This window comes from Populus alba, chromosome 15 (assembly GCF_005239225.2).
Source record: "Populus alba chromosome 15, ASM523922v2, whole genome shotgun sequence".
Classification (NCBI taxonomy): domain Eukaryota; kingdom Viridiplantae; phylum Streptophyta; class Magnoliopsida; order Malpighiales; family Salicaceae; genus Populus; species Populus alba.
Window position 1 is genome coordinate 3,788,477 of NC_133298.1, and position 58,561 is coordinate 3,847,037.

Sequence of the window (58,561 nt, forward strand, 5' to 3'; positions counted from 1 at the left end):
ATATATCAAAACAAAAATTTGAATTTTTGCAGTATGCAGAATAAAGAGAGAGTAGTCATTAATGGATTCCTGGAAACCAAGCTCAAGAAGTTGTTGTGACTGCCTGCGAAACCAGGCTCTTGGGGCTTGTTTGAGACCATAAAGAGACTTATGTAGTTTGCAAACATAATCCGGCTGGGAGTCATCAACAAACCCTTTCGGTTGTTCCATGGAAACTTCTTCTTTGAGAAACCCATGGAGAAATGCATTCGACACATCTAATTGTCGGACGGGCCAATGAAAATGAACTGCAATTGCTAGAATAAGTCGAATTGTAGTTGGCTTAATCACGGGGGAAAAAGTTTCATGATAGTCCACCCCACTCCTTTGATCATAGCCTTTGGCAACAAGTCTTGCTTTAAAACGTTCAATACTGTCAACCGAGCATCTTTTAACCTTGTATACCCATTTATTCCTGACAATATGTTTTCCAAGCGGGCGAGGACAGAGGGACCAAGTGCCATTTATCATCAAAGCATCAAATTCCTTTCCCATGGCAGCACGCCATTGGGGATCTGAAAGTGCTTGAGTGTAGGATGTCGGTTCAGTAGTATTGAAGACTGCAGAGAAGGCTTGTAAAGGATGTCTGGTATTGTAGAATAATTTGTAATCAGGAAAAGATTTGGGGCGAGAGTTACCTGTTTTTGAACGGGTTTGAATAGGAGAGAATGTTGGCTGGACTGTAGGATTGGGGGAGGTAGGATCGGGGTCTGGAGAAGGAGATATGGATGAAGTTTCAATCTCTACGTCAGGGGGATTTTCAGAATTTGAAATGGGAGAAGGAGAAGAACTACAATTTGATGCAGTTGCTGAGGAGGAGTGGGCAGAATTTGTTGCGGGAAGATGGGAAATTGCAGGTGAGTGGAAAGAAGGATTATCTTAAGAAGCCACAGCTGCAAAAACATTAGATAATAAAGGACTAGATATAACTGAACTGGGAATTATCAGAGGGTTACCTGTAGCAGGAGTCGTACTTCAGTCTACTCGTGATACGGATACTAATCATTTTGAAGACTTTCAGGAAGTGAAAGTCTTCAAAAGTGAAATCATTGTCACGGCATGCAAAGTTAAAGGAAGTGACAAATGGATTGTAAGTAGATAGGAGGCCGCTGAGAAGAAAAGAGATCAAGTCTTGATCATCCACAGGCTTACCAGCCGCTGCTAATTGATCTGCAAGATGTTTGGCATTTTCAAGATACGCAGAACAAGATGTGGTACCTTGAGTCAATGTCTGTAGTTGACGTTTAAGATGAGATATGCGAGAGCGAGATTGAGAAGAAAAACGAGTCTGCAGGGCAGTCCAGACTTGTTGGGATGTTTCCATTCCATAAACAGTGGAAACAAGTTTTTCAAAAAGAGATGCAAGGATCCATCCAAGGAGACAAACATCTTTCTTCTGCCAAACAACATAGGCAGAATTTAATAAACCAGAGTCAAGAGATTTAGGAGGACAGGTTTCAGTGCCATCAATAAAGCCAACGAGATCATGTCCTCGGAGAAGATTAAGGAATTGCATTTTCCAAGCTAAATAATTGTGAGAGCCATCTAGCTTAACAGAAATAGTGGTGGTAGATGGGGGAAGAATAGGGACAGGGGCGGGGGTTGTATTGGTGTTGGCCATAGGGAGGATGCGGAAGCAATAAGAAGGATCGGGTAGAGAAGCGTGAGCTTGTAGTCAGTCTGATACCATGTAAGATAAACAAAAGAGGAGTAATACACTGTATGTTTTTGTTATGGCTAACACACTTGAGCCATACAGTTTCTATTATATTTATAACTGTACAATGAAACTGTAATGCGTATAATAATGAAAATAAATCTGAGCATCATACGGAAGTGATTAGATATACAAGAGTCACTCTGCATATCAGGATTATTTTGAATTAATCAACAGAATGGATAAGATCAAGAATTGATGCAGATAAGATCAAGAATTGATGCAGATATTCCTGGATTTTCTACTGAATCTTCTGATAGTCTAACAAACTGTGGTCTTAATTTGTCTACTTCACACTTCAATGGATTTTCATATCATCTGTTTTTGGAATTAGAACGACTTGAGTTATTAGTAGTTACTAGTGCAGGGATTGAACCAAACTTGATAGGGTGGTATTTCTTAACAATTTTATGGATGATGCAGAGGTGTCCTGGTGTTGTTTATAAAACTATTTCTTTCGATTTGATTATTGTGCCTACTTTTAAGTCTGTTTCTTGCAAATATTTCTCGTTGAATATGAACACTTCAGTGATCTTCTTTCTCCTTTTCCCTCAAGGCAAGGGCGTAGAAGATACTAGACCAGATAGTTTTGTAGTTTCTGAGACCCATGATACTCTTGATACTCCTACTGTCGTTTTGCACTAGTACCTCAGCTCGCATTTTGCGTTGTTTGTTGGTTGAATCTGCCACTATCAAGTATAAGCAGCTGTCTTGAAGTCTGTTTTTCTAGTAAACATCATCTGTTTATAGACTGCAGAAGTTCTAGAAAATCTTACTGACACCTTATTGATGTTGATCTCGTGGAGGGTTGTACTTTTTCCGCCAGGTATGAGCTTCAATTTGGCAGTGAGGTTAGTATTGAATGATGTATCCTCTATGTTAAATAGTAACTAGCTAATGATTGATTAGACTGGAAATTCAAGTAATGAGATCATTCTTCCATATTTAAGTACTATAAAGGCAGAGTGCAAAATTTTTCAGAACTGTAATCGTTCAATGAATGAAGTTTCCAGACAGTTATGTAGTCTCATAAATGTTTAGTGTGCAATACTAGCTGTCATGATGGATGGTTTTGTTCCAAGAACCCCCCCGACCCCCCCCCCCCCCCGCCCCTTCCCCCCCGCCCCTTTTAGGTGTAATTCGACCTTGTATTGAGACGCTTGTACATGCGCATGCAATACATAAATGGCAGTACAGTATTTTCTACTCAAAATTAGTAATTGATTGCAAAACAATGATTTCGCTGTTAGATGTCAAATGTGGATTTCATACTTTGTCCTCCATATTTATCTAGGTGTATCTGTGCATGTCCCTTCTTGTTCTTGATATGCCATCAAGGAAACAAGGTTGTAAGGTTTCAATTCTAGCTAATAGAGTAGTTTGTTCATGTCCAGTAAAGATCAATGAGTGAGTATATAAAAGGGAAAGGTTAATTGAAGTTGTAGGCAATTGTAGATGCTTTTAAGAAAGGTGAGATTTATGAGTTGGGAATTCAATGCTATGATTATATTTGCATATACAGTTCACTATGTGGGGCTAATACTATCCTTGCAGTGCTCATGATTGAAGAGTATTGTGCATTTGCATATGCTGCATGATGACCCTATCTTGTTTACCTCGGTGCTCCGGGGATTGTTGTAGCTGGTATAGTTGGACCATTATGTATCCCCATAGCTCTATACTTGTTAATCGAAGATCATGCATTTGGTGTCCCTCAAGAAGATCTCAGGGTCATCGTCAATGCGTCACCGAATCACTAGCCCCCCGACCCCCCGAATATCAGTTGGTTTCAGATTTTCAATCCATTCATTGTAAGTTCTCTTTGTGTCACTTCTTCAACAAAGTTGCGTGAAAATTAGATGACATGATCCTCAGAGGTCCCCCGCTCTTCTAATTATTGCTTGCTCTCCCTTTGCACCTCCTTTCTTTTTAATGCTCTAATGAATCTGCACCAGAGTTCTTTATGGCTTTTCTCCATTTCTTTTCCCTTCTTTTAATAGGTTGTTTGGAACTTATTGCATTGAAATCAAAAGAGCTGGACTATGATATGGACAGTCTTCAAGGAATTTGTTTCTTTTTCTCTTTTCCTTTTCTTCTTTTTTGATCATCATTTATTCCTTTGTGGTGATATTGATAATGAAATGCTTGCTTTTAGCTAATTTTACAGCATGTAGAGAAAGCGAGAGGTGGTTACTACAAGCTTTTCCCTCAATCTCAAGATTTAGAACTGGCAGCTAGCTGCTGTAAACATCATTGCCCTCTTTCTGGTGCTGTTAAGAATACAGTAAGTCCATAGCAACGTTACCACAGCAGGATGATAAACCCGTACGCATTGTAATTAGCTCTTCGTTTAGGTAAGAACCAGCTTGGTTGATACGTGCATTAAACACAGCACAGCTACGGCCCTTTCTAGCTAGTCGAACCAGGACTCAAATCCTTGATCGGGTTTCAGAAAAAAATTCAATTCATGGTTGATTTAGTAGACTCGGTGGCTCAATCCATAACCCGATAGTTAAAACCTGGTTTGATTTTTCATCATTCTAATCGACTAGGGTTAATCCGCACCCGGGATTTAACGACTTTGCTAAAAAGAAAGTATAAATAGGTTTCAGGATTCTTTGCTTAGGGCTGACTTTTTAGTAAACAGATTATGGTAGAGGAAGACAGAGGGCATGACTTGAGCTCTTGTAGGTCAAAGATGTGCAGGCGCGGCTACCACTTTTCCACCGCTGTCTGAGTGCTGCTACTCATGACTATCTCCATCACTTGCTAATCAGGTTTCAAGAATCTGATTAGTATATAATTTTCTTCTGATAATCATGATTAAGATAATGCAATGCTCAATATTTCACTCTTCTTTTGTTCTCTAGCGTGACTTCATGGAACCTTACCTACTCTAAGGAGTTCCAACCTTCCTCCCGAAGTCAAAAGTATTTGTTTTTATTTCATTTGAAAGAGAAAAAGATTTGTTTTTTGATGCCCACTTGACACCACAGCCAGCTGGTTCCCAAAATTTAATCTTGTTGCTGCTTGGTCTATCTAATTAAAAAGAAGGTTGATGGAACATATAGGAATCTTAGGCCCCAGGTCTAGACTCTAGACTATAGAGTTGTTAACTAAATACTGTTGCCTATTTAGGATCTCTTTCTAGGTTTCCATCCTTTGATTAGATAGCTATGAAAAATAGTGTAAATATATATTCATCTTTAACATTTTACAACAATGTAATGCACTTTTATGTGAACGTTGCTATTCCCACTTATATCATGATTTTGTGAGAAATATGTCAAAAGTAATTGAAAAATAAAAACCAATTGAATTTTAACTTGTAGGGTATAGTGTAATTGCTTAAATTTTGAGTTTGTTTATTAAAAGTTATCAATTCAAGTATTATAAATTTCAGAATCACTAGAGATTTACATGGTTATTAATTTTAAGATCTTAGAAAATTTATCAAGATATTTATAAACAGGCTTGGACATAAAAAAAAAAAAAAAAACAATCTAATTTCCAACCCATGTAAATGGTAATTGCAAATTGATGCTGCCCTCTATCATATCTTAATAGACTCTCCATGGCTAGATGAAGATGCTAGGGCCACCAGGACATGCAACTCCAAGCTAGTTGATTTGCCAGGTTTTTAGGTTTACACTTCGTCTCTCCCAAAACAACCTGCGCACCTGTGGTAATATCTAAATTCTAAAGCCACTAAGCTCAGCCTGTCTCAAGGACCCCCCCTGTGAGTATCTTTTTCAAGACCTAGCCAAGAAAACTTTGTCGGGACTTGAGCTGCGAGCCTTCGATATGATGCATGGTACCCTATTTTCCGTCTTCCAACGACAGCTTCTTTTCTTTGAAAGGTTGCGCACGTTTTACCAAGTAACTAGGCCGTGTAACCAGCCCTCCTCCACTCAATCCACAGCAAACATGGAAGCAGCAGCAGCAGCTCTGTTGTCTCTGCTTCACACATCAGCTTGGATTTTAATTTAGAGGGTTTGATTTTGTGTTTTTACGTGTACGATTGCCATTTAAAAATATATCTGGCTTGAACAAAAATATTAAATTATTAATCCATTAACTAGTCTATACTAACATATTAAAAATATTATTGATGCTATTAAATTACATAGAATAACATGTGAGGAATTATAAGGAAAACTTACTCTTGTTTTTTAGATGCGATGGCTTTGTTTTGGGATGTTTTTTAAGAGTATGTTGAAAAATTATTAAATTAACTTTTTTAATATATTTTTAATAATTTTAATATGCTAGTATAAAAATTAAATTAAAAATAATTTTAAAATAAAAAACACTCTTGGAAAATAAAATACACCACGGTACAAAAGATACACACCGTAATGTTTTAAAAAAATATTACAATACCTTTCATAATCCGAAAAACTACAAATTTTACTTAGAATTCGTAAATTGATTTCTGTAGATTTAGAACACAACTGCCATGTTAATTAACAACACGAGGGGAAAAAAAGACATTGTTTGGAGACTTGAGCGCTACAAGGAAGTGCATGGAACAGCAATGGCGAAAATGATGTCACCCTTCGTCTTGAAATCTCTGTTCGTCTTCTCTGCTAAGATTCACCAAGTGTACGCGATACTTGATGTCAGCCCCCACCTTCCTTTTCAACTAGCACTCGAAGCTCTCCCTTTCCTTCAAAATTTATTTATTTATTTCAATTTTAATTGAAAGAACAGAGGCTTACTGTTTATCATCCTACAATGCTTCAATTTCTAGGCAACAGTTCGCGAAACTCCTTCCCTTGCAAGTAGCTGCGAGATTTAAGGATTTTGATTTTACAATCTGGGACTCTGGACGGGGAATGGGGATGGATAAAACAACGAGATTTTGAACGACAGCGTTTCGTTTGTTCTCTCTTATTCGATGATTGATCCGGCCATTTTTATATCAAATTTAATTCCAGATTTTATATTGGATTTAATTAGACAACTTGGGACATTAGAAATTAACCATGTCAAATTAATTTTCTCGTATCAAATCAATTCAACTCAACTTAACTACTTGCCAGAATAGAATCTAAATTCCAGGTTTTATTAATTAATATTAAAATAATATTTTATTTATTTTTTAAAATTTATTTTTTATATCAACCCCTTCAAATAATATTAAAAATGTAATTAAAAACTAGAAAAATTAAAAAATTTCAAACAGGATGACAAGTGTGCTAAATAGGGCCATAAATAATTAAAAAAAAAAAAAAAGGGCTCTTGCGACAATTTAAAAAGCGGTTAAAAACATTCGCTAAACCGTTAATCACCAGTGAAGATGATGAAATTATCTCCAGCCAGGCTGCTACCTATTTTTAAGGTGGGAAGAAGACAAGAAGGTGGTATACAAAAATAGTATAATAGGAATTATTACAGATTTTAACAACCTTAACTACCTTAATTAACATATGCATTAATTACCAACCTCCCAAACCCAAAATTCAAAAACCAACAAACGGTAAAAAAAAAAAAAAAGCATTGAAACCCAAAATTACAAATAACAAAATCAAAATAGGAAAATAAATACCGCTACTGATCAAGGGCATTAGGGCCAGTACAATAACTGACAACATGGTTCCAAACCCACTGAACTAAAAACTTCCGTCTGATCCCGTTCATATTATAGGTGGCACCATCGTGGTCCGTCAGCATTTGTCCAGTATAGGACCCACCACCCCCAGTTCCATATATACCCTCACACAAATCGGCTATCTCCACAGGAGCACTCGGATCCTGTCCTGCATACCAAGCATTCACCAATGGATTTGTTGCCAATTCAGCAATCTCGTGAGCAATCACACTGATCATTCCTTCAACGCCCACGTCACCGTTAGGTGATTTTAGTGCCTTCCACCCTGGCCTGAACTCCGGCACAGCAAAAGGATAAGCGCACACACCAGGGCACTGTTTTGCACTGTTACCGACCCAGGCATAAGGCAAGGTGTACCCTACAATTGAAGGGAACGTGAAATAATGAAACCCACAAACCTGCCCACAAAAATCCTGGACGTACACATCATCAGAAGTCAACAGAAGATACAACCCATTTCTTGGATTGATAGGCAGCGGCTTCGTTCTGGCTGTCACAGCACTCCTGATCACCGACTGTATAGACAACCTTGTTAACGACTTCCCATGAGAATAAAACCTGTCGTTTTTTTCCTGTCCTAATTGGACAGTATGGGAGATGTTGGCTCCAGTTTGGTCTGTGTAGAGTTGCACAGTTCTCCACCAACCAGCAACTGATGGATGCCGTGCATGGACATCTGAGATTGAGTTGATGAACCCTCGAATGATTTTTTTCTGGGATTTTTGCCATCTACCGTACCAGATTGTGTGGACCGTTATGTTCCCAGTTAGTACTGGGCCCATGTGGTAACGTAGGTGAACAAATTCTGATGACCCTTCAAATTTTTTGGAGGCATCATAGAGGAGGTCTGAGCTGTTGGGGTTTAGGTGCGGCCATGGACGCCAGCAAGCGATGGGGGTGATGGCAAAGAGTAGGGTAAGTATGGCGGCGGTGAGGAACACTGAAGTACGAGATGCACTTGGTGCCATCGTTGAGGAAGAAGGGATGGACTATGAAGGGTGAGTTATATTACAAGGGCATGGTGTTGGAGGAGAGGCAGATTGAGGCACGAGGTGATTTTTGTGCTTATATAGAGGAGGAGGGGGGGTGGCGGAGGGAGGGCTTGTGCTGTAAGATTGATCAAAAATTATGAAGGGTGGCATTGATTTGCGGTAATGGAAGACAGGTGGGTTCTTAAAAGTGAAGTGGGAGGGAGTGGAGCCTGCAGTCAGAGATGGGTGGGGACATCATGTGATCAGGATGGTGATCGTCATCTGATCTTATATTATCTCATCAAACACTTTTTGTTTCTGATTGCGCGGGAAAATTGTGGTGAGGGGCATTTTTGGGATTTGACATATTTTTGTACGGGGCATGGTGGACGGTGAGGATTCTACATTCCATCTCTGGAAAGAGTATTTTCAAGAAGAACCATACTTCTTCCCACACAACGAAAATTCAGAGTTATAACAGGCATGATTGATAGCGCTCATGTTTTAAAAATACATTTCATATATAAAAATATCAAAATTATATAATTTTCACTGTTGTTTGATGATTTTGATATTAATATTAAAAAATTATTTTAATATATTTTCAAATAAAAATATTTTATATTATAATACCGGACATATTAAATCTACATATCACTCATGTTATATTTTTCTACTTTATAGATTTTATTTTTTTTAGCTAAAATTAATGTTGTTTTGTGTACCTGGTAATTTTTTATAATGAAATAGTTTATTTTTAGTTTAAAATAAATGGATAAAATGATGATTTTAAATTTGAATAGCATGAGAAATAAATAAATTATAATGATTGTATAGTTTCTTAGTTATTGTTATATCATCTAGAAGAATTATGGGACTTTTTTTTTTCTTTTGAACTGAGATTTAACTATGACAACTAATAGTGTGGAGTGAAGGCACGTTTGGAAAATTAATCTACTTGCTGGAGGCAATTTATGTTCTACCTATCTCATTTATATTATTTGATGTGGGTTTTGAAGCTCGTTGATCATAATAATTGGAAAAACTTGCACATCATTGAACGAAGAACCCACAATCTCCTCTCTGTTTTTTCTAGTTGGAAAAAAATGATGGAAAAAATAGAACGGTAAAAAAAATTAAAATATTTAAAAAACTGACTAGTTCTATTTGATATTGATTTTATAAACCAAAAATCAAAAATATCTAATCGAACCGAACAAAACCAAGCAAAACCGAAATCAAACCCAATAAAAATCATAAAAAAAACCCAAAGAATAATATAATTTTTTTATTTTTAATATAAAATAATCAAATAAAAAATAAGCCGACTGGGTTTTGATTTTTATTCTAAAATAATTGAACCGAATTGAAATCAATTTGATTATGTTTTTGGGTAAAAATCAAACTAAAATAAAAATAATTACCTGAAAAATAACATGAATTAAATCTTATAATATATATTATAGTAAAATTCACCTCCAGGTCTGTTCCAAGCAAGGAATATATATTGAATTATAACATAAGAGAGATGGATCAAATGATCGGGGGTATATTTCTTTTTCTCATAAAAATAATCAATGATGCAAGACTTATAATTTTAATAAACTCACCAATTAATATTTAAATAAAGAACTCTTACCCACGCTATAAAAAAGAAATTAAAATAGTTGAATAAAATGGCCAATCAAGAAGAAGCTAGGAGGCTCCGTGAAACAGAGAATCTCTGGAACTGGTCCTTGTTGCCGGACCAAATGGAGCCGTAAGCTGATTTACGGTAATAACCTTCTTGTCCTTTTGTACTGTAAGAATGGTGACAAGGATGGGACCCTAGTGATGTCCTCTTGTTTCCGGACAATCCTTAAAATAAGGGCAGGGCATTCTTGCAAATTCAATTTTTTTTTTATTTTGGATTTTGTTTTTCGTGCTCTACCTTTCCGATTTTTGTACACAGATGTTCAACACTATTGCTCTGTAACTCGTGCCTCTCTGGAAAAATTGTTGTTTTTGATTCGTAGGGATTAGAGGTGTAATTTCAGTTTAAATTATTTTTTATTTAAAAATATATTAAAATAATATTTTTTTTATTTTAAAAAATTATTTTTAAAATTAACATATTAAAACAATTTAAATATATAGATATAAAAAATAATTTTTAATAAAAATAATTAATTTTTTTCAAATTACAAGTTTGATCGCATTTATAAGCCGTGCTTTAATATTATAAATCTGATTTTTTTGTACTATAACCCTGTACAATTGAAATAATACAATTCATTGTTATGTCTAGTTAAATAATAAATTTAAATAAGATCTTGTAGTCGATGTACAATAAACTCAAGTAAGATTATTTTTTATATGATGTCATGGATCTTAAAGCTCTCATTAAAAACAAGCACATCGATGTTTATTTTAATAAATTCTTAATATTCGTGAATATTAACTTGTTATATATATATATATATATATATATATATATATATATATATATATATATAGGTGTTCGAATCAGTTTATGTATGCTTTGACTAATTCCACGGACCCTGAAATTAACGGTCATATAAGTGGGTATTGTATTAAAAATCACAAGATTCGAACTTGAAACCACATAAAAATATAATTTTTTTAATTTTAAGTTTCTACCACCAAGCCACCTAATATATAGTTATAATACATTTCTTTATTGATCCATGTATAGAGACAAGTGAGTATTTATGTTAACGAGAAATTCTTAACATTTCTATGTTTTTGTTAGTTTAAAATTTTCCAATGCCTTGAATGTTTCAAGGAAATCAGATTCTAGGAATTCATTTTCCTTATTTTCCTATGTTTGGCAATCACCTGTAAAGTTGGTCAAAGGAAAGTTTTTTCCGGTCAAAGAAAAAAATTGTCTTGTAACACAGGAAAGTGTTTTCCTTTCCTTGTCAAAAGAAAAAACACTTTCTATCTTTACAAAAAACACATCCCTTGTCTCTCTTTCTCTGGTCTCTTTCCGAAAACAACAGAAGCAAAAACACCCATCCATTTCTCGCACTCCCTCCCTTCTACTCACCTTCTTCTCTCCTCCTTGATTTCTCTCGTAGGCTTCACCTTGTCGTCCAAAAATGGCAGGCATTAACTCCCCAGACCAACCCACCAACTAGCCTAACCCGAACCCACAACAAGACCCAAATGTTGACACCAACCTCCCTTTCTCATCGGACTCCGACTTCGATTCCGACTCCGACTACGATTACGATTACATTCAATCACCCACCAGCCAAGAAGATGGCGTTTTCACCTACCCCATACCGGGAGATGAAATCCCAGAATCGGAAAAACACACCGAATAAAAACAATGCGCGGTTCGTGGAGGTATTGGAGAGCAAAGGGATGAAGAAGATGAAAGAAGACGAATACAAAAACCATGTTTTCTACGAGGATTTCTTTGATTTTCCGAATGATAGAGAGAACTAGAGAGAAGAGGATTTGAGGGAATTGTGGGTTGACTCGCCATGGGAATCTACGAAACCAGGGTGAGAACTAGTGTGGGCGGATGAAGAGGATTGGGATATTGTTAGGAAGATGAAGGAAGAAGGGAGAGACCCGCCGATTGCGCCTTTTTACTAGCCTTATAGAAGGTCTTATACGGCGATTAAATATTTTAGATTTAATAAAAAAAATAAAAAAAATTCATCTTATCCGACGATATTGTTAGCTATGTATGAATATAGGATATAATAAAAAAAAATTCATCATTATACATTTTAGATTTTTTTTTTTTAATTGTAAGTGATTAAATATTTTTTATATATTAGATAAATTTTTTTTAAAAATTAATTCATTAATAAATTATTTTCCAGTTCATTTTCCATAACACAACCAAATACTAGAAAGTGTTTTCCAGTTTATTTTCCATAACACTACCAAACATTAAAAAATACTTTTCCGGAATTCACTTTCCAAAAGGAATTCACTCTCCTGCAAACAAGCGGAGCCCAAGTATCACTTCAGATTTAAATTTTCATATATCTTCACATGTTCACCGGCACTATCAATCCAAGCAGCAAATAAAAGCTTAATCTAATTAATGTTAGAAGACACACGATACTGTTTATTAAAAATGTTAAAATAATTGAGATTAAACACATAAAAAATGCTAAAATTCTGAATAATTTATATATTATGAATATTTAGTTTTAATTTAAATATAAATAAAATATATATAAGTTAAACTAAAAATATTATTCTATTTTTAATAAATAAAATTATATAAACATTATTTAAAAAGATATCTTTTAGTTATTGGTTTCGAGTAATTATTTTAATTTTTCATATAACGTCTAGCTTCTACTGTTCAATAGCACTAGCCATTCAAGCAGCAAATAAAAGCTTAATCTAATTAATGCTAGAAGACACATGACAGGGTTTATTACATGTCCTCTTGGTTATTGGTGTCAATTAATCATTTAACCTAAAAACATATCTGTACAAACTCACACGATATCGTTCTTTATTTTTATAAAATAAAATAAAAATAATAAGATTTGAATTTATAACCATTTAATTAACAAGGTTTTAATATCATGGCAATAAATCATTTCAATTCAGATATTTAAAATGTTATGTGAGGCTTTAATACATTATTTATATTATTATCTAAAATACCATTTTAAATGAAAATCTTTTAAACTTGAAATCTGCACAAGATCATACCACACCATATTTAATTTTTTTATCAATTAGAATGTGAGTGATGAGATTTGAAATCATGACAATCATTAAAGTTCTGATACCTTATAAAAAAATAATTTTAATTTAATAATTTAAGTTATTGAGTAAGGTTTTAAAAATAGTTTTATATTACTATTTAACAACTAGTTTAAAAACTTGAATAAATTTTTTAAAAAAAGCATTGCATTTTTAGTAAATATATGTGAGCAATCGTGTTTTAAATTATAGTCAGGCATGAGAAAACAAATTTTATATTTTTTTATACTTGTTTGGTATCGAGGTTAAATATGTTTTTTTATTAAAAATTTGATTTTTATTTTATATTATTGATTACAAGTATTTTTATATTGTTTTAATATACTAATATCAAAAATAAATTTAAAAAAACTAAAAAAAAAAATACATATTATTTATATATATTTTAAAATAAAATATACAACAATCAACCACAAAAACTCCACGTAAACTAACGAGACTAGGCTATAATAAAAAGAACATCCGTTAAAAGATAAGTAAAATCACGTTTCCAAACATTATTTAAAAAAAACCGCGAAGACTTTTAGATGTAGCATGTAATCATACAAGGACAGGTAGCGTATAAAAAAAGGCAAACTTTTGGAAGGAATGTAAAAAGAATAGCAGATGGATACTTCTAATCACGGAGTAAATTGCGCGGCTCTAAATGATACATATCAATGAGATATCAAGACAAGAGGGTGTCAACTGTCAATCGCACAGCTGAGATTGAAAGAGATCTGAGTTTTGTGGGGTCCAAATTTTCAATCCACCAATCAGAGAAAACCATGAAGGAGGCTTTGAACTGGGACCCCACCTCCCTTTCTTGTTAAACGCGGAGTCACCTTCACACGTATCCACAGTGGATTCACTGTGTCATAATTCTATTACCGAGGAAATGGAAAGATGCTGTTCCCTCAAAACAAGATAAATCTTAAAATTTGTGAATTGATAAACTGTGAAATAGCTGGTAACAACAGTTAAATTTTAAAATGAAAAGATATTTATTGTTGTAAAAGTAAAAGATAGATAGGTATGATATTTAATCCCAACCTTTTCAACCAATAAAAGTAAATAAAAAAAAGACGTGACAGGAGAAAAGTTTAATTTCTATTGAAGGAAGTTATTAAAATAATTGAAAGAGAGTATTTAATTTTAATTGACAAATCAGTGAAGTATTGAAGGAAGGTCTCCAAACTGTTCAAATTAGGTGAAGAAGAACAGTTTCCTTGACGAGAAGAAATGTAGAGATGGCCCACCAGTGATGAAATGCCATCATTGAGGTTAGCAGCTCTAGCCCATGAAAGAAATGCATTCCCACAATGATGGCCACAGGCATCCATTCTTTTCCACCGAATTTACACAGTAGCATAAATGAGAACTCCGTACCACCACCGCAGGCCACGGTGCAAGGACTCGTTGTTTCAGGCATGGAACATGAGCCCGTTTGGCATTGCTGCCAAACCGGCATTTTGTAAAAATTTAAATTTTTTTTTTGTTTTGTTAAAATTGAGTGACGGTTGTATTTTCTGGATCGTTTTGATGTGCTGATATCAAAAATGATTTTTAAAAAATGAAAAAACATCATTTGCATGCTTTTCGGCATGAAAAGCTATTTGAAAAGCAACCGCTACCACACTGCCAAACACGCTCTTAAAACCACAGGAAAAAGTCGTCTTCCTAAACAACGGGGTTGTGCGGAGGGGCAATAAAGGTCGGTCTCCATGGTCGGCGGGAGACGACTATTGGAGGGTGTACCCGCTTTAGGCTGTCAGTTTTGTCCTCAAAACATGGATCTGAGGAGGGGTTAGCATAACTCGTTTTTTAATTGGATGGCTGGTGGTTTTTTTTTTTTTTTTTTAATTTTTTGAAATAATTTAATTTTTATATTAGTATGTAAAAAATCATTAAAAACAATAAAAAAAATTAATACGATGAGAAGAAAAAAAAAATCTTTAAAAACACTAAGAAAATTAATATGACGAGAAGAAAAAAAATCTTTATTTTTTTAAATATTTTTAAATTACAAAAAAAAAGCCTTATATACATTGTTTTGTGATAAGATTTTATTGAAATTATATTTTAATTTAATTGTAGTTTTGAAAATATTTGGTTAGATATTGTTTGGAAGTGTAATAGTTTTTATTTTTTTGATGTTTTTAATAGTACATTTACCTTTATAAAATATAAAATTGATGTTTTTTTTAGTATTTTTTGATGATTTTGTCATACTAATATTTTTTAAATGCAAACACATTTTAAAAAAACACAAAAAAAACACTCTATATTACAATACCAAACACACACTTGGTAGTGCGATATGGCAATACTTTTAAGAAATTTGATTTTTTTCCCCTTAAATTAATTTTTTATTATTATTTTTAGATTGTTTTGATACGCTGGTGTCTAAAATATTTTTTTTTAAAAATAATTTATTTTAAAAAACAACCACTACAACAACATCAAACACTTTTTAAATGAAAACACATCACAATTTCATAAAAATGCTACCACATATATATTTTTTATTTAATTTTTTAAAAATGTAACCGTGAAAGCTATCACGCGCTAAGTTTAAATGCAGTACTGGAGCTCCGTGGAGATTTGAAGCCATTCTAGTCAGTTAATTTGCAGAGGCTTGGCAAGTTGAGGTCGGCTCGACCAACTGATTTTTTGTTACTTTTGTCAGTGTTCTGGGCCCCACATTCAAATGCATAGATGCTGCTGGTGAGCCGAAACTTTCCGGTGGGATTTAAACCGTTTAAAGTCGGTTTTATCCCTACACACTTGATATTTTTCTAATGCGATCCCTATAGTATTGTCCTTATCTCTTTTGTTGTGTTAGTGTGCTTGCCATGATCCCTACAAGAACGGGGTCCCGGTGAAATAATTTTATCCAGTCCTTTCAAAAATTATAATTTGTTAAACATTAAAATAAATAAAATTTAGGAACACTATATCTTATATCTCTAGTAGCAGACAAATGGACCTCTTTATTAATAATCATAGAATTTATGGATGATCCTTTTATATTAAAAAAAACACATAAAAATGAACTTAATTGGAAAATAAAAAAAATAATACTAAAAAAAACAGTTGAGATATTACTAACTTGTTTGCTATTGTGTTCTAAACCGGGGGGGGGGGTTATTTTTTATTTTTTTAATATATTAATATAAAAAATAAATAAAATATTATTTTGCATCAAGAACATTTTAATAATAAAAATTGCTTAATTGTAGTATATCATAAATGTAAGAGCCATCAAGTTTTTCTTGGCACAACAAATTATATCATAGTTAAAAAAAAAAACTACTATTGAATGCAAAATTTAAGATTGTCACCTTTCAACTCAACAGAATTGGTGCATTTAAATAAAAACCTACCATCCGGTGAGCTAGTCGTAGACACGTAGCTAACCTTTTTAATGAAAGATTAAAAAATATAATGAGTTCATAAGCTATAACTCTCAGGGAATCGAGAAATGGCAAAGTGCGAAGATAAAGGATATATATTTTTATGTGTATTTTCATTTTTAAAAAAGTAAATCTTACTTTAAAATCATTTCAGATACATATATATTTTATCTATATTTTTTTCATTTAATTAAACTTTTTTTTATATATTTTTTTAATTTGTCGCTGAACATTAACTAAATACAATTTTAGTGCATGGTTGATGAAAGCAATAACTCCTATTTTAAATTCATTTTTTAAAGATGTACTAAGAAGGACGTCCAAATCAATATTCCTCAGTTATAGTCATTGGTATGGTGGTTGGATAATTATTTGCCATGTTTATGAGCTATGAAGGTGCGTATTTAACATGGAGGGGGCAAAATAACGAGGGAAAAAAAAAAAACAGAGAGTAATTCTTACTATCATGAAAATTGAAAGCCTTCATCACGCATTGATTGTGTAGTCACTAATTATTAACGTAGCTAACTAGCCCATCATCAGTAGACATGTCAATAATTTTCCCTTGCAAGGTCAGTAAAATATATAGATTTTAACCTTCAATAATTATGAATATTGTCCCAATGACTAAATAAGTATTTATTATTAAAGAATAATATAAATTATATATTAAAATCTCGATATTTTTATTTATTTGATAAAAATTAAGTACAAGATAAATATGTACAAGTCCAATAAAAAAAACTTAAATTGTTGAATTAAATTGGTTTTATGAGGCTACTATCTTTATCACCAGTATTGTAATTTGGAATTGTACTGGTCATTGAAATTTAAATTATATAATGATCTAGCATGTAGAATATAATTAATAAGAAATAAAGATAAAATGTCATCGTTCTCAAAAGTCAAAAGAATCAGGTTTAATGATATGATTTTATTTTAATTAGATTATAAAAGATAAAAAAACAAAACCTTGAGTGACGTATTTCTCCTACCAAGTACAATTTAAATGTTAAACGTGGGGGGTCAGTGCACGCGTTTAAAGATGTGCAAATCAAATATCATCATTGAAAAATCCAAATTAACCCACGTAATCTAAAATTCTAAAATTAAAATGATTCAAAATATATATATATATATATATATATATATATATATATATATATATATATATATAAAACAGATTGTACTGTATTTCGAAACAATTATCTTCATGTTACAGAATTGTCTGTGACGAGAATTATTGCAAAGCTTCAATGATTTCTTTTTCTTGACAGCTAAAACGACATTCAACGTAGTCGTCTTTACTGGAAAAAAAAGATGATAGTTGTGACAATGTGATTTAACTGCAAATAATGATGCTGTGTGACATGAATTGACAAAAGGCACTTGAATTCTGTGACTGAAAAGGAACCGAAAGAACACCAAACAAATCGTGGCTTTGAGTCCAGTCAGTGTTCCTGTTGCTGCGTGAATTATTCAAGGGCCGAAACAAAAACAACCCGGCACACATTGTCTAGTTGGTTGATTTTGTGTTTGGAAATGCTCGGAATTAGGGGTGTTTTTCCTCTCAAACATCGTGGGCCACCGTGGATGGCGGGTGGTTAGCACTACATGTTTTGTGTCGTTTTCGTTTGATTCAATTCATCGAGATTTTTTTTTTTTTTTTTTATAATGATACGAGTATTATTACTAGAGCTTTAATGTGACACGAGTTTTTAATACATCGGGCCGTTTTAACTATTTGTTTTAATTATCAAACTTAATGATTGCAATTTTAAAAAATCACATGGATCTCTGCTATTATAAAGACAAAACTATTAGTATTATTATTAGAGCTTTAATGCGATACAAGAGTCTTGTTCATATTTTTTTTTATTAAAATTTATATTGATCTGTTTTGACTATTTATTTAAAATATAAGACTTTATAATTGTAACTTTTAAAAATCACACAAATCTTTTATAGTGTGCTATTTACAAAATTAGAATTATAAATGTTATTATTAGTGCTTAATATGACACGGAAATCTTGTTCATACTTTTTTTATTATATCGATTCATTTTAACTACTTGTTTAAAATATCAAACTTAATAATTGTAACTTTTAAAAATCACACAAATCTTTTATAGTGTGCTATTTACAAAATTAGAATTATAAATGTTATTATCAGTGCTTTAATATGACACAGAAATCTTGTTCATACTTTTTTTATTATATCGATTCATTTTAACTACTTGTTTAAAATATCAAACTTAATAATTGCAACTTTTTAAAATCATGCAGATCTTTTAGAGTGTGCAATTTAAAAATAAAATAAAAACATGAGTGTTATTATTAGAACTTCAATGTGACGCTAGAGTCTAATCACACTTTTTTTATTGGAATTTATATCGTTCATTTCAACTATTTGTTTAAAATATCAGACTTAATAATTGAAACTTTTTAAAAATAGTAAGCCATTTTTTTTAGACCATAGCAATCATGTTGCCTTGCTCATCTCATTAGTGGTCCTTCTATTGCGGTCTTGTGTTATGGTCATTACGATTGAATAATATTTTAAATATTTTTTATTTTTTTAATTGTTTTAATATATTGATATAAAATAATAAAATTTAAAAAATAAAAAAAACTATTATTTTGATGTATTTAAAAAAAAAAACACTTTAAAATATAACCTCAATCACACAATTTATGTTATTTTGATGTCAAAAACCTTTAAAAATTATGATGCTCATGTTGATCGGGTTGAGATGAATCGAAATAGGCTGTTTTAGGATTAAATTATATTTTAATTTAAAATGATATTTATTTTATCCTAATCTATCTCGAACGGGTTTGAAAGTTTTCATTTTAATAATATAAATTCAATAATAAAAATTATTTTTTTAAGCAGGGCATGGCCTCCACTAAAATCCAAACTTAGAATGGCATTGGAGTCTTAATATCTAGATAATCTGGCATCATGGAAATAGAAATATAAGGCAGGCATGAAGGCATGCCAATGGTGAGACTACTGCATATGTACTATATGGATTAGGACTCTACTGCGTTCCTGTACAGTTATTTTAGCTTATTATATCTCCTTACCATATTGTTTTTGTAAAGTTATAGATTATATATAAATAAATAAAATTACAGAAAAAAAAAGGAGAGTTAATGGGTTAAGGCCAAATCATTGATATTGAATGGTTAGGTTTGAAATTCAACACAAATACACGACTGACAGATTGAGTATTAACGGGTTAAGGCCTGGAAGGTTGGACTTTCATGTCCACGGTGGGTCAGGATGTGAAGAAAGTCTGGCCTCGACGGCCACCGGAGGTGAGCACAGTTTTCTTTCTAAGTGGCAAGCTCCTCTGCTCTGCACCCAGCTGTTCATCAATTCCATGGCAATTAAATCACCTGGATGATAAAGATTGCTTGGCAGAAGATAGCCGTAGCACCTGCAAAAATCGCAGGTTCTTATACAGCCAGCATAAGGGGAAAAACGGGACGATTTTCTGGTGGATCGACGTTATCTGGCTGCATGTGACTTCAGATTCTGCAGAGCATTCATTGGAGGACCTTAAAATGACTTGACATCCCATGCATTTTCTTATATTATTTTTTTACAATTTAATAGTTGAATTCTGGAGTCCTTTAAGATTTTTGTTAGGCAGATCGTGAAGATATTTCTCTGCAGTCAAGACTGAAATAGCATTTTGTCCCTCAATAATTGCTTAATGGCTGAAAGTTGGGGATTCTGAAGTGGACATCTTGCGCTCAAATTCTAATAAAGATCAGTTTGATTGATTCGAGTTTAATGATTAAAAAACATGTTTTTTTTTTTGTGTGTTTAAAAGTATTTTTTTAAAAAATTTATTTTTATTTTTTTTTTTAATTTTAAATTAATATGTTTTTAGTATTTTAAATTATTTTAATGTGCTGATATTAAAAATATTATTGATATATATTTTAATATAAAATTTTATTTAAAAAATAACCATAACCATACTTAACTTTATTGTTACCAGAAGGGAAACTTTGAAACCTTGATGCTAAACAGAGTGCTCCCTAGTTACAGCTATCTATATCCGATGAGGGATGCGATCCATGAAATGACATTCATGATTGAGATAGATTATTATTATTTTTATAATTCTAGTTTTGATTAGATTTTGAATTTATTTTTAAAAAATTTATTAATTTAAATATTAAAAATTTATATTAATTGTTATATTTCCTTATGAATTAGTCGACGTGTGTAAAATCGACTCGAACATTCATGTTAATTAAAAAAAAAAATTATCAAAATTTCTTGGTGGCTAATATGATGAAATTTAGTTGGATACAAAAGAAAATGATATTAAGTTAACTAAGTTTAGCCGATTAATATTATTTTGAATTTAAATTAAAATAGAGTTTATTTTTTTAGTTGAATGAATGGGCTTGAAAAGAGCATGTGGGCTACACTGGTTTGAAGTTATCTATACTATACATGAGTTTGGACACCTTAATAACAGCCCGTTAATTGAAACTCCTGTTTGGAAATATATATTGTTTGTTAAAAAAATACTCATCAAGTTGATTATCAAGTTTTTATTGGGTTAGTTCTAGGTTGAGCCTGTTTGAAAATATAATTTTGAAATTTTTTTAAAAAGTATTTTTTATTTAAAAATATATCAAAATAATATATATATATATTATATATTTTTTTTAAAAAAATATTTTTAATATTAGCACATCAAAATGATTTGAAAATACAAAAAATATTAATTTGAAGTAAATAAAAAAATAAAAAAATTTAATTTTTTTTCAAAAACACGTTTTAAAATACAAAAAAAAAATTAATTTAGGTTTTTATTAGATAAATTATTTTTTTTTCTATTTTTTTTTAACTTAAGACGTCTGGGTGATGTGGCTTTAAACAATAATTAAAGGTATTTTTTTTCTTTTAAGAGTTATACTAGCTTATAGGCATTTTCTCTTCCTCGTTTTCCCCCCCCCCCATTTTTTTCCATTAGGAATTTAGTGATAGTTTAGGATGTTGTCAATCAGAATTTTATTGCAATGGTTATTTTGGGTTTCATTAATCCTCTTTGCCCGTGATATGTTATCCATGTAATTGCCAAATGCGTTTTTGAAAGTGTTTTTTTTTTTAGTATTTTTTTTTTATTAAAATTAAATTAAAAAAATAATTTTTATTTTTAAAAATCTATTTCTAACATCATCACATCAAAATTATATTAAAAAAAGTTCAATTTTTTTTTTAATACTATCAACCTATAATCTCAAATACCATCTGTTTTTCACAATCCATGCATAAAGAACTAGAGGTAGAATAATAATTTTTACGAGTATAATTTTACAATCTTGATGAAAAAAAAGCAATTCATAGATATTATAGTATACCTTATAAAAATATCCTCTAACGGTTTCACATCTTTAAAATCATACTTTTTAACTATTTTAAAAACCAGAAAAAAATAAACTACAATGATATACTCCAAATCTAATTTAAATGTTTAATTAATCTTATTATATTCGTTCACACAGTTAAAAGCCAAACTATCATTTTCTTGGATAAATTTCAAATATATTTTTCCAGCAAATCACAAATAATTGTTTGGGAATAAGGTACGGTTAACCGTGTTTTATTAAAATTCAATTTTTTTAATAATTTTTTTTTTATGTTTTGGATAATTTTGATATACTGATTTTAAAAATATGTTTTACAAAATAAAAAAAAATATTATTTTGATGAATTTCAATACAAAAAATATTTTAAAAAATAATTATAATTACAATCATAATTATATTTTTAAACAGGCAAATATATTGAGTATCATTGGAGAACTATTATTAGAATATTTAAAATTAGACAAAACAAGATATTTGACATTCAATTCTTCATCTCACCCGCTCTTTCATATCAGCACCATAACTCTTGAATGCATCATCAGTATGCATTTCTAGCACTGCTGTTAATTTTCTCTGATATCTTACAGAATGAATAAATTGAACGATACCCTTTCTCGTTTTTTTTTTCTTTGATGATCTTAGTAATGGTAAAATTAATTTCTACGTGACAATAAATATACAAAAGGCTGAAAATTTGTGTGGATCTATTTTCTCCCCCCTTCATGCTATTGTTCTGTTTTCTATCAATTACGTGAGTATTTTATTTATCAACCATGGAGTTCTCATGACATGCTAAAATTTCGTGAATCTAATTTCTTCCCCTTTCCTGTATTGTCAGTCATCGGGCCACCAGCGACTGAGAATGTCTAATGACAAAATGAAATTAGGAAAATTGATTGATGCAATTAGTTTTTTTATTTATTTATTATTTCTCAAGTATGAATGAATCCAAATTTAAAGGGAAAAAAAAACCCTAAAACACACGGGCTCAATTTTCTGATGGGCCAATAAAAATGGGTTCAATTTGCTGCCTGGAGGAATGGTCTTAGGCTGCTGACTGGCCCAACCCACTACCAGAATTAAGAACAAAAATCCTAACCCTAGTTGAACACAGCTACATATATATATAACAACCCTAAATTTTCGTCATCACTTACATTTATCAATCGCTCTAAACAGAGGAAGCCGTCGCTGCCCCAGCATCTCCACCTTTCTCACTCTTCCTCAGGTCTCTTTCTCCACCTCTGTAGCTCTGCTGTCTTGATGTTTACTTCGAAGTAAAATAGTTTTTAAGTCTAACGTAGATCTATGACTTTGAGACTAATAATCACTTTGATTAGTTTATGTTTTTCATTTTTAATGCATGGATAGTTGATTTCAGCTAAAACCCTTTTGTTTATTTATGTGTTTTAACTCCAAAATCTGCTAGTTTATAAGAAAAAAATGAATCACTTCCTGTTTTAAAGACTAAGAGCTCGAGAACTAGAAACCCATTTTTGCTTTATGCCTGATAAGTTCAAAATTTGACAGTTCATGTGTGAAAATCGAATCATTTTTTGTGTAAATAGATAGATAAATGGTATAAAACTGAAAGCGTTACTGTTTTTGGTATATTTTCAATGAATATGAATTTAAGATGTGTGTTATTGAATGGTTGTGTTTATGGTTTGTTTTGTTTTTGTGATAAAAAAGCGAACGGAGAAAATGGCAGCAGCTTATGGAGCTATGAAGGCGCAAAAGCCAGGTTTGGAGGAGGCCCAGGAGCAGATTCACAAGATCAGGATCACTCTTTCCTCCAAGAATGTCAAAAACCTTGAGAAAGGTCTCTTCTTGAAATCCTATTTTACAATCTGACGGTTATTGATGAGACCCATGTCGTTTCTTTTAGTTGTATCCTTTTGTTCTGATTTTTTTTTGCTTGTGTTACTGATAGTTTGCACTGACTTGGTTCGTGGTGCCAAGGATAAGAGACTGAGGGTCAAGGGACCGGTGAGAATCCCTACCAAAGTTCTTAACATTACCACTAGGAAATCCCCTTGTGGTGAAGGTATTTATCTCAAACTGCTTTGACTAATCATGGTTCGATTAATATGTAGTGTGGCATTTTGTTGCTTTTCTTTTATGTGCTATTTACACAGTTATGCAACCTTCACATTTTAGAAATTCACTTTTTTCCCATGACATAATATTCTTATTTATTGATTTTGGTTCATGCTTTCTTCAATCATGCATCCCTCACTTTATGAGTTCCAAGTGTTTGTTATCGGCATATTTTCTTTTTCTTTTTTTAATGTTTGAACAATTATTTTCTTTCATTTGATAAGAATGGTTTGAGGGTAAAATAGAGAAGTGGCAGAAACATCACTGTTCTTTATAGATAAGCTCTGTTATTTGTTACCCTCCAGGATCAATGAAGTGATCAATCGCAATCTTGTGTTCTCTGTGCAGTCGTATCCAGTAGTATAACTGGTTAATGCATGGGAAAAGGGGCCTAGTGATTAAAATGTTGCCAATTTAATTTTCTAGGTGCTCTAGTCTGAGGGATGGGTTATACCATGCTGCTTAGTTTTGAAATGTTTGCACAGGAGTTTCCAATTAATATTTGCTTCAGAATGATTTTCATGGTTCATGTGATAGAAATGAATCTCCCTCACTTAAACATATGAGCTTTTTGTCTTTTTTGACGCCATTAAAATTTGAAATTTGTTACATTTTTTTATTGGGTTTATATGTCATTTCTTTTAGGTCATTGATCTTCCTTTTTACTACCATAATACCTGTTCAGCTAAAAGAAATTACTTGTATATAATTTTTCTGATCTTCTTGCAGGAACCAATACATGGGACAGATTTGAGCTTCGTGTCCACAAGCGTGTAATTGATCTCTTCAGTTCTGCTGATGTTGTCAAGCAGATCACCTCTATCACAATTGAACCTGGTGTTGAGGTTGAAGTTACCATTGCTGATTAGAGAGATGCTGCTTACTTCTTCGGGGCTGTTGTTTTGTTTAGTTTACCAGAACACTTTGCTCCCTCAGATCTTTTTGATTGGAAGACAGTTTATCAGCCTTTGTGACTGAAAAGAATACCTGTATGGTTAATGTAGTATTTGCTTTTTCCATACCATGTTAAAGATTCGGTAATGGAGATTGAATTTTGTTTCCTTCTTATTTCATTGTGAAATGTGATTTCCAAGTGTTCTCAGGTATTGTCTCTTGCAAGATTCCAAAGTTATTTTATTTTGAATTTGTTTCGTTTTTTGAGTGGAATAAATTTGGCAACTTGCGTTGAAAAGAACGAAATTAAACTTCGTAGGAGAAGCACGCACATGGTTTTATACTACAAGTATTGTCGCAGAGGTATCCTCTACTCAGATGTTTAATCTGTAACTTCCTGAGTTCGAATTGAGTGTTGGTACTGATAACCATGGCAATGAGGTTGTTAGATCTGAAGTGGCTAATCATGTTGTTAGGCGTCAGCCAGTCAACACTTTTGCCCTTGGGTTGTCTGCCCCATTCTTTGATTTGTCTTATGAAATAAAATGATGCTCTCCTTATTCAGCAGGCTGATGTAAGATCAGCTGTGCCCCAATGCTACGACATCAAACTTTGCTATGAACAATGGTATCTTGCTGATGGGTTCATGACTAATTTGTTGTCTGGGAACGGCCATGTTTATGGTTGCCAGTGGATGGTAATCCATATCATCTGATGTTGTCTAATGGTATGGCAACACAGATTCAGAGCTGTTTGGAAGTTTACAAACATCGTTTTTTTCTCTATATTTTTCTATTGTTTTGATATAAATTGATATTAAAAATAATTTTTAAAAAAATAAAATAAAATTATTTTTAATTTGAAAAATCATTCCTGTCCAATACAAGGAAGATGAAACTGCTAAAGGTATTGAAGCTGGTGGAGACCAAGAAGTTTCGGACCACTCCTCTTTCCAATCATGGTTGCTAGTTCCATTAGCAAATTGAAAACTTTAAAAAACCAGCTAGTCATCTTAATTGAGCCATAGTACCAAGAGATGTTGATTTCTCCAAACTAGTTCCCTCGACTAGAAATCTCATTTTCCATCTCTTTCACTTGCTGAGAGTTCCGAGGAATAAACAAAACCGTTGTCAGTACCCTCTTCACTGGTGGTGGACTGCCATAACCTCTAACCTCTCTGCCTTGGACACAGACAAGAGATACACCATGCTACTGGTGGTTGACTGCAATAACCTCTTAACATCAGCCCTTAGATACAAACATGAGAAAGACATGCCCCTGGAGAATAGGTATGACTAGCATCTCCCTTTGCAAGCAAGGCCGCAACAGGAAATCACCAATGATTGTAAAATACATAAATGCTGACTAACACATTAATCCCATGTAATTCTGCTTTAAAAGTCTTGACAATACACCACCCGATGTTAGAAGGTAAGTTGCATAAAAAAGGACAGCAATCCTCCCCCCCTCCATCCAATCATCGAATATTTAGAGAACAAATTTACAAATGTAGCAAATTTCAGGGTGTGGAAGAGGAAAATGCGCATAAATATGCAACCACTGGATGTTCCACAAAGGGAAACTCAGTGATGGTCACCATCACTGTCATTTTCATGTTCCATCTCCTCTGCATCTTCAAACCGATTATCATTGATCTGGAGCTGCACATACATCATTGCATTAACACTATAAGATAATCGAGATTTACAAGAAGCCATTGAGAGTTATATGGAGCACAAACTACAACTAGAGACAATCCAAATATCCCATTTTCAACACAAGCACAGTCACCGAGAACATCCCAAAATATTAAACATTCATACTGTACACAATAACACGCAGCATACTGAAAAATAGTGTCATCAAATATTTGCCATATAAAGAGCAAATGTTGAAAAGAAAACAAACTCCTGTTGTTTTAGCATGCACTTTAAGTACCATATTATAGATATATTAAACATCAATATGGTACTTAAAGTGCATTTTAACCAGCCTACCTCAAGCACTGTACGAGCGAGGTCATGATCCCCATTTGAATGACCAATTGAACTTGATGGATTTTGAGAGAAATTCCATTCAGAATCTTCCCCTTCTGTAGAAAAAAATAAGATACAAAAAATAGGGCCAGTATGCTTGAAACAAAACTATTTTTCAGAAGGTACCATGCTTACTGCTCTAATCCCTTACCAGCAGTTTCGTCTGCCAGTTGGTTGGCACTAAAGATCCAATTGTGTTCTTCATCATCTAAATATACATCATCAAACACATATGAATCAGTATCTATGCAGTGGAGAATAATAGCAAGTACTGAAACGAAAAATCAAGATAGAAATCATCCATTTAAAACAATTGCAACAATAGAGCCAGCTCCCACCTTCGATTGGTTCAGGATTTAGCTCAGCGCAATCACATAATATCTGAAACAAAGTATCCACTAAAAACCAAAAAAGAAAAGGAAGTATTTAATCTTCAATCATCAAATCTATAACAAACGTGATGCAAGAATAAGTAAAGCAGTTACATGACAGGAATATTAAATATGATAAATCCATTAGAAAAGGAGTGCATTAATACATTGGCCAGGGTCTGAAGGAACAAGCCTCATTTCTGTGACTTTTGACAAGTCTAAAGCATCACTACTTTCTGAATCCGAGTCTTCTGACTCATTTCCATCCTCTCCAGTCTCAATCTTCAAACAAAACAACAATAATCAGAACCACCATGCACTAATTAGCTCGCCAGAACCAGCTACTTGAGACACCACCATAAGGAAGCAAACAAAATTATAATGCTGAAAATGCCTGGCAGTTACATGCTTAATTCAAAGTTAAATGCAAATTTATGGCCTCATATTGTATTCTAACAATATATCTACAACCAAAATTAAGTAGCAACAGCCCAAGAAAGAAAGGAAAAAATTCCCCTCTCATACTGAACCAAACATTAGCCTTTGCTACCTTCCACCATTGGATTCCCTCAAAACTAAATTACTTCTCTTCAAGTATCATAATAGTGATGAATTAAAACACCAGCAAACTTATAGCATTACACTATTTATCAAAGATAAAGAAATATTAATTTAAAATATTAGCATACAATATACATGATACAAAAAGATCAATACAAATCCACCACCCCATATTTACACACCAGTATACAATACACACACACACAACTTGCAACAGCACGTAACCCAAAAATAAAAAAACTCACTGTTAATTTCAGTAGCATTTAAACTCAATCCAACATAGAATTATTTCATCAGTACCAAAATTATGACCAAAATCACTCCTTAAAACATCATAGTCTAATCCAAAAGAAAGCACAAAAACCTTACTTGAGTATAGATACAAGGAGAAGAGTAAGCCTCAGGATCTCTTGAAACAGCATGAAGTGAAAGAGATAAGAAATCAACTGCGTAACCTTTTGTCCTATCCACATCACTTAACCACACAACTTTCCTGCAATAAAAAGAACACAGCACTTCCATTTTTACTACAAAAACATGATAAACTCAAAAAAGAAGCAAAATTCCCGAGCACAAAATGGAAAAACAATAATGGGTTGGTATTATTTATTTACTTTGTGGAGATGTAAACAGTGCCTTGAGATTCAGGGGACCGGTTGCCGATGACAATGGAAACTCCTGGTTGCACATACATAAGTTCCTCGCCATTTTCGTTGTCAAGAACTGGTTCTCCAGCACCGTCTCCTCTTCTCTCGGTGAATTGTCTTAGACCTGGTGCCATTTTTCTATGTTTTTCTTGTCTGGGTTTGATAATTTAGTTGTAAAGGTTTCACCTGGTTTATCTAGGGTTTTATGAAGGTTTTGGTTATATTGTATTATTAATGGGCTTGTGATTGAACCTTTAATGGTTAAAGCCCAGGAAGAAGCTCTATTTTTCTTTTACCATTCCGGTTTTTTTAAGACGCACTCTGAGGCAGCTGAGTCTAGGACCGGTTGGGATAAATTATTTTTATTTATAAATATATTAAATTATTGGATGAACTTTCAAGTTACCAGAAAAATATATTTATCCTGTCAAAACAATCAAGTTACTAAAACCCTAGGGAATTCAATCCTCATTTGAGCCAAGATTCAAGAGTAAATTCATGTTGTAACTTTATTTTGATTCAATCAAGTTTTACATGTTTAATGTCAAATCTGGTTTAATTAATATTGTATTTGACGCAAGTCGGACATATTTTGATTTTGAGCCAGGATTCAAAGACCAAACTCATGTAATAACTCTATCTTGATTTTGACCAAAAGGAAGAAATAGAGCTTCATGTCCAGTCCTGCTTCTCTGCAACCTTGTAATCTCCAACAAATGCTCTAGGGTAATCTGTGTCCTTGTAGATCAAATTGTGATCATTAATTCCCGTTTTGTTTCGAAATTCGAGTTCAAACCCAGTTGAAGAAATGATCATCTTTCATGGGCCATGTACTGATGTACATTATCTTATAAAATTGGTAACAGGTTTCCACGAGATGAGACTCGGGAGACGACCACCGTCTCCAGAATAGGCAAGTTTGAGGCAAATCAATTATGTTTAAAAGATAATTTAATAGCTCAGAACACAAAATATACTTAAAGGATACACGGAGTACAGAATCTCAAACGCCAAAACAAACATTTAAAGCAAAATTTATGTTCTAGGATCCACTCCATCTTTTGTCCCAGCTAACATGATATCATAATAATGCTTATAAACTATGACGGAGTCCCACACGCGAAGACCATCATCCATGCAGGATGTACCAAACCGTGCCAAATACATAACTATGTCTATGCCACCAGCGTGCTGGCAGTGGATGACTCGCTGCAAGACAGAAAGCGAGTTATAATATGAATATTATGTGGAAGTCATACGATATTATTTGTGACAAGAAAAAAACCAGCAGACAGCTTGAAATCTTGATTAAAGTTGGTAAAACGAGTAGGAGCAGGATACTAATTCAAAATTTCAATTGAAATATGAGTGCTTTGATCATAATCTTATTGGAACTATAAGGAACGGAGATCACAGATGAAGAACTACGCCTCAGAAAGTTTACAGGTGATGGTAACTAAAATTGCAGGCTACCATGCACAAACACTGAGTAGTGAAAAGTAAGCAGGCTTACTATTTCCAGACAGGAGGAAGCTTCTTTGTCTTCTTGTAGTAGCGAGCAAGCCTGTGAATTCTGCTCTCGACAAGGATCAACCTGAATTTGGAATCCTTATCCTTCCTGTTCCTTTCCAAATGCTTTCTGATGGCAACAGCTTTCTTGATGAGGTGGTACAGATCCTCAGGAATTTCAGGGGCAAGACCTAAACAGCCAAATACCAGCAGAACATTCAAAACATCCATAAAATAGAGGCTCGATGAGAGCAGCACTCACTTTCTGATAAGGATTTAAATCATCAGCATAAATTAATAGATCAAATACAATCAGTTCCTTAAAATACAGGAGTTAAAAAGCTGAACCAAAGTCAATTTATATCCATTTGCTTAAGGATGATTGAAATAACATTTAAGCATGGACACGGAACAAAAAATTCAATTCCTTTCCTTTGACAAACAAGGCACTCAATTCCACTAATCCCATTTGCCAACAACCAAATAGAATCAAAACATGGATTTTGTCCCTCTTCAAAAAGCAGCAAAATTGTCCACATGAACATAACAACAAAATCCCAACAAAAACAAAGAGAAACGTACCATGAGCCTTAAGGATACGCAAGATCTGGTTTCCAGTAACACTCCTGACCTGAGCAATACCGTGCGAGTCACGAAGAATGACACCAATCTGAGATGGGGTCAAACCCTTCTTTGCAAATTTGCAGATGTTCTCCTCAACCTGGAACCATAACAGCTCAATAAGTCCTCCCTTCCATCACAATCCACTTTGAATGTCCTATGATTTAAAGTTAACTACAGTGTATAGCCAAAACTAGATAAAAAGCCACCACTGAAATGAACTAAAAAAATATCATTACCGTTTTCTAGCTTCAAAAGTTAATAATTTTTCCTACTATAAAACGATGTAAAACTGAAAAAAAGAGCTAACGATTGAAAACCCATGTCTAAAATGAGCTAAAAATATAACTATAAGGCTTGGAATCATAAGAAACTATGAAGTTATTAAAACAGGTAAAAATCCAGTGACTTGAAAATAAAGCTTACACCCTTTTAATCTCCAACACTGGTTGATTCAGTAAGAAAACAGAGAAAAAAGACAGGGGTTTATAAAACTCACATCTTGAGCAGAAATCTTAAGCCAGCTTGGTGGGGTTCTCTTGTAAGGCAAAGCTGAAGCTGAAATACCCTTACTGCAAAACAAACCGCATAAAAGTTCAGTTTTTTTACCAAGAAGAAAAGTTCATTAAGAGAGAAAGAGAGAGATTTGAGTGAATGATAGTACCCGTGACTGTGCATACGACCCATGGTGACGGTGATGAAGCCGGCGCTCTGTGTGTGTTTGTGATTCGCTTCCTCTGCGACTAGCCGCAACCCTAGAGCTTACTTATTATCGCCATTTCTAGGGTTTGCACGTTATACATAAGTGATAACAATAATGGGCCTGACAGAAATCTCGGTTGAAATTGAAAGTATGGGCCATTGCTTTTTTATGTGGACCTTTATTTGGTTGGGCTTCAGGTGAATTAAGAAGTCTTGATCCATGGCTTTCGGATCTGATGGTGACCATAGTAGAATAGAATATTGTCAATAATAGTTATAAGTACGGGTTGACCCAGGTGGGTCAATTCAAGTGATTTTTTTTTAAAAAAAATATTTTTCAATAATTATTTTTATTTTTAAATTTTTAACTTTAACACATTAATATTATAAAATAAAAACTAAAAAAAATATCAATTTAATATTTTTTTTAAGGTAAATATATTTTTAAAACACACCTAAATACAAGTGAAGATGTCATACTATACTAAATATATTTACTCCTCTTTGTAATATTAATTGAAGTTTTATATTTTTTTATAAATGGATTGTTTTATATTTGATTGTTTATTCAAGACATAATTCGAGATGATATTTGGTTCATAGTAAAAACAAGAGTAAAAGAAGACTTTTCTAGAACAACATCATTTAAATTTACTTAGATTTTTACCTTTATTTTTGTGGGATTTACCTTAAAATCTAATTAGGGTTTGATTACTATTTTAGGATAATGGAAACAAAAATTATTTTATTAACAAAATAAAAATAAAAATAAATTTGTCTATAAAATTAATCTGTCCATAAATTTCTATATTTTTAAATAATAAGTACATGTTTCATTTGCTTCTCCTGCATTTATTTTTTTATCCCAAGATAATAACTGAAGTTTATCGAAATATTTACCAAACATCTCATTTTATAAGATCATCGGGTTGCTTAATAGATTTTCTTTTTCTTCAGACTTGCATGAATGCTAATTATTTAAAATTCCTTGTGAATTTGATTCCGAAGATACAACCACTCATCAACAAAAGCCTATTTCTCTTAGATAATCTCAAGCCCTTTCATGTAGTCAAATATTTTGGAATTTGGGCTAAACGTTATGGGCTTGGCCTTATAAAACTTCAGACCACAAAAAAGCCCAAATGACAAGTTTTGCTTTCCCCCATCCTTTTCTTTTTCTTTGATGGCGATCACTGCTCGCTCACCATTTTGGCTGCCATTTGCCAATCACTCAGCCCCAAGGATGTCAATTGCACCTGCCTCCATTAATTCGAAGGCCTGCATAGAGGGATTTTTAACATCATCAAATTAAAATCACCATAAAAAAAAAAAAACAATAATAAAAAATATTAATTTAATTCTTTTTTTAAATAATTTTTGAAAAACAAAGCAATCTTATTCCCAGCACACAGACGTGCATCCTTCACCTCTATGAGCTTACCTCTATCCAACTCTTTTCATAAAAGATGGAAGAAAAACAAAACAAACCCAGGTCGCATGATGGGGTGGGCGCCCAAGCTCCAAGTTTGAAGAACTTGAGGGTACATAGAATGAACCATCCAGATTGATTTATTTTCTACTCCATTAATGTGGCAATCAATTTCATGGGGTTCAAGGCTTTAGAAAAGATGGCAGAAATAACTTTGATTCCTCCCTCGTAAGGTCCAGCAAAGAGAATCAATGGCGATCCAGTGCTGTATCGAAGAAGAAAGAACCCAGAAAGTTGAGCTAAAGGCACTTCAAACATCTCTAAACAAAATGAAATTTATGCATCGCATTAAATAAGTAAAATCTCGTAAACCATGAATAGTCTATGTATAATCGAAAAATAGATTAAAACATACTTGGAGGCTGGTAGATACCATAAAACATAAGAATAATAAAAAACGTCAAGAGCCATGCCTATGCATAAAAGAATAGATTGAAAAGAACAAAATGCCATTTTTTTTTATTATATAAAAAAGAGATGCCTTGTGCTTCTGCAAAGAGACGAGAAAAGATCTACAAAAAGTAAAAAGATAGGCAACAAATTCCCAAAACACTTTAAGAATAACACCAAGGAATAAGTTTGTTTCTAGCAAAAGAATTCTCACAGCCCCCCCTGTCCCTCCCCCAGCACAATAGCCAATACCATTGCTGGTCCAATATGGACAGAGTCTAAGCTAGTGGACTTAGATCTACTCCTACATTAAAAAAAACAACAAATTCTAATTTTTTTTAAAATATTTTTTTATTAGAAAGAATTATTTATGTCAAGAAGGGTCCACGACCCGAGAAAACAGTGGAAGAGACGAGATTTGGATATTTTTATGGATGAATGTAAGAATTTTGATTAGTTAATAGAACATGGGGCGAAGTTAAAAACAATTAAACGGTGGATTACAACTAATTATGGATAGTTAATGGACTGAGCAACCCCAGATATTCCATCATGAACAGACCGATCCTAAAGTGTTTGTCTTTGTAAGAGGAATCAATCAATTCTCTATTTATCTCTCTCTGAGGGAGGACCGGAGGAGGGAGAGACGTCCATTTCCATGTCCTTGTAAGATTACACGATGCAGAGGACAGGCATCATCAAAATATTCTCCAATTTATACACTTCGAACCAAGCACGGTACTGCATTTCTACAAGTGTTGAAACTCACATTTCAGCTGGCCCATTTCTTGCATTATAATCTCTCTGGTTCATGTGGTCCTGGTCACAGAATGTCATGTAGAAGAGGACTTGCTGTTAGGTCAGGACTCGGCCATTGATCACAAGCTCGAACAAGATATGGAAACCATGACGAGTCCTTTGCATGATCAGTGGCCTGTGTGTTTGTAACCTTTCAGTACTGGTGCCAGAGGTTCCACCATGTAAAATGCTATGGTTCATTGAGCTGGTGCCCCACAGCCTTAAACGTGAGTGCTGTGGTCCTCCTAGTTTCGATTTCTTTTCGAGCAATGGTCCAACTTTCATCAGAAAAAGCTTTCTTTATTGCTCCCTGTCTTGTTATTTTCTCTGGATGCTTCCTTTTCCATTGTTGTTCCACCTTGTTTTTTGCAGCACAGAGTTTGTTTATGGCTTTTTTATAGATGGTGTGGACTTTCTTTACCCCTTCACTAGGCAGGCAGAATCTATTCCTTGAAGCATCTAGTTCTTGCATGGAAAGCACCATCTTGCCTTGGTGAAGAGAACCACTTTAAGTTCTCATGCATGAGGACCACCCATCTTGGCGTCTGCTCTCTCGTTCTTCCACTGCAACCCTGAAGATTTTCTTTCATGGGTTATAAAAAATGAATTCATGGTTTTCTTTTGCTTCAAGCATGTTAAAAATAATAAAAAACTCTGGGGAAGAAGGCTTCTAGTTTCTTGGGTCCTTTTAAAGGATCAAGATAAGAACTTTGGGGAGTGGAACACAACAGGGTTTTGTCTTTTGAGAGGCTCGAGCTCCTAGCCATGTCCATATATACAAGTAAAGCACCGGTTGAAGTTCTCCAAAAACCTTTACATTTTCAACTACTACATGTTATGATTTTTATCTTGGATAAATCTTTATCCTTGTTTTTTCTTTATTTTTTTTAGTAAGGGCAAGAAGGCAAATTCCATTATTAAACTAGGACAACTTGTTAGATTAATTCTAATCAAAACTGCATTGTCTAGAAAAATAAACTAGTTAACGAGTTTTTTTATTAAATTTTAATTGGGTCAACTAAATTACAATTTAATCTAATTTTTAATTTAATCACCCCGTATCAATTTCTCTCTCTATTTTTTTTTTTATAAAACTAAATTAGTTCAAGATTTAAATCAACTCAGTTACAAGTCAATACTTCAAGTACTGGATGCCCGTTAGTTTGCGTGGTTGCTTCTGCGTTTGAAGCAACCATAACAAACAATACGTTTGGTTATATCAAAAACACAAATAAATGTCAGTGGGGCCTATGCAAATTCGCGTTCTGCACGCGAATTTTGAGAAGCAGCTCCTGGTTGCTTTTCGAAATTTAATTTACGTGCACAGTGCAATTCACTTGCATTGTTCACACGAACAGTGCAAATGAATTGCATTGTTTGCACTGTTCACGTGAACAGTGCAATTCACTTGCACTGTTCATGTGAACAATGTTTTTTTTTAAGTGTGTTTATTTTTTGTGTATATATATATATATATATATATTTAAAAAAAACTAGTTTAGAGTGAATTAAATTTACTCATATTGTCATGTAAACAATTTTTTCTCTCGAAAAACTAGTGTAGAGTGAATTAAATTCACTTGCACTGTAATATCAAATCAATTTTATTTATGATAATATTTTATCTAATTTTATATAAATTATTATTTATTTTATGAAGTAATAGCAATAGTTAAATCCATAACATTTAAATTAAAAACCATCAGTATTAATATATATTTTTAAAATTATTTTATAACCTCAATTTCAAAAGCACTCTTAGTGTGTGTTTGTGTTTGAGGTGGAGGTTGAGGTTTAGATGTTGGACCCATTAAAAATCAAGAAAAAACAAGAAAAAATAGTTTTTTGTGGTTGAGGTTTGTGCATAAATGGGTTGTACCCAACCACAACCTCAACCACAAAAGCAAAAACAAACACACTCTTAACCAAACATATTAAATTACTTTTTATTCAACCTCAATTTCAACCACAGTTTTAACCGAACACCTATTTTTTCAAACCAATCTCAACTAAAAGTACTTTTTATAAAACAATTTTTTTCAAACCACAACAGCTACCGCAATACCAAACACACTAAAGCAGATTGTGGTAGTGTTGCAGTTTAAAGTACTTTTTATTTATAAATTTATCAAAATGATATTTTGTTATTTTTAAAAAATAATTTTTAATATCAATATATCAAAACGATCTTAAAATATATATAAAAATTATTTTTAATACAAAAAAATAAAAATAAGTTATTTTTAGAAACACAATGCCAAAAAAGCACTAAAGAGGGTAGAACCTATGTTACATGTTTACAAGTCTTGTGACATATATATGTAAAATTCCATGAAATTCATGTAGATTTTGCTACACAGTCACTAACTATTCTCCAATTTCACATAGCAAGAAACACTTCCAATTAGCTGCTATCTCAGCAAAATCTAAATGCTAAACATAAGATTTGCTAAAAAAAGAAATCAAAATTACTACAAACAAATGAACAAAAGCAACTCAAAACCCAAGAAATCAAGACCTGTCGGAACGAAGGGTCTTAAGTCTAAGGAAGATTAGCACTGAGACAAAGTTGTCAGCCTCTGACATCGCACAATTAAAGAGATCATAAAGTACTCCCAAAAGGAACCATGGATTCATGGGTTTTGAATTTCTAGTGATCGCATGAGGGTCCGTCCATGAAAAGAACGTAAACCCTAGAGCTCCCATTGGTTGTATCTCCATCTTATATCTCAATCCTATTAGATTGAGGGTCTGCTAGGGGCTACTCTGGGGTTGCGTACACATGATTATATTTTTTTTGAATTTGAACTTGCTTTGCCATTGGAAGCTGATCTACGTTGACTGCTGCTAGACAACAGGTTGTGCCATGAGCCTCAACAGTTCTGTACCTGACAAGTCATAAATTACCACGTGGCATGGTTGGTGCTAACCATTACTCTTAGGTAGCGTTGTTAACGGCATCAAACACTGTTTGACAAAAAAAAATTATTATTTTTTATTTTAAATTATTTTTTAAATATGTTAAAAATAAAAAATATTATAATGATTTATTTTAAAATAAAAAATATTTTAAAAAATAACCACTATATATTTTAGTAAAGACCCATTCATTTCTTGGATCAAGATCAAATTCTATAAATTTTCATGATTAAATTTAATAATTTATAGTTTTTTGGAATTAATTCTGATTAGGTTAAACTTAATATTAATTTGTCAATGCTTGCTTGAGAATGCCATTAATTAAATGTGAAAAAAAATTAAGACCAAGAATAAATAATTTCTAAATTTTGTCTAACCAGCAAATAATAACTGTGGGTACTATTTTTACGGGGAGGATAACATGATTAGGAACATTCTCACATGTATGCTAATCATTTCCATTATTTGCGTCCTCATGCGTGTTAATCACTTCCAATAATTATGCTATCACTGTTTGGACTTTACAATTTGATTGTCAAGTGCCGCTTCGTGTAATCACAACACATATCATGTTTTTTTTTTTTAGTTTGTGTTTTTTGGGTTAAAAAATATTTTTGAATGTTTTTGTTTTAAATTATTATTATTATTATATTTTTGAATTGTTTTGATGTGCTGAAATTAAAAATAAAATTTAAAAAATAAAAAAAATTATTTTGATATATTTTTGAATAAAAAATATTTTTAAAGATAACTTTTTTTATAATTACAAACACTATTATAAAAAGAAATGAAAATGCACATGGCTGTTTTATAATCATAGCAACAGGAAAGAAAAAGGTATTTCTTCCTTCAATCATTACTCGTTTTAAATTCAAGAAAAAAATTGCTATTAGAAAAATAGTTTCTTAACATTAAAATGCATGTTTGGGAGTATGATGTGTCTGTTTTTTAAAGTATTTTTTGTATTAAAATGCATCAAAATGATGTTTTTTTTCAAAAATATTTTTGAAATCAGCACATCAAAACACATAAAAAAGTAAATAAAATTTTATTTTTTTAAAAAAACATAATTTGCATCGCGTTTTCAAATAGTATACAAAATCTTATCATTAATGAAGTGCACTGCACAATGTATAACATTATAAACATATATTTTATTCTTTTTACATGGTGCATGGTGCAATCACATAAACAAGGAGATTGTAAAATTAATCAACACTCATCTAAGTATTCTAATTTAAAAGTTAGCTTGGTGATTACAATATATATTTACTCATTGATCATTACAATTTATATCTTAAATTGAACTATTACAAGTGAAATTTGTAAGGATTTTTTTCTTGATTAATGTGGGTGTCCGAGTCAGTTTGCACACACCTCGACTAATTTCACGGATCTTAAAGTTAATAATCATATAAGCTTTTAGTGGTCCTGAAATTTATGAAACTCAAATTTATGATTTTTAAAAAACAAATTTAAAATTTAATCAGTTAAGCTATATTATTTAGAGTTAAATTTGTAATAATTCTTCAACCTTGATGTATAAAATCTCTCTTTGATCAAATAAAAAAATAATTTTAATCTTAGGTTGTAAAATGAAAATTTAAAATAAATCTAACGGGATTTAAGAGTTTAAAGATGAGACTTTATTATAAATCTTTTGATTTTCTGTTTCGTAAAAATGTTTAAATTTTTCAGGAAACTTTAATGTTTAATATTAATATTAATTAATTTTTTATTTTTTAAAATTTATTTTTAACACCATAAAAAATAATATGAAAAAAAATTCCTTTCCCAAAAATAATTTTTTAAATTCTTTACTGGTCCCACGGTCCCACCATCGAAAAGCCTAGTGTGTCCCTCTCTCATGACAACATCTTCTTGACTAGCAGAAAGGAATGATGAGCACAACTGTGATCAATCACAACTAGAGTGCAACTGAGCCTCCATAAGATCCCATACTCATTCAAAAAAGTCAAGCAATCAAACGGCCAGAAATCAAAATCACAAACTTTCATCTCTTTTTGAATTTTCCTATACAGTACAACACTCTTCCATTAAATAAGCTTGGATATCCCTGCCACCTTTGTCTCTTCCTTGCCATGCCCAATACACTGAAACAGGATAATATATCGAACTCAAATGCCAAAAGAGCGTGTGTGAGAGAGAAGTCGGTCACTTTTGCCTTGTTGCAATGTAAAAACAAACACAAACTGTCAAAGTAAAGAAACAAAAAAAAGACGGGGCTCAAAACCAGACCAAAGGTCCAAAACCCCTGTTAAAGAAGGTCATCTTCAAACATTTTGAGCTAGAAAAATCAAGAAATGGGTTTTTCTGTTTTTCTCTTAGGTTTCTTTCTTTTACTGTCAAAGCCAAATTGGGTTCTTGCAAATACTGAGATCAGGGCACTCATGGATATGAAAGCTGCTTTAGACCCAGAAAACAGGTACCTCACTTCATGGACCATTAATGGCAGCCCATGTGATGGTTCATTTGAAGGTGTTGCTTGTAATGAGAAGGGTCAAGTAGCTAATATTTCATTGCAAGGAAAAGGGCTTTACGGGAAGGTGTCTCCTGCTATTGCTGGGTTAAAACACTTGACTGGTTTGTATTTGCATTTTAACTCCTTGTACGGAGATGTACCAAGAGAAATAGCTAACTTGACCGAGCTAAGTGATTTGTACTTGAATGTGAATAATCTGTCTGGGGAGATACCTCCTGAGATTGGAAACATGGCCAATTTGCAAGGTTAGTTTGTTTATTTTGTGGAAATATTTGGGCTTTGCTATGTTTTTAGCTAGTATTTCTTTGAGAAAGCCTCCTTGGTTACTCTCTTGGTTGAAAAAAAGTGAAAGTTATTTGTTATGTTCTGCTCCTAACTGTCATTATCTCTTTGTAATATTCTTTTCGTCTCTGTCCATGACACAGATTTTCTTTCCCTTTAACTGAATATATGCAGTTTATAAGTTTTTGAAGGTTTTTCAAGAAACATAAAAGATAGATAATAATGCCGCTCAATTTTTCCTCATACAACTATCCTTGTCTTGAACTAATTATGAAAGGCTCCTTTTCTTGGAAATCAAAACCATGTGAACTTAAGATTCAATTTTTCTTTTGTTCAAATTTCTGATTTAGAGCTTATTTACTAGAAAAGTTCCATTTTTTTATTTCCCTTTTCCTATGACTCCAAAAGCTTGGAACTCTTTTACACTTATGCCTCTGCAAGCTCACTCATATGAATTCATGAAAAGCTTGAACATATTGCTTGATTTTGTGTGGGCTTCTGCAACTATACTAACATCTTTCTTCTAGCAAAATATCAAAACTTGGAGATCATTCTTATGTTGTCTTATATTGGATAATAGTCTTTTGTCTTATCAACTGTGTCTTCGCTTATCAATTCTTTGTGTTGTCTTTGTAGTTTTGCAGCTTTGTTATAACCAGTTCACAGGAAGTATACCTACTGAGATGGGGTCTTTGGAGAAGCTTAGTGTTCTTACTTTGCAGTCAAATCATCTCACTGGAGCAATCCCTGCGAGTTTAGGGGGTTTGGGGATGTTAATGAGGCTAGATTTGAGCTACAATCACTTATTTGGTTCAATTCCAATAAAAGTAGCCGATGCTCCTCTGCTTGAATTTCTAGACATCCGAAATAATACACTCTCTGGCAATGTTCCTCTAGGTATTAATCTTTATCAATCACAGTGCTTTTTTTGTTCTTTTCTGGTTATTGACTTTTTTGATTTGCTGATTTGATGTTGTGTTTACCTGTTTAATGCAGCTCTTAAGAGATTGAATGATGGATTCCTGTATGAAAACAACTTGGGATTGTGTGGAGCTGGGTTTGTGTCTCTGAATGCTTGCAATGCTTCAGAACTTAATCCAAGCAGACCCGAACCCTTTGGAACTGGTGTAAATGGCCTGCCAAGAGAGATCCCAGAAACAGCAAGTTTGCCGTTGCTTTGCAACCAAACTCACTGTTCAAACCCGTCAAAGTCCCATCATGCATCGGCTGCTGTTGCTACAGTTGTCATAACGATTTTACTGGCAGCCATAGGAATTCTGACATTCACCCAGTATCGCCGCCGGAAACAGAAGCTTGCTAGCTCATATGAAGTTTCTGATAGCCGCCTAAGTACTGACCAGGCAAAGGGAGTTTACAGGAAGAAAGGCTCTCCTCTAATCAGTCTAGAGTATCCTAATGGATGGGACCCTTTAGCTGATGGCAGGAATTTAAGTGGGAGTGCCCAGGATGTCTTCCAAAGTTTCAGGTTCAACTTGGAAGAGGTGGAGACTGCCACACAGTACTTCTCGGAGGTCAATTTGTTGGGTAAGAGTAACTTTTCTGCAACATACCGAGGAATTTTAAGAGATGGGTCTGTTGTTGCTATCAAGAGCATTAGTAAAAACAGCTGCAAGTCAGAGGAGACTGAGTTCTTGAAGGGGTTGAATACTTTGACATCACTGAGGCATGAGAATTTAGTGAGTTTGAGAGGATTCTGCTGTTCAAGGGGCCGAGGGGAGTGCTTTCTCATTTATGATTTTGTTCCCAATGGTAATCTGCTGAGGTATCTTGATGTGAAGGATGGGGATGGCCACGTGCTTGAATGGTCCACCAGAGTTTCAATCGTCAGGGGTATCGCCAAAGGTTAGTTTTTCCTTGTGGCTATTTGTGACTCTTGATTTCTGATCGTTCTATGAAGGTCTTGAGTTTCAAATGTGCGTGAAACCATGAAAAGGATTATTAAAATAAACTGTACTAGACCAGAAATTATCACGGAGGAATGGTAATAAAAATGTCCTATGATTTTCATTTCCACTTCGTTTTCTAATCTTTCCTGCCCCCCCTGCTCATTGCTGGTGCATTTAATAAAATAAACGAGTCAGTATTGGAGTAGGTTATCTGCAATTAATGGTCTCTGAATTCTTAACCCAAAGGCTTAGCTAGTGATTCATTGTCCTGCTTGACGTGCTATCATGTCACACAACAGAAAATTCTGACTAGAAAGCAAAGAGAATAGAGCTGTATTCTTTTTATCGTATTGGATTTCAGTGAGAAATTTCTTTTGATCGAGTTTTACTGAGCTTTATTCATTTCCTGAGCAGGTATAGCATATTTGCATGGGTACAAAGCCAACAAACCATCTCTGATCCACCAAAACATCACCGCTGAAAAGGTCCTAATTGACCAGCGATGCAGTCCGTTGCTCGCAGATTCTGGCTTGCAAAACCTTCTTACGAATGACATCGTGTTCTCAGCACTCAAAACCAGTGCTGCCATGGGGTACCTAGCTCCTGAGTACACCACCACAGGCCGGTTCACAGACAAAAGTGACGTGTACGCATTTGGAGTGATAGTTTTCCAAGTTCTCTCAGGGAAGCGAAAAGTGACTAACTTGGTACGTCTTGGAGCAGATGCATGCAGATTCCAAGATTATATTGACCCCAATCTCCATGGCAGATTCTTCGAATATGAAGCAGCTAAGCTTGCAAGAATTGCTTGGCTTTGCACTCACGAGTCTCCCATTGAAAGACCATCTACGGAAGCAGTTGTTCATGAACTAGGTAACTGTAGTAGCTGTCTCTAGTTTCCATGAGTATTTTCTTAGCCGTTGCCTGGGAAGTTTTCAAATATGACATTGCAAGCTGAGAAATGGCAGTGGCGCTAACTACTCGCGGAACTTTCGTTCTTAGTTATATTGCGATATCCTCTTGCTGAGGACTAGCTAACTTTGTCGCAAATGTCAATGGATGGCGGTTTCTTGTAGACCGGAGATGGAATACGGTGGGCAATTTTCATTTGTCATCACCTCATGCTGTTGAAATACTGCAGGAAAGAGGTGATTTGCCCCAGGAAAAAAAGCTGCAAATCCTATGTATTCTCATCCCCAAGGTTCATACAATCAGTGTTCGTTTTTTTTTTCAAGAGCCACTGCCCTCATATTGCTTCGCGAATTGATAAATGTGATTTGTGGGACCTGGTACTTGCCTGTGGTAGCCTGTTGGGTTCAGTTAATGAAATGGATTAGTAATATTTTTAGTGAATTTGGGATGATTTCTATACGAAAATTGCATGATCCCCAAATAAAACCAAATACAAGTTGGTCTTTTATTTCCCGACAATAAAGGGTATCCTCATATCAGAGAACGTTCTTTTTATAAAACTTAGGAAAATTACCTCAGTTCAACATTTTTTAATTAATTATTTCTAGCTACAAATGTTTAAAATAATGAGAATTAATGCAATCATTTTATATTTAAGTTATTTGAAGTAAGGATGTGAAGGGTTTAACAAATTTATTGGACTTTTCTCTTCTCACGGGCAGGTGATGAGAAGAAAATAGAATAAAAATCTATAAGGAAACATAAAAAACAATCACAAAATATTAACATAACACACCTTCAGACGAGGTGTGACATCATGTCTGGAATCTTAGTGCTCAAATGGTAGTATAGCTGGTGGTGTGGCGGAAACATGAAATGTTAGGGGAAGAAAGGTGTGGAAGAAGAGGAATAGAGGGAAGTGGTAATGACGGTAGATAAGGACCAGACCCTTCATAGCATGGTTTGCAAGCTGATCACGCCATTCATATGGCTCGTGGTTTTGCCCTGCTTCATCAACTCCTGCTCCCGTCGCTGCTGCGAACACTGGAAATCCAGATACTGCTTCATCTAGGGTTACACGGTGTGTTGGTTCCGATAAGGTTGGGGCCTTTGGACATGGGGGTGCTGGTCTTGGGACATCTTTATTCCTTGGACTTGTTGGCTTGCTAGGTGAAGGCAGCGCATCTGGTCTATTTCGAGCTGGGCTTCCTATATTGGCAGTACAGCAATTGCAAAGTGCTGGACCCAAAACCGAAGATGGAAAGAAGATAATTTTTCAGGAATATTTGGCCGTCCAATGATGAAGTTGCTCAAGTTGTTCATTCAAGTGAGCTGCCTGATATGTTCAAGGGTTCATATCAGGCAATCACCAAGGGAAATCCCAAGTGGAATCAATTATCTGTTCCTTCAGGCACTCTATATGCTTGGGATTCCAAATCAACATGCATACATGAGCCACCATATTTCAAAAGCATGACGATGTCTCCGCCAGGACCACATGGCGTGAATGATGCTTATTGCTCACTCAACTTCGGGGACAGTATTACAACTGATCACATCTCACCAGCTGGCAGCATCCACAAGAATAGTCCTGCTACTAGATACCTCCGTCATGGAACATGGAGTAATATGGAGGAGGAAGAAGAGGAAGAGGAAGAGGAAGAGGAAGAACATCTTGATGAAGAGGAGTTGGAGGATGATGCTCAATCCGTTGATAGCCTTTCAAGCACACCAACTGGAGTTGAGACTCCTAATGTTGTTGACCTTTGCAAGTAGCAGAGAAAGGAACCTGAAAGGCCTCGGATTTGCTGTTTCTGTTGTTACATGGACTCAATTTTACTTGCTTGAGTTTGATAAAAGATGTGAAGATGTTTTCTTTGGACAGGGGAGTTGGGATGCTTCAGAATTCCGAGAAAAGCTTGAAGATGAATTATATATGATATGATTAGTTTATAGGAATACCTTGAAGAGGAATTAATGATACATGATATGCTGAACATAAAATAAATACAAACAAATAAAATAAAATCAAACATCTTTCAAAAACTTCTTGTGCCATCTTTGTTTCCATATTGAGATGGAGCGAGAGAACACTAAAGGATTTTTGTTTCCTTCTTGAGATGGAGTGAGATACTAAAGAATGGTGGTGTGGAGAACTATCTTTACTATGGGTGTCTGTGATGATGTTTTGGCTATCTGGAAATGCAGCTGTTGTAATAATGATTGAAAGGCAAAGTTAAAAACAGCATTATCCACCAGAGTTCTTACAATGTGCAGGTATGTTTATGGTGTTGGATATTGCTTTTCCGTACTTGTAATCGCATTCATCTGCTTCTAATTAATGCAACATGCGAGGTTTCACAAGAGCGTTGGTCTCGTGTCTCTTGACGACATCTTTTAGGGTCCAAATCAGCTTGATGAATCTAAACTAGAACTGCATCGGTTTTTAATTGCAATTTCTTGGTGCTAATCATGATTACACATCTGGTATTATTATAAACTGCTTCATGAAATAACCTGTTAGGATTCAAAACATTCCTTCAGATCTCACATTTTCTCTCCCACCATGCTTACTGATACCGGATAAGGGACTGCCATTACTAATCGTCTACAGTTTAGGCAGCCATGACTGCTTATCTGAATGTTTAGACAAAGCCATGGTGATCTGTGTACCTTTCTATTTCCTGACCGTCCGTGCATCCAGACGATTCTTCAAACAATACAAATACATGTGCATGTGAAATAATTAAGTTGCCAATGTTAAGAAGATCCAATATGAGTGAAATCTTGCTAGACATCTTAGGAATTTGAACACATGCTAGAGCTTACAAAGAAGTGGGCACAGCCAATCCTCCAATTATTGCACACCACACCTTGTCCTGAAATGAACTATCATATATCCTTACATTCATGATTCATGCCAAAAAAAGAATAAATGTCTCTCTCTATATATATGCATGCATGCATGTATGTATACATCATCATCATCATGCATGCATGCCTTGATATTAGATCATGTTTACTTCAACCTTCTGACAGAGAAGGTCCCCCAACTTCGGAATCCATCCCAGAATCTATAGCCCGTTGATGAGATCCTCCATTGACATTCTGGAGCACAATGTTTTTCATCATCTTTCAACGCATCAAAAACCAAGAGGACGGCTGAAACTTCTTTTCTTGACATTGTATCATTCCAAGTAAATTTGCACCAATATGCTGTTGTCCCCCACACATCAGGAACAAAAGAAAAGGAAAAGGATTCCCCATAAGGGATATTTGTTATCTTATAGTCTAAGAATATTGTCCTGCAATTAGTTATCATGGTTGCTCTGCTCTCTATCTCGTTGATCACTGTCACATTCTGCAGGGGACGTTTCCTGAACCATGACATGAACGCCGAAGCCGGTGAGACTGTAGCCGAAGAGAAGATGATCATGTAAACAAGAAACAGGCGAGGAGTAAGCATTCTTTCTTCCATTATCATTTTAATGATTTTGAACGTGGGATTTACAAATGATATCAATGTTGATCACCTGGGATCCATATATATAAGTTAGTGGGCACCTAACAAACTCAAGAACAAATTCCATCTCAGATGTTGTCAGAATTTCTCATCCTTCAAAGGACACAGCTAAGTATTGAATGTGTAAGACTTGACTTGCTGCTAAAAATAGCAGATATTAATAGCAACTTCTATCACTCTATTAGCTGCATTACCTGTTAATTACATTTGCACAGCTAATTCTTATTAATAGTAAATGAAAGTGATATTTCATTCATGAATCCTAAATTGGAGGATTATACATCAAAATATTTTAGTTAATTGACAATTTTAATTGTAATGTTTTGAAATTTATAAGATAGGATATTACAACAAAGCCCTTGGAGGCTTAAAGAGAGGGTATAAATGATTGAAGGGTAGTGTGGTAATTGACCAATAATTGATAAATATAAATAGGAAGTAAAAAAAAAAAAAAAAAAAAAGGGAAAGTGTGATCTGAAATATTCAGAAACGTGAGAGAGAAGGGAGAAAGAAGAAGAAGAGAAAAGAAGGGGAAATAAGGGAAAAAGGAAGAGATTTGGAGGAAATAAGTGAAAAAGGTAAGATTTAGGTTGTTTAATATGTATAATATGTTAATTCAACTTTAATTTCAGTTTTGATGAATGTTAGGGTTTTGAGAATTTGTGTTTTGGGTTTAATTGATGAATTAAATTGAAGGTTAGGGGTTGATTGTTGTGTTTAATTGATGATTTAATTGATTATGGAAGATTGTGATGATTTTGAGTTATGGTTTTGTTTGAATTGTGAATTTGTGTTAGAAATCAGGGGATAACAGTAGTTGATCTGTTGAAATTCTGGGTTTGAGGTTGAAGATGACGAAAATTCAATTTGGTCCCTCAATTTCCGAAAATTACAGTTTAGTCCCCGAACTTTGGAAAATTACAAATTGGTCCCTGGAGCATATTCCGAGATTCTGAACAGAATAACATATGAATTATGGACAGAATTACTGTATAGATAAGATAATTTCAAACTTTCAATTTAGTCCTCCAATTTGACAAAAAGTACGATTTGACCCTAAAAATTTAGTAAAATTTCAGAATGATCCCTGAAGCATAATGATACATCCTGGGCAGAATTGAGGATTAATTGAGGTCAGAATTTCAGTATATTCATGGATTTATGACAAATTTCAGTTTGGTCCTCCATTTGATAAAAATTACAATTTGGCCCTAAAAATATGGAAAAATTCCAGATTAGTCCCTAGCTGTAATATTAGCTTTTGCAGATTAGTTTGATGAATAATTAAGGGTTATTTAGTGAATTATTACCAATTTTATTAGTTGTTTTTATTATGGATTAGATTTCGGGAAAACCGTTAGATTTTGGATTTTTGAGAAAATTACCTAGTTAGGTCAAAAACCATATAGGGTTACGGTATACACCCTTAGTTAAGTTTATTAAATAGGTTAAATGTTCTTTCGAGTCGTTCTTGAAAATATTTCCTTTGTATTCAGATAATCCTGATATTCTACCGGCAGGACGTCAGTAGAATTTCCTTCGGTTTCAACTTGTGTGTGCTGTTTGCTTTTGAATCAGGTGAGTGGATAATTTTCCATATGCATGAGAAATACTATAAATATTTGATTTGTTAATATGAATTGGATCATGCTTCTTGATAATATATATACTGATTATTATCCTTGATATGATAAAGCATGATCAATTATTGAATCGGATTGCTTGATATGAACCAATATGATTTGACTTCTGAATTGATAGCTCCTCATTTGATGATGTCATGAGTTGAGCTTTGAGATATGAATATGTTAGTTTGATTATGATTATGAACCTATGGTATGTCAGTCAGAATACCCATGCTAACAGGGTAGTGTTAGTCTTTGTGCACATCGTATCTGAACCCTAGTTGGTCGGGGGAGTCACCAACCTGTGTGGACTGATCATCCAACAGTACGGAGCCTCATGCTCATTGCATTTTGATTTTCTGACGAGTTCTACCATATGATATTCTTGTTATGGCCTATTTGATAAACCTTCGTATAAGAACTAAAGCCATACTTGTATATATATTTCTCATTGCTATATTACCTCGTGTGTGTATATTGAACGTTATCTACTCACTGAGTTGTTGAACTCACCCTCTCATTATTTATTCTTTTCAGGCTTATAGCTTGATAGCGGGTTACTTTTGTTGAACCTTCCGAACCTGCTTTTGATTGTAATTTGTATCTTTCTTTTTATGTCAAGTTAGTGCTCCAAAACTATGAAATTATATTAACTCTTGTATTAAGACAATCGAATTATGTTATGAAGTTAATTTGTTGTTAATGCTGTGCTAAACTCTGATTGAGTTGTTCAAAAGATTGTATGTAAGTTTGGGTTCGCATAGGTTTGGAACCTTGGAGGGGAACCTTGCCTATGTGCCGGTCATGGATCCGGGATTCGGGTCGTGACAAACTTGGTATCAGAGCTTTAGGTTAAAGAAACAATAATATAATTAATTTCATAGTAAGTGGAGCATTAGGATCCGTATTGTCTTGTTTGTTGTTTTTGAAATTTTAAATTCTCATCAAGTATGTCTTCTTCCTTGTGATAGATATGCTTTCCTATAATTCTGAGATAATTATCATGCTATTGTTCCAGCATGACTTAAGTGCTCTCACTTTTATTTTAGGAAATGCCGAGGAATAGACGAACAACTGATACTCTTAGAGTAAATGACAATAAAGATGATGTCCTTATTATGTGTAAGGTATAAGAGGTGGGGCAGTACATCTGCACCTCAACATATTCGTATTGTTTGCTCTTTTGAAGCAAAAATATTATTTAATATGGGTGCAACTCTTTTGTTAGTGTCCCTATATTTTTGCTATGAAGTTAGATAAACAACCAACCTTGTTAAAATCCCCCATTTTAGTCTCCACTCCTTTAGATGAGTTAATATTAGTAAAGTATGTGTATCTGGATTGTGAAATAGAGATTGGAGATAAGATCTTTATGGGAGACTTAAATGTCTTAGATATGGTTGATTTTGATGTGATTTTAGGAATGGATTGGTTGGCTAAGCATAGGGCTTCGGTAAATTGTTGGGGTAAGAAAATAATGTTTGATCTAGATCAAGAAGTTGGGTTGGTATTTCAAGGAGATAAGATTGGGTCTCCATCAATTATGTTGTCGGCTATCTCGAGGAAAATGGCTCGAAAAGGGGTACAGTGCTACCTAGCATATATAGTGGATGTAGAGAAAGAAGTTCCCCAGTTAGAGGAAGTCCCTATAGTAAGAGAGTTTATCGATGTATTTCCTGATGACTTACCTGGATTGCCTCCGTATAGGGAGATTGAGTTTTGTATTGATTTGGTTCCGGGCACTGAACCAATATCAATGGCACCATATAGAATGGCTCCAGCAGAATTGAGGGAGTTAAAGGAGCAGCTGCAGGATTTATTGGATAAAAAGTTCATTCGACCAAGTGTGTCCCCTTGGGGAGCTCCGGTGTTGTTTGTGAAGAAGAAAGATGGGTCATTGAGGTTGTGTATAGATTATAGGCAATTGAATCGGGTGACAGTTCGAAATAGATACCCACTCCCTCGTATAGATGATTTGTTTGATCAGTTACAGGGAGCTCAATTCTTTTCTAAGATCGATCTTCGATCTGGGTATCATCAGTTGAGGATTAGGGAGGCAGACATTTCAAAGACAGCTTTTAGAACTCGGTATGGTCATTATGAGTTTTTAGTGATGTCTTTTGGGTTGACGAATGCACCAGCAGCTTTTATGGACTTGATGAATAGAGTGTTTGGCCAATTTATTGATCGATTTGTGATAGTTTTTATTGATGATATTTTGGTGTATTCGAGGTCTAGAGAGGAGCATGAGCAGCATTTGAGAATGGTGCTTCAAACTCTGCGAGATCATCAGTTGTATGGCAAGTTCTCAAAGAGTGAGTTTTGGTTGGAGAGTGTAGCATTTCTTGGGCATGTAGTGTCAAGGAATGGGATTGAGGTTGATCCTCAAAAGATTGAAGCAGTTAAGCAGTGGCTTAGGCCTACTTCGGCGACAGAGATTAGAAGTTTCTTAGGTTTGGCCGGCTACTATCGAAGGTTTGTGGAGAACTTTTCTCGAATTTCTGCACCATTGACTAAGTTAACGCAGAAAAATGTTAAGTTTCAGTGGTCTGAAGCTTGTGAGAAAAGTTTCTTAGAGTTGAAGGAGAGATTGACTACAACGCCTATTCTAGCAGTACCATCAGGTTCTGGTGGTTACACAGTGTATTGTGATGCTTCGAGAGTGGGGTTAGGATGTGTTCTAATGCAACATGGCAAGGTTATTGCCTATGCTTCACGGCAGCTGAAGAAGCATGAACAGAACTATCCTACACATGATTTAGAGATGGCGGCTGTAATTTTTGCTTTGAAGATTTGGAGGCACTACTTGTATGGTGAAACTTGTGAGATCTTTACAGATCACAAGAGTTTGAAATACATCTTTCAGCAGAGGGATCTAAACCTGAGGCAGAGGAGATGGATGGAACTGCTGAAGGATTATGATTGTACCATACAATACCACCCGGGTAGGGCAAATGTAGTTGCCGATGCTTTGAGTAGAAAATCATCAGGGAGCTTAGCTCATATTCAGGAGGTACGAAGACCTCTGATTAGGGAGTTGCATGAGTTAGTGGATGAAGGAGTCAGATTTGATCTTAGTGAAGCTGGAGCAATGATTGCTCATTTTCAGGTTAAGTCAGATTTGTTTGATAAGATAAAAGCAGCTCAGAAGAAAGATGATTCCCTACTCAGGATTCGAAATGAGGTTGAGCAGGGTAAAGCTGCAGGTTTTGTGATTGGTGATGATGATGTGCTGAGATATAGGGATAGGCTTTGTGTACCTGATGTTGATGATCTGAGGAGAGAATTGATGATAGAGGCACATCAGACAGTTTACACAATGCATCCAGGTTCCACCAAGATGTATAAAGATCTTAAGGTGTGTTATTGGTGGAATAGGATGAAGGCTGATGTAGTAGATTTTGTTTCTAGGTGTTTGACCTGTCAGAGGGTAAAGGGTGAACACCAGAAACCTCCTGGATTGTTGCAACCATTGTTGATTCCAGAATGGAAGTGGGAGAGGATCACAATGGACTTTGTGACAGGATTGCCTAGGAGTCAGGAGGGTTATGATTCAATATGGGTGATTGTTGACAGGTTGACAAAATCAGCCCATTTTCTGCCAGTTAAGATTACTTATGGATATGCAAAGTTGGCGGAATTGTTTATTAGTGAGATTGTACGGTTGCATGGAGTGCCAATCTCGATAGTGTCTGATAGAGGTCCACAGTTTACATCGCGGTTTTGGGTGAAATTTCAAGAAGCTATGGGTACTAAAGTGCAGTTGAGTACAGCTTTCCACCCTCAGACAGACGGTCAGTCTGAGAGGACTATTCAGACCTTGGAGGATATGTTAAGGGCTTGTGTTATGGATTTTGGAGTTAGTTGGAGTAAGTTCCTATCATTAGTGGAATTTGCTTACAACAACAGTTATCAGGCTAGCATAGAGATGGCACCTTATGAAGCTTTGTATGGCCGAAAATGTAGATCACCGGTTTGTTGGTTTGAGGTTGGTGAGAAGAAGCTAATGGGACCGGAGTTGATTCAGATTACCTCAGAGAAGATTGAGGTAATTAGAAAGAAGCTTCAAACAGCTCAGAGTAGACAGAAAAGTTACGCGGATAGAAGAAGGCGTGACTTAGAGTTTTCAGTGGGTGATTGTGTGTTCTTAAAAGTATCACCTACAAAAGGAGTATTCAGGTTTGGGAAGAAAGGCAAGTTGAGTCCTCGATTCATTGGACCGTATGAGATTCTGGAGAGAGTTGGGGTAGTTGCTTATAGGTTAGCATTACCACCAAACTTGTCTGCTATTCATCCGGTATTTCATGTTTCCATGTTAAGGAAATATATGTCAGATCCATCACATGTATTAGAGGTTCATCCCATTGACTTGAGGGATGATATGGTTTATGAGGTGCAACCGGAAGCTATAGTCGACCGACAAGTGAGGAAGCTTAGGTCGAAGGATATAGCTTCAGTGAAAGTGAAATGGAAAGGCCATTCACGTGAGGAAGCGACATGGGAGCTTGAGGATAAGATGCGTGAGGAGTATCCTCATCTTTTCGATAATTTTGGTAAGTATTCAATCTTTTCTATTAAGTTTCGAGGACGAAACTTTTATAAGGTGGGGAGATTGTAATGTTTTGAAATTTATAAGATAGGATATTACAACAAAGCCCTTGGAGGCTTAAAGAGAGGGTATAAATGATTGAAGGGTAGTGTGGTAATTGACCAATAATTGATAAATATAAATAGGAAGTAAAAAAAAAAAAAAAAAAAAAAGGGAAAGTGTGATCTGAAATATTCAGAAACGTGAGAGAGAAGGGAGAAAGAAGAAGAAGAGAAAAGAAGGGGAAATAAGGGAAAAAGGAAGAGATTTGGAGGAAATAAGTGAAAAAGGTAAGATTTAGGTTGTTTAATATGTATAATATGTTAATTCAACTTTAATTTCAGTTTTGATGAATGTTAGGGTTTTGAGAATTTGTGTTTTGGGTTTAATTGATGAATTAAATTGAAGGTTAGGGGTTGATTGTTGTGTTTAATTGATGATTTAGTTGATTATGGAAGATTGTGATGATTTTGAGTTATGGTTTTGTTTGAATTGTGAATTTGTGTTAGAAATCAGGGGATAACAGTAGTTGATCTGTTGAAATTCTGGGTTTGAGGTTGAAGATGACGAAAATTCAATTTGGTCCCTCAATTTCCGAAAATTACAGTTTAGTCCCCGAACTTTGGAAAATTACAAATTGGTCCCTGGAGCATATTCCGAGATTCTGAACAGAATAACATATGAATTATGGACAGAATTACTGTATAGATAAGATAATTTCAAAACTTTCAATTTAGTCCTCCAATTTGACAAAAAGTACGATTTGACCCTAAAAATTTAGTAAAATTTCAGAATGATCCCTGAAGCATAATGATACATCCTGGGCAGAATTGAGGATTAATTGAGGTCAGAATTTCAGTATATTCATGGATTTATGACAAATTTCAGTTTGGTCCTCCATTTGATAAAAATTACAATTTGGCCCTAAAAATATGGAAAAATTCCAGATTAGTCCCTAGCTGTAATATTAGCTTTTGCAGATTAGTTTGATGAATAATTAAGGGTTATTTAGTGAATTATTACCAATTTTATTAGTTGTTTTTATTATGGATTAGATTTCGGGAAAACCGTTAGATTTTGGATTTTTGAGAAAATTACCTAGTTAGGTCAAAAACCATATAGGGTTACGGTATACACCCTTAGTTAAGTTTATTAAATAGGTTAAATGTTCTTTCGAGTCGTTCTTGAAAATATTTCCTTTGTATTCAGATAATCCTGATATTCTACCGGCAGGACGTCAGTAGAATTTCCTTCGGTTTCAACTTGTGTGTGCTGTTTGCTTTTGAATCAGGTGAGTGGATAATTTTCCATATGCATGAGAAATACTATAAATATTTGATTTGTTAATATGAATTGGATCATGCTTCTTGATAATATATATACTGATTATTATCCTTGATATGATAAAGCATGATCAATTATTGAATCGGATTGCTTGATATGAACCAATATGATTTGACTTCTGAATTGATAGCTCCTCATTTGATGATGTCATGAGTTGAGCTTTGAGATATGAATATGTTAGTTTGATTATGATTATGAACCTATGGTATGTCAGTCAGAATACCCATGCTAACAGGGTAGTGTTAGTCTTTGTGCACATCGTATCTGAACCCTAGTTGGTCGGGGGAGTCACCAACCTGTGTGGACTGATCATCCAACAGTACGGAGCCTCATGCTCATTGCATTTTGATTTTCTGACGAGTTCTACCATATGATATTCTTGTTATGGCCTATTTGATAAACCTTCGTATAAGAACTAAAGCCATACTTGTATATATATTTCTCATTGCTATATTACCTCGTGTGTGTATATTGAACGTTATCTACTCACTGAGTTGTTGAACTCACCCTCTCATTATTTATTCTTTTCAGGCTTATAGCTTGATAGCGGGTTACTTTTGTTGAACCTTCCGAACCTGCTTTTGATTGTAATTTGTATCTTTCTTTTTATGTCAAGTTAGTGCTCCAAAACTATGAAATTATATTAACTCTTGTATTAAGACAATCGAATTATGTTATGAAGTTAATTTGTTGTTAATGCTGTGCTAAACTCTGATTGAGTTGTTCAAAAGATTGTATGTAAGTTTGGGTTCGCATAGGTTTGGAACCTTGGAGGGGAACCTTGCCTATGTGCCGGTCATGGATCCGGGATTCGGGTCGTGACACTAATATCGGCATGCTTTTTTGTTTTTCTTTTGTTATAGTAATAACCAAAAAAAAGAAAATGTAAGCAAATCACCAAGTCAAATTTCTATAAAAAATAAAATTGTGGAATGATAAAATTAAAAAAAAAAAGTTTGCTAAACAAAAAAAATAGAACAAGAGTTACCATTGAATAGAAGAATGAATTTTGTTGAAACAGGAGGATGTGAAAGTGGATTATGAAGCTATTATAATGAAACATGTTTGATGATAAAATACAATAAATACGAGTTAAAATGTAAAATATAATAAATATGAATTGAAATAAAACAAATAATTAAAGAATTTTAGGTAAATCATAACAGGATTATCTTCAAATCTTAACTCTAATCAAGCAAAGAATGAAGACGGGATTTATGAGCTGAGAAAGGGTGATTTCTCAATTGAGGTGACCAATTTTGGAGCAACCCTGCTTCCCGTTGTTCTACCAGATAAAAATGGTTTGCTTTCCTTTCCTTAATTCCTTATTTCGTTTTTTTAAAAATATTATTAATGTTAAAAATACTGATAATGATATAAATTCTCTCTTGTTTTTTATTTTCAGGAAAATTAGAGGACACTGTTCTTGGATTTGATCCAGTAGATGAGTACAAGGTACAACAGCTCTACTACTTTTTCTAGGTTTTTATTTTTATTTGTATTTTTTATCAAATATAAAATGGGTCAAGCAATCTTTAATTTATTTCGTAATCAATTTGGAATCAAACAAATAGTGTACTAGTCTTTCTTGGTATTCTCTTCTAGGAGGGTTCTTTGTAAAGGTGAGCACAAAAAATAAGAAACTGAGAAAATTAAAAAAAAAATAACTGAAAAAACTGAATTGTAAAAAAAAAATGATTAAACCGATTAAAATTTTAAAAAAATTGACCGGTTTACTTTGGTATCGGTTTTATAATCCTAAAACCGAACCGAATAGAAAAAAAAAAACCGAGCCAAACAGGAAAAAACCCGAGCCAAAACTGAAAAAACCGAGCCAAACCGGTTTGAACCGGTTTTTTCCCTAAAAAACCTAACCGAATAGAACCGAAACCGGCCCGTTCAAAACCGATTTCATTTTTTTTAATAAAAAAAAATTAATTTAGTTATTTTTTTTGGTAAAAACCAAACAAAACCGAATTTGATCACCCCTAGTTCCTACGATGGACATGTCATGCTGAAAAGAATGAACAGTGATGTTCTTGAACCATGATATCTTTTTACTTTCATGCCTTTGCTACGCAATTCTTCCTCCATATTTCATACTTTTTACATGGCCATGATTAATCGGGGAAAAACCTCGATTATTAAGTCATTCATTAATTATTTTTTCTACTTTTCAGGCGGCCCTGAAGGTTTTAGTGAGGTTGTCTGGGATGTAGCTAGTCATAAAGATAAACATACAACATTCACGTACAACAGCTTTGATGGAGAGGAAGGTAATGTTTCTTTCCATAGCTAGAATTCTGTCTCCTTTGTATCTGATCGTATGTGCTCTGTATACATGTCTGGTGTTTGCATTGATGGGTGAATTTCTTTTCTATAGGTTTTCCTGGTGATGTTTCTGTGTCTGTGAGACATACATGATAGTTCAAGCAAACAAGCTAGCTGTGAGAAAGTAGGCTAAGCCTCTAAGCAAGCCTCCCCCAGTGAACTTGGCACTGCATGCTTACTGGAATCTTGGTGGACACAACAGTGGTGACATCTTCTCTCATACCATCCAGCTTTTTGGATATGAAGTTACTCCTGTGGATGAAATTGTCAACGTCAAGGATACACCTTATGATTTCCACCAAGCCAGGGAGATTGGGAGCTTGTTCAATCAATTGCCTGATGGATATGACATCAACTATGTGTTAGATGACTTGAATCCTGGACACTTTAAGAAGGTTGCTGTTGTGCAAGAAAGTGTGTCTGGGAGGAAGTTGGAGCTGTGGACCAATCAGTCTGGAGTGCAGTTTTATACAAGTAACATGCTTGACAATGTCAAGGGGAAAGGTGGATGCGTTTATGCTAAGCGTGCTGGTATTTGCTTAGAGACTTGAGGATTTCTTGACGCGGTCAATCACACCTATTTCCCTTCTCAGATTGTTAATCCTGGAGAGGTTTATCAGAACATCATGATTTATAGGTTCACTGCTCATCAGAGTTTTTCAGGCTATCCTGCTAGGTTCCCTGGATTTGGTTATTTTTCCTTTTGAACATTTCAGTCTGTCTGTTTTAGCTGTATTTGGTTATTTTCCAGATTTGAAATATGATTTTGATATTTTACATCTTGATGAGACTCTAAATTAGAACTAATTAAGCTTCTATTTGTTTCCCTTGTGGGAATCTGACCCTGAAAACATGCTCTTCGCCGGTACATTTATCTACCTTGACAACCCAATGGCTCCTCTTCCCGCAACCACCACAGCCATCAGCAATCTTGGCATCTGTAGCAATTCTGGTCACCAGTAATCCTCCTCCAATAGGCAACAACTGTGTTTTTGACCCACCAGATCGCCATGATCTCTTGCTAAATGCATTATACCCCACTATAACAGCTCCGTTCCTTTTCCTGCCTGCTCGTACTGCGCCAAGAATACCATCATGATTCTCAAGGTTACAATCAATAAGAACAAAATCCGCTTCTCTATAATGGCTTAATAATAGACTTCGAGCTTCTGCAATAACGAACTCAACATGACAGGCATCACAACCGAGAATTTTTTTAGATGGTTGTAATTCTTGATGACCAGGAAGGATGCAAACCACACGGCCACCGGTTTGATGGGCTGCAGCCACTAAGGCCACCGTGGTTGTGGTGGCAGCATTGGCACATGCTACAACCATTAGTTGTGCATTGTTACCAGCTGCTAATGCTGAAATGAATTCAGCTTCATCTGGCTCATTTGCCTTTTGACCCTGCATCAAGATCAATTCAAAATCCCAGTTAGGAAATACTGCTAGAGATCATGAACTGAAATTACAAAAAATGTTCACGGACTTACCATTCTCAGAGTCTTGAGGTATGCATTTGTAGCATTCTCAGCAGACCAGCAACCCATGCTGTTGCTTTTTCTTCTTTTGATTCAAATTTCGGACAGGAGTAGAGGTTTTCTCAAGCTGGATGTTGATGATGTCTTTGTAATACAGATGGAACTATATATATATATATATATATATATATATATATATATATATATATATATATATATATATATATAGGACTGTCAAGAAGCGTCGGTCGGTCAAGAGACTGTCAATCCAACTGGCTAAGTTAAAAATATTATAAGAACAAAAGGATGCATCAACAAAGATAAGCTTCAATGATTTTCGAGACAGAAAATTATGGGCATCTTTTAATTGATCCCAAGCTTCAATAATTCTTTAGGCAAAAAAAAAAAAAACAGGTGAGCTTCCCGGGCACCGCCTTTGAAATAATTTAAGCTAATTAGTAGATGATTCTTCCATTTTTAATGAGATCTTAGCTTGATTTTGCAGGCTCTATCGTTGAACTGGGAGGATTAATTCATTGATTAGCTGTTATGTCCACCATTGTAGTGACAAAATTAGACATTTGCGCGGCAATGTATTAGGCCTGGTTGAGATTTTTTAGAGACTAATCCACCACGACAGCCTTGTTAGTCTTGTAGGCAAGCCAGCAAACTTGTACTTATTAATGACAATCTAATTAATTTATTTTGTTTTAGATTATAATTGTCAGAATATGGAGCAAAACAACGTGTAGCTTGTTGATAGTCGTCTTGTGTGCGTGGTGTTTATATATGGACTCTAAAAACTATAAATTAAGGTAACAATAAGCTTGATTATTCTAATTAAATATATTAATGGTTAACGAGATACATATATTTATCTTTTTTTATCATAAAATAATAACAAAATGTTCTAATTTTAAAAAGTATAGTTCAACTAGTTAGGTTTTAAGTTTGTTCTTTAAAAGTTATCAGTTCGAGTGCTACAAATCTTAAAGTCACTGGAGATTATATGATCGTTAACTTTAAAGTCTCAGGAGATTAGTCGAGGTGCATGTAAACTGACCCAGACACCTACGATCAATTAAAAAAATTAATAACAAAGAAATGGTTTAATATGAATGGCTCAAAGAAAAGAGTTTT

At 34.1% G+C, this 58,561-nt stretch overlaps 7 protein-coding genes and 1 pseudogene across 7 annotated transcripts; 3 read left to right on the forward strand and 5 right to left on the reverse strand.

Moving 5' to 3' along the window:
• Positions 1 to 7,125: 7,125 nt before the first annotated feature.
• LOC118056344 (protein EXORDIUM-like 3) lies at positions 7,126 to 8,528 on the reverse strand. The gene has a single exon (XM_035068523.2). The coding sequence runs from the start codon at positions 8,336 to 8,338 to the stop codon at positions 7,310 to 7,312; it is 1,029 nt and encodes a 342-aa protein (XP_034924414.1). The 5' UTR covers positions 8,339 to 8,528; the 3' UTR covers positions 7,126 to 7,309.
• A 14,475-nt stretch (positions 8,529 to 23,003) lies between these two features.
• LOC118056345 (small ribosomal subunit protein uS10z/uS10x) lies at positions 23,004 to 25,091 on the forward strand. Its single transcript, XM_035068525.2, has 4 exons — positions 23,004 to 23,113; positions 23,578 to 23,707; positions 23,819 to 23,932; positions 24,715 to 25,091. The coding sequence occupies exons 2-4, from the start codon at positions 23,590 to 23,592 to the stop codon at positions 24,852 to 24,854; spliced, it is 372 nt and encodes a 123-aa protein (XP_034924416.1). The 5' UTR covers positions 23,004 to 23,113; positions 23,578 to 23,589; the 3' UTR covers positions 24,855 to 25,091.
• Positions 25,092 to 26,245: 1,154 nt separating this feature from the next.
• LOC118056346 (chloride conductance regulatory protein ICln) lies at positions 26,246 to 28,700 on the reverse strand. The gene is made up of 7 exons (XM_035068526.2): positions 28,462 to 28,700; positions 28,217 to 28,340; positions 27,454 to 27,568; positions 27,254 to 27,313; positions 27,067 to 27,123; positions 26,877 to 26,971; positions 26,246 to 26,540 (listed from the first exon to the last, which is right to left on the reverse strand). The coding sequence occupies exons 1-7, from the start codon at positions 28,626 to 28,628 to the stop codon at positions 26,463 to 26,465; spliced, it is 696 nt and encodes a 231-aa protein (XP_034924417.1). The 5' UTR covers positions 28,629 to 28,700; the 3' UTR covers positions 26,246 to 26,462.
• A 727-nt stretch (positions 28,701 to 29,427) lies between these two features.
• LOC118056347 (small ribosomal subunit protein uS15) lies at positions 29,428 to 31,445 on the reverse strand. Its single transcript, XM_035068527.2, has 5 exons — positions 31,289 to 31,445; positions 31,124 to 31,196; positions 30,586 to 30,724; positions 30,008 to 30,194; positions 29,428 to 29,703 (listed from the first exon to the last, which is right to left on the reverse strand). The coding sequence occupies exons 1-5, from the start codon at positions 31,309 to 31,311 to the stop codon at positions 29,670 to 29,672; spliced, it is 456 nt and encodes a 151-aa protein (XP_034924418.1). The 5' UTR covers positions 31,312 to 31,445; the 3' UTR covers positions 29,428 to 29,669.
• Positions 31,446 to 39,004: 7,559 nt separating this feature from the next.
• On the forward strand, positions 39,005 to 42,899 carry LOC118056348 (putative cysteine-rich receptor-like protein kinase 20). The gene is made up of 4 exons (XM_035068528.2): positions 39,005 to 39,670; positions 40,344 to 40,604; positions 40,704 to 41,570; positions 42,029 to 42,899. Exons 1-4 carry the CDS (start codon positions 39,247 to 39,249, stop codon positions 42,508 to 42,510), a joined length of 2,034 nt encoding a protein of 677 aa, XP_034924419.1. The 5' UTR covers positions 39,005 to 39,246; the 3' UTR covers positions 42,511 to 42,899.
• A 2,646-nt stretch (positions 42,900 to 45,545) lies between these two features.
• Positions 45,546 to 46,004, reverse strand: LOC118056305 (self-incompatibility protein S1-like). The gene has a single exon (XM_035068480.1). The coding sequence runs from the start codon at positions 46,002 to 46,004 to the stop codon at positions 45,546 to 45,548; it is 459 nt and encodes a 152-aa protein (XP_034924371.1).
• Positions 46,005 to 49,241: 3,237 nt separating this feature from the next.
• LOC118056306 (uncharacterized) lies at positions 49,242 to 56,716 on the forward strand (annotated as a pseudogene).
• LOC118056349 (uncharacterized) lies at positions 56,641 to 57,558 on the reverse strand. Its single transcript, XM_035068529.2, has 2 exons — positions 57,434 to 57,558; positions 56,641 to 57,347 (listed from the first exon to the last, which is right to left on the reverse strand). Exons 1-2 carry the CDS (start codon positions 57,488 to 57,490, stop codon positions 56,745 to 56,747), a joined length of 660 nt encoding a protein of 219 aa, XP_034924420.1. The 5' UTR covers positions 57,491 to 57,558; the 3' UTR covers positions 56,641 to 56,744.
• Between the last annotated feature and the right edge of the window lie 1,003 nt (positions 57,559 to 58,561).

Excerpts from the sequence above, each read along its gene's own strand:
- LOC118056344 (XM_035068523.2), bottom strand. The coding sequence starts at position 8,338 with ATGGCACCAAGTGCATCTCGTACTTCAGTGTTCCTCACCGCCGCCATA.
- LOC118056348 (XM_035068528.2), top strand. The coding sequence starts at position 39,247 with ATGGGTTTTTCTGTTTTTCTCTTAGGTTTCTTTCTTTTACTGTCAAAG. Across the intron at positions 40,605-40,703 it reads CTCTGGCAATGTTCCTCTAG|CTCTTAAGAGATTGAATGAT; the intron begins GTATTAATCTTT and ends TGTTTAATGCAG. Across the intron at positions 41,571-42,028 it reads CGTCAGGGGTATCGCCAAAG|GTATAGCATATTTGCATGGG; the intron begins GTTAGTTTTTCC and ends TTTCCTGAGCAG.
- LOC118056347 (XM_035068527.2), bottom strand. The coding sequence starts at position 31,311 with ATGGGTCGTATGCACAGTCACGG. Across the intron at positions 31,197-31,288 it reads GGTCGTATGCACAGTCACGG|TAAGGGTATTTCAGCTTCAG; the intron begins GTACTATCATTC and ends TTTGTTTTGCAG. Across the intron at positions 30,195-30,585 it reads GCGTATCCTTAAGGCTCATG|GTCTTGCCCCTGAAATTCCT; the intron begins GTACGTTTCTCT and ends TTGGCTGTTTAG.
- LOC118056345 (XM_035068525.2), top strand. The coding sequence starts at position 23,590 with ATGGCAGCAGCTTATGGAGCTATGAAGGCGCAAAAGCCAGGTTTGGAG. Across the intron at positions 23,708-23,818 it reads TGTCAAAAACCTTGAGAAAG|TTTGCACTGACTTGGTTCGT; the intron begins GTCTCTTCTTGA and ends TGTTACTGATAG. Across the intron at positions 23,933-24,714 it reads GAAATCCCCTTGTGGTGAAG|GAACCAATACATGGGACAGA; the intron begins GTATTTATCTCA and ends ATCTTCTTGCAG.
- LOC118056346 (XM_035068526.2), bottom strand. The coding sequence starts at position 28,628 with ATGGCACCAGGTCTAAGACAATTCACCGAGAGAAGAGGAGACGGTGCT. Across the intron at positions 27,314-27,453 it reads TCCTTCAGACCCTGGCCAAT|TGGATACTTTGTTTCAGATA; the intron begins GTATTAATGCAC and ends TTTGGTTTTTAG. Across the intron at positions 26,541-26,876 it reads TCGCTCGTACAGTGCTTGAG|CTCCAGATCAATGATAATCG; the intron begins GTAGGCTGGTTA and ends ATGTATGTGCAG.
- LOC118056349 (XM_035068529.2), bottom strand. The coding sequence starts at position 57,490 with ATGGGTTGCTGGTCTGCTGAGAATGCTACAAATGCATACCTCAAGACT. Across the intron at positions 57,348-57,433 it reads ACCTCAAGACTCTGAGAATG|GGTCAAAAGGCAAATGAGCC; the intron begins GTAAGTCCGTGA and ends ATCTTGATGCAG.
- LOC118056305 (XM_035068480.1), bottom strand. The coding sequence starts at position 46,004 with ATGGAAGAAAGAATGCTTACTCCTCGCCTGTTTCTTGTTTACATGATC.